Here is a 60,948-nt window from a genome sequence, read left to right as displayed (position 1 = left end):
AGAGCAACATGGTTTAAATCATCCGCAACCCCATACTCTAATAGCACTTATTTTAGATTTTTCTCACAGGTGCTTTCTGCATTTGTAAACATGGTATCCTTACAATTTGGTAGCTACCTTTACTTATCATGCCAGGAATCCCAGCTCCCTTACCTACATCTGGGGGCCTTAACATAGAGCAGAAGCAGCCTGTGTTCTTTAGGGACTCACACTTGGGTAAGGAAAAGGGAACCGAAGTAAATGATTGAAGTGTTAGAAAAAAGCTGACTGACTGTCCTGGTGTGTGCCAGGGAACTTAACTGGTTTTAGTGTTGAAAACCTCATGTCCTAGGAAACCCTCAGTCCTAGACAGACCAGGATGATTTCTAATAAGTTACCCTATTAGAAACAAGTCCCCCCAAATTCAGACATCCATTTTCATTTCTACATCGGCCTTTTAGCTATACTTCTTTGCCTTTTTTCTACTAGTGGTCCCCCTAGGGCAGCTGTTCCCAAACTTTATACCCTTAAAAAATTATTGAGAACCCCAGAGAGCTTTGGCTTATGTAGGGTTTATCTATTCATAGTCACTGTACTAGAAATAAAAATTGAGAAAATTTTAAAACACAAAGATACACAAGCATGCATCCCACTCGTTACCACGGATTGCACATCATGTGGCCTCTGTAAATCCACCGTATACCATGACAGAATGAGGGAAAAAAGCAAATAACATCTGAGTATTTTTATGAAAGTCATTTTGTTACCTCACAGACCCCGTGAAAGGATCTTAGGAATTGTGTGTCTTCCCAGACCACAGGTGGAGACCCGCTGCTCTGGGAATTAGTCTGCATCCTGAACTCTTCAGTTTTCTCAGTTCCTATTGTACCACTTCGTGTGAAATGAAGGAAACTTGTAACCATGGGTCCACCCCCTTGTCCTCTATACCAGCAGTCCCCACCCTTTTCAGCACAAGGGACTGGTTTCATGGAAGACAATTTTTCCACAAACCAGGGATGGGGGCCAGAGGGAGATGGTTTCAGGATGATTCAAGCACATTACATTTATCACATGTTTTCTTGCTATTATTATTGTTATTGTAATATATAATGAAATATTAATAATTATACAACTCACCGTAATGTGGAATCATTGGGAGCCCTCAGCTTGCTTTCTTGCAGCTAGACAGTCCCATCTAGGGGTGATGGGAGACAGTGACAGGTCATTAAGCATTAGATTCTCATAAGGAGCACGCAACCTAGATCCCTCACATGCATAGTTCACAATAGGGTTCATGCTTCTATGAGAATCTAACGCCGCCAATGCTCTGACAGAAGACGGAGCTCAGGTGGTAATGGGAGTGATGGGAAGCAGCTGTAATACAAATGAAGCTTCCTTGCTCACCCGCCACTCACCTCCAATACCGGTCCGTGGCCCAGAGGTTGGGGACTCCTTTATACTATAGCCTTCATATATGTTACAGCTACATATGTTATAAACCTCACAATACAATGTTATCATTTTTGCCTGGAACAGTTTTATGTATTTTAAAGACATTAAAAAGAAAATTGTATTTTGTATTTACCTTCAAATTTACCATTCTTTTTATTCCAGCATGCAGCTCTGCTCTTCCATCTGGTTTCATTTTCCTTCCCTCTAAAGAACTCTTTTCTTGAGACAGGGTCTCATTCTGTCACCCAAGCTGGAGTGCAGTGGCACCATCATGGCTCACTGCAGCCTCCATTTTCCAAGCTTAAGCAATCCTCCCAGCTTGGCCTCCCAAAATGCTGGGATTATAGGCATGAGCTATCGTGCCTGTCCTAAAGAACTTTCTTTAGCGCTTCTCATAGTGGAGGTCTGCTGGTGACAAGAATCTCTGTTTTCTTTTATCTGAAAATAGCTGTATTTCATCTTCATTCTAGAAGAATATTTCCACTAGAAAAACATTTCTAAGTTGACATTTTTTTTTCTTCAACATTTTAGAGCTATTCCACTGTCTTCTGGTCTGTATTGCTTTTGATGAGAAAACAGTGACATTGAAAATATTGTTGTGTATAGTCTTTAGGATGAGATTGAAAAAAAGAAAAGATTTTCTCTTTGGCTTTGGCTTTTAGCAGTTTGACCATGATGTGTCAAGGCATGCCCTTTTTTTTATTGACTACTCTGCCAGTTAGAGATGAGGTCCCATGTAGGGGAGGTGGTGCTGAAAACCCAGCAGGGCACAGCTCAACCCTAGCCCACAGCGGCCTGCAGTGACCGGCTATGCACAGAGCCATCAGCTCCTTCTCCAGTCCCACATCACCGGCCATTCGTCCCCTTGTCCTTGACCCTAACTCACACTGCAGCCACACACACCACCTAGGTGAGACCAAGGTGGGCCCTCATATTCAGAGTGCTGGGTTACCCCAAACAGGGATCACATCCAGGCCCTGGACTGCCCAGTCACCTGGGGCTGCCAGTACATCACTGCCTCTCCACCCTCTTGGCTCCCTGTCCTCTTTCCCACCCAGCCTCACTCCAGCACTTTAACCCCTATCCATTTAGGGTGACCACCAGTCCTGGGTGGCCCAGAACTTCTCTCAATTTAAAACTGAAAGCCTCATGTCCTGGGAAACCCATCAGTCCCATGCAAATCATAACAGTCGGTCACCCTACCTGTCCTGGAGTTTCCTTCCAAGGCCTTACTCCTCCCTCCTCCAGCTCATCTCCAAGAAAGTCTTCTCAGATGGGCTAGCTGGGTTTTCTAGCTCCTGCCCCTCTTAGCAAACAAGCAAATAATGCTCTGAAGGGAGACAAGAGGTAGACTCCCCAGTCCTGATCTGAGTCTTGGCTGGTTTCTTCCTAACACATGGGTCTTGGGATTGGTACCATTGTTCACTCTTTGGCTGCATCTCTGGCTCCCGAGGTGCTCCGGGTGACCCTAAGAGTTCTATGAGAGAGCGGGTTTCAGTGATCTCACGGGAGGAAAGAAGTCCTAGTCAGAGGGGCCCACTCCTCAAAAGACGGGCATGGGAGATCATCCCCAGGTGTGTTTGGGGTTGGGATGTGGCAGACAGGCAGGCTTGAGCTCAAGGCTGTACCTGAGAAATTGTATCTGTCCTGGCCATCGCTCTCTTATCATCTCCTTGTAGCCACGGACTGTGGCTCTCCTAAATCTCTCTAGCCTAGAAAAACCAAAGATGCAGAGCATATCCTGTTTAGGTCTGTAACTTGCTGCCATATTACTATATGCAAAATGGAGGAAGCAATAGATTCTTCTCTGAGAGGGGTGTGTGTGTGTGCACGTGCATGTGTGTGTGTACAACGTAAGGCCTTCCACACAGCTGCCTTCTCTGAGGACAGGACCAGCCACCTCCACAAGGGCCTTCTGGCCTCCTATCAAGTTGTGGGTGAGTGTCGTTCCTCAGGGAGCGGCGAGAGCAGCCACGGGCTCTAGTGTCTGCCTAAAGAAGCTTGAGTGACGGCTTGAGTGATGACTGGGACTAGGGACCGAGGGACACCTGGGCTCAACCCCAGCCGTGACCATGCTGGACGAGCAGCCTCCAGAGGTTGTGGGTAGGATTCAAAAGGCCACCTAAGCGCATGTCCCCCACCCCTGCTTGGTGAGGAGGGAAAGGAAGAGAAAGCTCAAGTTCAAGGATCACAAACTTCAATTCCACAAGAGGGAGGCTCCCCAGGTATGTCAGTGAAGGGAAAGGTCGGGGAGGAAGAGACATGACTGAGTGAAGGCGGCAGCCATAACTCACAAGGAGTCATCCTACACACGTGGCAAAAATCAATGTTAAATAGTACAAAAGGGTCGAGTCAGGGTCCTGTCACCCTGACCTCTGAGGGCCAGCGAGGTTTTTGGACTTTTCCCCTAAGCTGCGGCCGGCCCGCTGTTCCTGAGTCCGACGGCAGGTGGCGCTCCGCCCGGAGAATTGGAGCCGGGGAACTGAGGAGTTGCTCAACACTTTCAGGAACTTCCTCCTCCCCCACCGGCCTTCACCTTTTGTTCCCTAACCTGGGCCATTTCTCTCGCAGGTCCCAGATGTCCAGTTCCAGATGCCTGGACCCAGAGTGTGGGGGAAATTTCTCTGGAGAAGCCCTCACTCCACAGGCTGTCCAGACGCAATGTGAGTGTGGCCCCGGCAGAGGAGGAGGGAAGAGGACGGGAGGGAAAGGGAAGGGAGGGTGTGTGGCCGCAAACCCTCCCCTCCCCTCACCCTACCCCCCCCCCCACACACACACACACACACCCCACATACACACACACCAGCAGCAGCAGCAGCACAGCAGATATTCCATGGGGAAACTGAAATTTGCCTGTGGCCTGTAGCACCTTCCCTGGGGGTGGTCGGTGGGTGTTTGCGGCAGACCCTCACTCGCCCCACCGTTGCCCCCTCGGATCCCAGGGTGGGGTGGGATCTGCTGAAGCAGAAAGCACCCGCCTCCTTTTGATGAGACTCTCCTGGGAGATGAGCAAAGGTGATGTCTTCGGAGGAGGGAAAACCGACAATCCTAGAGCTCAGGCTGCACGGGAGGCTGTAGGGATGGGGTGAGGAAGGGGAGGAAGGGAGGAGACGGGAAGTGCCCGGGCCTCAAGGGTGATGCCACCGCTTCTCGCCCGGCCTTGCCAGGCCTCTCAGTCCTAGCGCGGCTCCCCCGCTCCTCCCACACCCACAGGCTTCCGGCCACAGCTGCGCGGCCCCACCTTGCCCTCCCCCACCTTTCCCTCCCCCCCTACTCACAGGTGGTGGCTGCTCCTCTGGGGAGTCCTCCAGGCTTGCCCCACCCGGGGCTCCATCCTCTTGGCCCAAGAGCTACCCCAGCAGCTGACATCCCCCGGGTACCCAGAGCCGTATCGCAAAGGCCAAGAGAGCAGCACGGACATCAGGGCTCCAGAGGGCTTTGCTGTGAGGCTCGTCTTCCAGGACTTCGACCTGGAGCCGTCCCAGGACTGTGCAGGGGACTCTGTCACAGTGAGCTGGGCATGGGGAGGTCCCGCCAGGACTGTGGCCAGGGAGACTCCCGGGGTTATGGGAAGTGGCGGTGCCCTGAATCATCCATCTGGAGGAGGAATTTTCCATGTAGGGACAGTCGGGCTTGGCTTACCGGGCAGCAGTGGTGGACCCCAGGACACAACCTCCCAGCAGCGCCTCCAGGGCTGCTGTCTGGGCCCCAGCAAGCAAAGAGGGCAGCAAGCAGGCCCTGCATTTGGAAGACTTATGAAGGGACACACAAATCTTGCAAATCTATGGAGCCAGGGGCAGGCACGCACACATTGGTTGTTAAAAATATATCATCATGTATTTGTAGAGTGCCTGCTCTATCAGGTGAGGAAGCTGGGCACAAATAATAACAAAAGATTAAGTCACCGTTCGCACTTACCTTAGAAGAGCTGTCACAAAACTTCTAACGCCAAAGCCTTATTCAGAATAAGGACATTTTAGAAACAGTTATTGATGGAGTGATGCAGGCCTGTAGGCCCAGCAGTATACTCAGCAGACTGAGGCTGGAGGATCAGAGGGCTGGAACCCAAGAGTTCAAGGCCAGCCTAAGCAATATAGCAAGACCTCATCTCAAAAATAAATAAATAATAAATAAAAATAAAAAGAGCACATTATCTTTTGATTTAAATTTTATTTATATCAAAATGACACACATATAAACTTTTGAACTTTATTTTTTAATTTTAAAATTTTTAATTATTATAGATACATAATAGTTGTAACACTCTTTTTTTTTAATTAAAGTTTTCTAAGGCTGGGCGCGGTAGCTCATGTCTGTAGTCCCAGCACTTTGGGAGGCTGAGGCGAAAGGATCACTTGAGCCCAGGAATTTGAGACCAGCCTGGGCAACATAGCAAGACCCCATCTCTACAAAAAAATTTAAAAATTAGCCAAGTGTGGTGGCACGCACCTGTGGTCCCAGCTACAAAGGACGCTGAAGTGAGAGGGTCACTTGTGCCTGGGAGGTAGAGGCTACAGTGAGCTCTGATCATGACACTGTACTCCAGCCTGGGTGACAGAGTGAGACCCTGTCTCCAAAAAAAAAAAAGTTTTTTAAAAAGGCTTATGCATAACAACAGTCTCCAAGCTGTTCCTCCCCACCCCTGAGAGCTGCTCCTTGGGAGCAGTCATCTTCCAATTCATGTAGCTGTTTCATCTGGTCTTTAACTTCATATGTATAAATAACATGCTTATTTATCTTTCATTTTTACATATTTTCTACTAACGTTCAACTACAGTATAGAAGATAAGGACTAGCTTTATCTGTCTTCAGTCTTAACCACTCACATTTCCCCTCCCCATTCTGCCAGTTTACATATATTATCATTTTTAGTTAACTCTTTATTCATTATTTACATTATTATGACTAAAATATTTGCATCTGAGCACATGGCATAAAATAATTTAGGAGTCGAGAGTTACATGGAGGCTTTTTGTTTTGTTTTGTTTTGTTTTTTGGTGGAGGGTATTTGTTTTTTGTTTTGCTTTTTAGTTTGCTTAGTTGTCTCTGTAACTAATCTCACCAGACTCTTAGCCAGGAGTGTAAATCTTCTTCTGAAATACTCAAGCACAAATTTCAGTCTATTGGTCCTCCTTCTAATTGGTGACATCCCTCCTGAAGATCTCTCGATGGTTTATTTTCACAGCCTGAGTTCTTTGCTCTTTAAGCTGTCACACATTCTGGGAGTTCCCTTCTCCCTCTTTCTGGGGATTTCCTTTACCTGTCCTGGGCTGAACCTGAATCCCATACCTTTCTCATTTTTGGTTTACTCTCCCATTTTGGAGGAGCACCTTCACCAGTGGCTTCCTTAGAAAGAGTATTTTAGAATGAATTGTAGAGGATCTTATATGTGTCTAAATGTCTCAGTTCTATGCTCACAGTAGATGGATAGTTGATCTGGGTATAGCATTCTAGATTGGACACCTTTTTCTTCTAGAATGTTGATGATATTGTCTTCTAGGTCTAGACTTTGTTAACAAGTTTGATGCCCTTATCATTCCTAATCCTTTGTTTTCTCTCTCTAGAACTTTTGGAATATTTTCCTTATTACCAGTATTCTGGAATTTTATTATGATGTCCCTTGATACATGTGGTTTTTCACGCATTGTACAGGTTTCTTTTAATCTAGAGCCTCTTTTAATCTAGTCCTTCAATTCTAGGAATGTTCTTGTGCTATTTTTTAAATAATTTCTAGACATCTCATTTCTTTATTTTCTCTTTCTCCTGTAATTCAGCTGTTGTATGTTCTACATTGATTCTCTAGCTTTGTTATCTGTTTTATTCTATTTACCATCTCTTTAGTTCCACTTTCTGGGAAATTTCCTCATCTTTAAATCCCAACCTTTTAGTTAATGGATTCTTTCCACTGACATATTATTTCATTTCTAAGGATTCGTTCTAATTTTCTACATGTGCCTTTTTATAGAGTATTGTTCTTGTTTCATTGATGCAATATCAACTCCTTTCCCTCCTTTGGGATTATTTTTAAATGTTTCTTCTGTTATCTATAGTAGGTCTGTTTCATCCAAGTTCCTTTTTGCCATTTGTTTGTTTTGGTCTCTGCTTTTTGTGTTAGAGACTTTCCTACAATGTCTGATAATACTTGGCTGTCCATTCATATTTAAGGCCCGGTGTGGTGATTCACATCTGTAATCCCAGCACTTTGGCAGGCCAAGGCAGGCAGATCACCTGAGGCCAGGAGTTTGAGACCAGCCTGGCCAACATGATGAAACCCCGTCTCTACTAAAAACACAAAAATTTGCCAGGCATAGTGGTGTACGCGTGTAATCCCAGCTACTTGGGAGGCTGAGGCGTAAGAATCACTTGAACCCGGGAGGCAGAGGTTGTAGTAAGCCGAGATCAGGCCACTGCACTACAGCCTAGGGGGCAGAGTGAGTCTCTGTCTCAAGGGAAAAAAAAAAAAAAAAAAAAAAGAGTGGAGCACTAAAATACTAATTGGAAGTTCTGTGTAGATAGCTAAAAATTTGTCAAATGATAGGTTTGAAAATAGGGTTATCAACAGGGTGACCTAGATGTGCCATTGGGGGCCTCCCAACTGTCAGGATGTAAAGGCATTTTATTTGGGGACAGCCAGTTTCCCCTGAGAGAACTCCTGCAGTCTCCAGCTCAGGGACCCTAGCATTCTGGTCAACAAGCTGAGAGAAGGGCCTGGTGGAGGGAGCTGCAGCTCACTGTTTGACAGGTAGACTTTCACTTAATCCTTCTGTTTTTGGTACAGTGAGTCCTCACTTAATATCATCCATAGGTTCTTGGCAAGTATGACTTTAAGAGAAACAACATAGAATGAAACCAATTTGGCCATTGATATAGACAAGAGTGAAGTTCCTGCAGCAATTACTGATCACAGAAACATCACCAAACACCTAAATAAAGACCCCAAACACTTCTAATAGTAAATATTGAAATATATGTGAACTATGCCTACATGTAAGAAAGTTTAATAAAAATGAGTAAGATTATTTACCCAGTTATTCCGGTTTGGGGTCACGGGTGGCCATAGCCTGGTCCAGCAGTTCAGGATGCAAGGCAGGAACCAGTGCTGGACAGGACAGCATCCTGTTTCAGGACGCACTCACACACATTCATACTCACTCACACTGGGGCCGTGGGGACATGCCAGGTCACCCAACAGGCACAGCCTGGGATGTGGGAGGAAACCAGAGGACCTGAAGAAAACCACTGAAGACACGGGAAGAATGTGCAAACTTCACCCAGCCAGTGGCCCCAGACAGGAGCCAATATTTTTTCTCATCAGTGTCATAATGAAACAACAATGTTATTCATGGACCTGCTGCACTGGCCTTCGCCCCCTCTGTCAAGTGTGCCACGGGGCCTCAAGTCCAGGGTTTCTCGTTAAGCTCATGCCCTCTTCCAGGGGGGACCCGAGGGAGTTGCCTGGGTGCACAGAGATTCTAGGATTCTGCAGTCTCCCTCACAGGCTAACCGTCTGCCATCCCTGTGCCAGTCCTTCCCTCATCCCTATCTTGATTCCCCCAATTTTTAAAACTTACCCTGGTTCTGTGATGAGAACCTGCTTGCTTTATGTTGGCTCCCATCATTGCAAACTCAAGTTATCACTTGCATCTCCACTCCATCTTCCAAAGTGTGTTCATCTGCTGTCACCCTCTCTCCCTTTTTTGTCCTCGGTTATGTGTACCATTTTATCCCTTTGCTGTCATATGACTGGGGTTTGAGGTGGCAGAGGAGATACGTGCGTGCATTTATTGCTTCAGACTTAACCAGTCAGGATGATACTTTGCTCAATTCAGCCTGTGTCTGTTGAGCACCTACCATGAGTCCCGTTCCTCTTAAATCACAGAGATTTTTAATCCTGGCCTCTTTTCTTGTCATTGGGAAACTTCAAGATCAGAAATAGGATTCCTCCCAGAGTAAGTCACACACACACACCCCTCAAATGCAGAATTCAGCACACTATAATCTAGTTTATTTTTTACTTGTCAGTGTCCTCAGCCACTGCTCCTCAGGAGCAGAACTGTGCCTTTGTCATATCTGTGTCCCCAGCACCTAGCACAGTGTACTACACATCGTACACAGTCAGTACATGTGTTAAAGGAATAAGTGAAAGAGTGAATAAAATGCAAGCTTATGTGTGTGCGGGACACACAGCAGAATGAATTTTGAAGGAGCAGGTATTGAGTATCCATCCTCACCACTGCTCTTAGTGTGGACTCTGGAAGATGCCATAGAACATGCTGGAAGAGGCCACACAGACCATTACATAGGAGCGGAAACTGAGATCTTGGGTGCTTCAGAAACTCCCCATTTCGTACATGGAGTTAGTAGCAAAGTCTAGAATTTAAGGGTGTTAGGACTCCATCCTGTGTCCACTCTACTTTCCCAGTTAGACTCCTAAGCAATTGTATTTAGCTAACAATTCAGGGAAAAGGGCAAAAGGAAAACTGGAGGGTTTTACAACCAAGTAGAGCAGTTGAGCACCATTTCCTATATCAAATTGCTTCTTCCCCAAAAGGTAGGCCTCTTAAATGCCAGGAGTTACATTTGTTGATATTCTAAGCAAAAAACCAGTTCTGGGATTTGTCTGAGCAAGGTATTTGGGGCAATTTGGAAATTTTCTTCATCGCAACTTTTACCCAGTTACTCTGATCATAATGACATGGTCTGGATGAAGTCTTGAATGAATTTGGGACTTGTGGAGAATGAGGGAGTGGAGAGCTAGCAAAAACCTGGGATATATGGATCAGTATGAAAACCAGAAATAAAATGAGCCAAGCAGTGAGCTGTGTACCTGGAACAGAGATAAAGCAGGAAGCATGGCCCAGGAACTCCCTCCAAGCCACCCTTTCCTTGAGTTGAGGAACCCACAGGAAGGGATTTGAGCAGAGGTGAGACAGTGAAAAGGGCATTGAAACAGAGACAACCTGCCAGGTGAAGCAGTACCATCCAGTGCACCTGGACTGTGGACACCTGTGTCCTTAGGCTTTCATACATTGCGAGAGCTTCGTTTACAAAGTGCATGGGGTAAGAGGAGGGGCACCCCAAAAGAAGGAAAGCAGGAAAAGGCAGGGACCCCAGAGGCTCAGTCTCTGCAGAGGGTCTTACTGCTTCACAGACGTTGGCCAGAGAAAGTTACTCAGAGAAGTGGAAGGTGATGGGATGGGACTTGGGGATGGAGGAGAAGCTGGATGGGAGGGGCTTATGCCTATGTTCATTTGAGTCAAAGCTGTGGTGCCATAGGTACCACGTTGAGCACCAGGAACTCAGTGGTGAAAAAGACAGAACTAGTCCTTGACTTCTTAGAATTTATAATCCAGCGACTCTTATGGGAACCCTGGGGTTCCCAAGGAACTTCTTAAAAGAAGGAAAATATAATGGGTTGTATGAAATAATTATGGTAGGATAAAGAAACATTATAGTATGCGGTCATGTCTGGAAGAAACTCAGGAGTCAATAATGGAACCAGAAGCTAGTTGAGGAAGCCTCTGAGGTGCCTTCTGAGCCCCAGAGGGGCATGGCCTGTCTAGATGGGGCTGGAGTCACACCGAGGATGTGCCCCTGTGATGCCAGCAGCACAGGTTCACCCCACATCTATCTGCAGCCTCACTCCTCCTCCTGCTTTCAGATCTCAGCCAGCGGGTTGGATCCAAGCCAGTTCTGTGGTCAGCAAGACTCTCCTCTGGGCAGGCCCCCTGGTCAGAGGGAGTTTGTATCCTCAGGGAGGAGTTTGCGGCTGACCTTCCGCACACAGCCTTCCTCAGAGAACAAGACTATCCACCTCCACAAGGGCTTCCTGGCCCTCTACCAAACCGTGGGTGAGTGTCCCTCCTGGGGGTGCAGGGAGGGAACCTCTGTCCCCAGCCATGACCCTGGTATCTTCAAGCCTTAAGTGGAAGCTTGAGTGACAGCTGAGGTGACTCAGGGACACCTGGGCTGGACCCCAGCCCTGCCCCTGCTGGCAAGCAACCCTATTAAGAGACAGCCATTGCCCAGCCCCAGTGGTGGTTTCCACACAGATTTATAGGCCCGGTGTTTGCAGATCATCTCATTTTTAAAGAGATGCCAAAAATCCGGATTTTTAAGTAAAATTATAAATTTTCAAATGATGACTCAGATTGGTTTTGAAAGATAAATACTGGCTGGAGGCAGTGGTTCATGCCTATAATCCCAGCACTTTGGAAGGCCAAGGCTGGAAGATTGCTTGAGGCCAGTAGTTGGAGACCAGCCTGGGCAACATAGTGAGACCCCGTTTCCACAAAACAATTAAAAATTAGCCAGGCGTGGTGGTGCACACCTGTAATACCAGCTACTCGGGGACCGAGGGGGAGGATTGCTTGAGCCAGGGAGTTTGAGGCTGCAGTCAGCCGTAATCATGCCACTGCACTCCAGCCTGGGAGACATAGTAAGACAAGAAGAAAGAAAAAGAGAGAGAAATAAAGGAAGGGAGGGAGGAAGGGAGAGAGGGAGGGAGGGAGGAAGGCAGGAAGGCAGGAAGGAAGGCAGGCAGGCAGGCAGGCAGGCAGGCAGGAAGGAAGGAAGGAAGGAAGGAAGGAAGGAAGGAAGGAAGGAAGCAAGGAAGGAAGGAAGGAAAGAAGGAAGGAAGGAAGAAAGGAAAGAAGGAAGGAAAGGAGGGAGGGAAGGAAGGGAGGGAGGAAAGGAGGCAGGGAAGGAGGGAGGGAGGAAGGAAGGGAGGGAGGGAGGAAGGGAGGGAAGGAAGGGTGCACATGATAAAATACCATATTTTAAGTATGCTAAAAAGTAAGTCTTCCTCTATCTCTGGCTCTTAACTCCTAGCTGCCCTCCCCAGAAACAACTGTGTTCTCCATTTCCTAGGTATTCTTCCTAGGAAGAGGATAAATTGTGTGTGTCTGTAGTGTAAGTGTTCTAAACTTGGCGTTTTTCCACTGAATAATATATCTTAAAGATCATCTCATTCCATATGGTCAGCATTAACTCATTTATTTTTTATTATTTATTTATTTGGGACAGAGTCTCGCTCTGTCACCTAGGCTGGAGTGCAGTGGCACAATCTCTGCTCATTGCAACCTCTGCCTCCTGGGTTCAAGTGATTCTCCTGCCTCAGCCTCCTGAGTAGCTGGGATTATAGGTATGCCACTATACGCAGCTAATTTTTGCATTTTTAGTAATGGTTTCACCATGTTGGCCAAGCCTCAAAATCCTGACCTCAGATGATCTGCCTGCCTCAGGCTCCCAAAGTGCTAGGATTACAGGCGTGAGCCACTGCACCGGCGAACTCATTATTTTTATTGACCACATAAAATCCCCTTGATTGATATGTCTTAATGTATTTGATCAGCCCTCCTGATAGATACTTTGCTGCCACACACGGTGCTACTGTGCATATCCTTGCATTTATGTCTTTGAGCGCATGTGTGAGAATATCTTTAGACTAAATTTTTAGAAATGGAGTAGTAGGTTAAAAAATATTTGCATTTTAAATTTTGATATTGCTAAAATTTTCTCCAAAAATGTTTTGCTAATTTACATACCTACCAAGCATATATGGAAGTGCCTGTTTCCCCCTACCCTGCTTGTCACACTTACCTTCAAACTCTTTGAGTGTTGACAGTCTGATCAGTGAAAACTAACTCAAATGTTTTTAAAAAACTAAAAATAAAAATAAAAAATAAATCACTGTGCAAGTCAAACCAAGTATAGCCATGGGCCAGAATCAGCCCCTGGGTTGCCAGTTGGCAAGTCTGTGCTAGATGCTGTTTTCCTATAGCTGTGAACTATAGTCAGCCCGTCAGCGAGGCCAGCAGGGGCTCTGAGGCCATCAGCGCACCTGGAGACAACCCCGCCAAGGTCCAGAACCACTGCCAGGAGCCCTATTATCAGGCCGCGGTGGCAGGTGAGTCCCCACCTGCTCAGAGGTGGCTTCCATCCGCCTCACTCCCACCCAAATGCCTGACAGCCTCTGAGCACCTGGTTTGTTCGCCAGCAGCTTCAACTCTGAGCCTATTTCTTTGCCTCTCCTCATTTTGCGCCTCAGGGACACTCACCGGCACAACCCCAGGGACCTGGAAGGACAGACAGGATGGGGAGGAGGTTCTTCAGTGTATGCCTGGTGAGTAGCCACCTGCCAGCACCATTCCCCCAACAAGCCTTAGCTGCGACTGGGACCTACGGGACACAGGGATTAAAGGAAAGCCTTAGAATAGAGAGGAAGATAAGAAGCAGAAGGTGGGGAAGAACACGGCAATCAAGAAGGCCCAGAAAAGAAGAGGCAGGGAGCTTGTTCCTCATTCTTCAGGGGTCAAGATATATCTGAGGAAAAGCATGAAGGAAGTTAATAAGATGGACTAGAAAAGGAGGAAGAGAAACCAACAAGCTGAACTAAGAGAAAACCCTTTTTGTGCCATGTGTTTTAAGGATCTACTGACAGGCTCTCTATTCCTAAAACATCTCCCTACCTAGATGCCACACAGTGCCAGAAAGTCAACCATTTTTTAAAAAATTTATTGAGATAAAATTCACGGCTGGGCACGGTGGCTCATGCCTGTTATCCCAGCCTTTGGGAGGCCGAGGCGGGTGAATCACCTGAGATCAGGAGTTCCAGACCAGCCTGGCCAACATGGCAAGAACCCGTTTCTACTAAAAAAATACAAAAAGTTAGCATGATGGTGTGTGCCTATAATCCCAGCTACTTAGGAGGCTGAGGCATGAGAATCGCTTGAACCCAGAAGGTAGAGGTTGCAGTGAGCCGAGATCGTGCCGCTGCATTTCAGCCTGGGCAACAGAGCAAAACTCTGTCTCAAAAAAAAAAAAAAAAAAAAATTACAGAACTTCTGAAAATCTGTAGTTGCCAAGAAAAAATTAAAAGTTAATTTTAAAAATTCACATTACACAAAATTTACCATTTTAACCACTCTTTTTTTTTTTTTTTTTTTTTGAGATGGTGTTTCCCTCTTGTTGCCCAGGCTGGAGTGCAGTGATGCAATCTTGGCTCACTGCAACCTCCACCTCCTGGGTTCAAGCGATTCTCCTGCCTCAGCCTCCTGAGTAGCTGGGATTACAGGCATCTGCCACTATGCCCAGCTCTTTTTTTTTTTTTTTTTTTTTGTATTTTTAGTAGAGACGGGTTTTCACCATGTTGGCCAGGATGGTCTCCAACTCCTGACCTCAGGTGATCGATCCGCCTCAGCCTCCCAAAGTGCCGGGATTACAGGGGTGAGCCACCACGCCCAGCCTTAACCACTTTAAACAGTACTATCCAGTAATGTTTATTGTGTTCACAATGTAGTGAAACCACTACCACTAATTCCAGAACATTTCCAAAACCCTCCTCAAAAATGCCCAGTACCTCCAACGCTCCCCTGCCCCACCCCGGCAACCACTAATCTATCTTCTGTCTCTATGGATTTGCCTCTGTGGATTTTGTATCAGTGGAATCATATAATATGTGGCTGTTTCTGTCTGGCTTCTTTCACTTAGTGTAATGTTTTCAAGGTTCATTCCTGTTATAGCATCCATCAGTATTTCATTTTTATGGCTAAATAATACTTCTTTCTATGGATACACCATTTTATTTATTCATTTAACTGATGGACATTTGGGTTGTCTCTATTTCTTGCCTTTTATGAATGATGCTGCTATGAGCATTTGTGTACAAGTTTTTGTATCAACATATATTTCCAAATCTCTTGGGTAAATACCTAGGAGTAGACTTGCTGGATTGCATAATAATTCTATTTAACTTTTTGGGGAACCACCAAACTGTCTTCAACAGCAGCAGCACCATTTTACATCTCACCAGCTATACATGAGGGTTCAAGTCTACCATTTTTGAGATCCACACTTTTGAATGAAAGCATTGCCTTCTTAACCCAGTCTGATCCACGGAACACTCTAGGGGTAGCCTGAAGGCTCATGGTGCTTTGGGGATGGGTTGGAGGGCAGGTGGTAGTGGGAGATATTACAAATGAGGAAGTGACACAAAACTGAGGCAGGAGGCACTGAAACAGACTCTGCCTGTAGCATGGGGGCCCAGGATGATCCAAAGGAATGGCTTTAATGCCTCTGAGGAGGCAGGAAGGAGAGCCCTGCAGAACCAGCCCCAAACATGTGCTCATCTGTGCTCTCTACCCTCAGTCCACTGTCCTGAGTCCCATGCAGGATGGGTGCCCCATACACTTGGCGTTGATTACCTGCCCTTGTCTGCCCACACAGTCTACACTGTGGGTCTGCATCAGTATAAGACTCCTGATCCCGGCCGGGCACGGTGGCTCATGCCTGTAATCCCTACACTTTGGGAGGCCGAGGCAGGTGGATCACCTGAGTTCAGGAGTTCCAGACCAGTCTGGTCCACATGATGAAACCCCGTCTCTAATAAAAATACACAAAAATTAGCCAGGTGTGGTGGTCAGTGCCAGTAATCCCAGCTACTTAGGAGACTGAGGCAGGAGAATTGCTTGAGCCTGGGAGGCGGAGGTTGCAGTGAGCTGAGATCGCGCAACTGCACTCCAGTCTGGGCAACAAGAGCGAAACTCGGTCTCAAAAAAAAAAAGAGTCCTGATCCCAGAGCCTCTTCACGCATCCCCTACCACAGCACTTCAGAGAAGTAGGTCTTCAATCAATGTGCCTAGATGCAGCTGCTGACTGTCACCCCTACCCCTCCTCTCTCCCAGTCTGCGGACGGCCAGTCACCCCCATTGCCCAGAATCAGACGACCCTCCGTTCTTCCAGAGCTAAGCTGGGCAACTTCCCCTGGCAAGCCTTCACCAGTATCCATGGCCGTGGGGGTGGGGCCCTGCTGGGTGACAGATGGATCCTCACAGCCGCCCACACCATCTACCCCAAGGACAGTGTTTCCCTCAGGAAGAACCGGAGTGTGAATGTGTTCCTGGGCCACACAGCCATAGATGAGATGCTGAAACTGGGGAACCACCCTGTCCGCCGTGTCATTGTGCACCCCGACTACCGTCAGAATGAGTCCCACAACTTCAGCGGGGACATCGCCCTCCTGGAGCTGCAGCACAGCATCCCGCTGGGCCCCAACATCCTCCCGGTCTGTCTGCCCGATCATGAGACCCTCTACCGCAGCGGCTTGCTGGGCTACGTCAGTGGGTTCGGCGTGGAGATGGGCTGGCTAACTACTGAGTTGAAATACTCAAGGCTGCCTGTAGCTCCCAGGGAGGCCTGTGAGGCCTGGCTCCGAAAGAGACAGAGGCCCGAGGTGTTTTCTGACAATATGTTCTGTGTTGGGGACGAGACGCAGCGGCACAGTGTCTGCCAGGGGGACAGTGGCAGCGTCTATGTGGTATGGGACGATCGTGCCCATCACTGGGTGGCCACGGGCATCGTGTCCTGGGGCATAGGATGTGGCGAAGGGTATGACTTCTACACCAAAGTGCTCAGCTACGTGGACTGGATCAAGGGAGTGATGAACAGCAAGAACTGATCCTGGGGTGCTTGGATAGTGACTGACCAGCACAGTGCAGGCCCCAGCCAAGAGAGGGCTGGGAGTGAGACTGAACCCTGGGGCAGTGGTGGGGGACGGGGGTGGGGGAGTTGGGGAAATCCTATTCACATCACTGTTGCACCAAGCCACTGCAGGAGAAACCCCCACCCGGCAAGCCTGCACCGTCCCAGACAGGAAGCAGGTCCCAAAGACCGCTTCTTCTCTCTCTCCACCTCCCTGTGCGCATGCACTATGCCCAGAGAAGTCTGTACATCTCAGCAACTTTCACCTTGAATTCCTTATAATCCCCAACCCCTACTTCATGTGTTGACACAGCTTTGATACTCACCTGTGGAAGAGCCACCTTCTCACCCGCTATGAGAGTGTGGAGGAAGGGGTTTTCATTGCATTTCATTTCCGAAACATTCCTAAGACCCTTTAGTTGACCTTCAAATTCAAGCTATTCTGCAGCTCCAAGATGCAATTATGGAAATAGCTCCTTTTTTATTGTATGTCCTCTATATGCCAGGTGCTTCACCTGTTATTTCACTGAATCCTCATAGCATATTTGCAAAGGATGTGTTATCCATGTATGACAATTGAGGAAACTGAGGCTCAGGGGATAAAGGACTTGCCCAAGTCCCTCAGCTGGTGTGTGACTGCAGAGACTGTGCTCTTCCCAGTGTGCCACCATACTTCTCAACTCTCCTCTGACCTGCTGTGCCACTCAGTCCCCACATCCTGACCATTGTCCCTCCCTGGGAATTCCGGCTTCTGTGAAAATGGCGTCCTCTAGCTCACACTTTCCTGATAGCCCCATCTCCTGCAGAAGCCAGGTGAGCCCAGCACTGGACTGAAGTTCCCACGGACACCCCACCTGTGCCTCCATCATCAAGGGAACTGCTCCACCTGAGAGGACCAACGCTTTAATTTTTAGTAAAGACTGGAGGTGATGGGCCGGGCGCGGCGTCTCACGCATGTAATCCCAGCACTTTCAGAGGCTGAGGTGGGCAGATCACAAGGTGAGGCGCTCCAGACCATCCTGGCCAACATAGTGAAACCCCGTCTCTACTAAAATGCAAAAATTAGCTGGGCGTGGTGGTGGGCACCTGTAGTCCCAGCTACTTGGGAGGCTGAGGCAGGAGAATGGCGTGAGCCGAGATCGTGCGACTGCACTCTAGCCTGGCGACAAAGCAAGACTCTGTCTAAAACAAATAAAAGTAAAAATAAATAAATAAATAAATAAATAAATAATTGGAGGTGATTTACAGTGAAAGACACAAAATACAACTACTTGATGGAAATAGAAAATAAACACAATAAAAGAGAGACAGATAATTTGTTAGCATCAAGAGTCATGTTGCTACTATGATCAAAGGTTAAATGTATCTCTAAAAAAATGGCAGGATTCAAAGTTGTACATACATGTGGTTACTTCTGTTTTTAACACCCACACACAGTACAAGAGATTATTTAAAATATTCCCAAAAAGATGATGCACACCTATCGTCCCCACCACTCAGGAGGCTGATACAGGAGGATCACTTGAGCCCAGGAGTTCAAGGTCACCCTAAGCAACATAGTGAAACCCCATCTCCAAAAATATAATAATAATTCTCTCAAAATACCAAACAAAGGTGGTTTTATTGATAAGATTTTTGCTGTTTGGTTTTCCACTATTCTCTATTTGCTGAATTTTGTTTAATTAGCATAAAACATTTTTATTTTACTAATTTTTTATGATTGAAAAAATGATACGCGTTTCTCCGTACCAAGGCAAAAACATATATATACACCTATATTTATATATGTACGTCTAGATCTATATCTACACCTCCATCGCTGTCTCTAGGTCTAGAGATAGAGATACAGACAATGAGATAGAGAGAGAGAGAGAGAGAGAAGTTAGAGAGAGATGATGGAGATAGATGAACTAGCGATAGAGACATGTCCACAGAGGAAAACCTACCACCACTTTAAGAGAGAAATCTCTTTCCCAAGAACCAAATCCTTAGAGGAACAAACACTGTAACAGACAAGGTCCTCAATACTTGTTTAAAACAGATGCAGCAACATTCATATGCATTTTTTTCCTTCTTGGTATAAGTCAAGGACATAACAAAAATGTGTGAGTAAATGTTATTTTGAATGGCTGGACAGAATGGAGACAGGGCTGGGACTGAGCTAATGACGTCCAGGTTTGCCACTCTCCAAGCATGTTGCACAATGCCAAGGCAGAACTGAGAATCCCTAGGATGGGTGGAAGAGCTTCAGCTAACACTTACCTCCTTACCTGTTCCCTCTGCCTCCACTATGAACATACAGTCCATACACACACACACACACACACACACACACACACACAAAAACACTGCTGCTGCCAGGATATTAATGTGCAGTTTGTTACACGAGATTCCCCTTCCTTCTCGTCCTCTGATCTAGTCCTTTTCCTTCTCCCCTATCTTTTGTCTTTCCTGACCTAACAAGGCTATGGTTCATATCCTGATCCCATCACAGACCAGCCCTCCATTAGGTTCAGTCCTCAGCTCTGACACACAGGCCTGCTGGAGAAACCCTCCAAGCGTTGGTGGATCTTGCACCTTCTGTGTGCCTGCTGTCTAACTACTGATGACTTGGTCACTGCCTGATGGGGAACTGCATCAGCTCTGTGAATTCTTGCAATCTATTGCCTGGGAAAGTGCCTTGCACATTAAACAGGTAGCCCATAAATGGATGAATGGGGATGGGGGTAGAAGGGTGGAGGTTGGAGGGATTAATCTAATAAGGGAAACAAGCAGAACAGCCTACAAAGGCTTAAGAACACAGAGGCCTGCTCTGCAGCCCAAGCCCCTCTATGGGGAAAAGTGCCCTCAGATATTTGGTACCATGGAGGGTTGATGAAGAAAGCCTTCCAAAAACAGTGAAATTGTTTTTTATTTGTTTTAACTTGTAGAGACGAGGTTTCACTATGTTGCCCAGGCTGGTCTTGAACTCCTGGGCTCAAGAGATCTTCCCACCCTGGCCTCGCAAAGCGCCAGGATCACAGGCACGAGCCACCACACGGGGCCAAGAGCAAAATTTTTAAAGCAGGACACTATGGCCTCATGGACAAGAGAGTCTAGGGTCCCTCCTCCCTCCCAGGGGCCTGGCTCCATCTCAGAAAAACCAAGTGCCTCTTCCTCCACACCCGCACCCTCGGCTTCAGCCCTGGCAGTTGTGTTGAGCAGACGCTGAGGAGATGGGGACATTTTACTCCCTCCGCAGCTGCCCCAGAGGGTCTCAAACCCAGGGCTGATTTAGGGCTGCCCTGACATGGCCATCCCTATTCTATGTCCACGTGTCATTCACGGCTAAAGCAGGCCAGGACCCCAAGGCAACCAAGCTCCTCTCTCTTCTGCCCACTCCCACGTGCCCTCCTCTGCCCCAGTGTTCCTATCATTATATCCTGGGCATGGAAACCCGGGCCATTCTTGAACCAGGGCTGTGGGCTGAATGACAGCAAGAAGAACGGGGTCATGGGAAAGGACAGCTCAGAAAAGAGAATCCCTCACAACCTGTGGTCTCCCACTGCTTTGGTAGGAACCTTGTAAACACAGCAGCAGCCCCCCAGGAAAGTCTTGGAAGAAAGGAGAAGCTGATCAGATTCAGAGACTGAAGCATCTGGGCCTCCAACCAAAGGCTCCCCTGGCCCTAAAAAGTCCGACTCCCGTCTCCTTAGCCCTTTCCCTCATAGACCAGCAGGTGGCACCACCGACAGGGATTTCAAAACCAAAACTAAATTAAAGTGGAAACTCAGATCTTTTGTTTATGCAAATAGTTCATTCCCTCCAACATTCCTCCGGGAATGGTCCCCCCTCCACTCCACAGAAAACCCTCCCCTCCCTGCTGTGTGTGACGCGGGCTCCCTCTGCACACAGTGCACGAAGGAGAGCCCAGGATTCAACACGGGCCTTGCAAGGGTGATGGGCACCCAGGTGGGAGGGGGAAGCCAGGGGAGAAGCCAGGGCATGGGAGGCAATTCAGGGAGACAGGAACACCCTTCTCTCTTCACACACTCTTCTCTCGTCAATCCCACTGTGCACACACATGGACACACACAACACACGCCCCATCCCTCCTCCTAAGGACCAGAGGAGACCTTATACATAGAAGCCCATGCCATGGTCCTTTCTTCCCTCTGGGCTCACAGCAGGGAGCAGCGAGAGGAGGGGACCCCCTGCCCAGGAGGGGACACTCTGCCTGTGTCCCACACTCCACAGATGGTCTCTCCCAGACGCTCTTACTGAACCTGTGGGAGCCTTTTCAGACACCCAGAGGTGGAAACCCTCACCCTCCACTAACTTGTCCCAAGCCAGTCCTATTCCTGGAAGGGGAGGGGAGGGATGGGGCCAGGCAGGGGAGGAGGCTGGAAAGGGAGTGTGAGGGGAGTGTGGTGGCCTCTGGACTGGACACTGCCCTGGGGAGTGACCCAATGCAGCAGCTGCAAAGGCCGCCCTCCCCACCCAGGCACCCCTGCTGAGAACATGTCGGTGAGGTCCAGAGTGGGCAGAGAGGAGGAGGATGCCCAGCGGTATGGCCATCTCGTCCCATGCCACGGCCACTGCCCACATGGCAAGAGTGCTGAACCCCTCCAACTCCAGACACTCTTTTGTTTTGGCAGGTGGCTCTTATACCTCCTGGCCTCAACCCTGTTCCACAGGCCAAGAGATCCCATTCTCATCCCTCAGAAGTTATTGGGGAGGTGACTTTCCCTCTGTTCCCCAAGCCTTACCCCAACAGCTTTGAAACAAACACTGTGATCACAGTCCCCACAGGATACAGGGTGAAGCTCGTCTTCCAGCACTTCAACCTGGAGCCTTCTGAAGGCTGCTCCTATGACTATGTTGAGGTAGGGGCAGGATGGGCGGGCAGAGGGGAGACAAAACGGGAACCTCTGGGATCTGGGATCTGTATGGCATGCACACCCCCAGACACAGCCCGGCCCCACAAGAGCTGATGGCCGACTGCATCTCTTAGAGCCAAGGGTTGCCCTGGACGGGGCACTCACTGGTGAAGAGGCCCTCAGTGAGCACTGAGGGGAGAAGCACAGAGAAGGGGACAGGACCCACTCAGGAAATTCACTGTCCACTGAGTCAAGAAAACCTTCCCCATCTGCTGTCTAGCTGAGAGCCTTTGGGAAACCACCGTGCCTCAGCTTCCCTGTCTCCAAGGAGAAGATTGGCATGGCTGCCTGCCTCAACAGGAACACAGGGACATGAGGAGGAGAAATGTGTGCTCTGGCAGCACGGGAATAGTCTTCAGCAAGGACAGTAGGCTTAGAACCCTCACCTCTGTGACAACCAAGGGTACCTTCCCTGGCCCATCTTTCTCTATCGAGTAAAAATGAGATTCAGGGTTCAAGCAGAGCCTGCGAAGGTCCAATAACTACCATTCCCAGGAGACCCCTGGAGGTAGGAGGTATGCACGAATAAGATTGTGGCTGACTGCCACAGTTACTACTTGAGAGAGTTACTACTTGAGACAGTCACTACAACAGTTACTAATGTTACTACTTGAGACCATCATTATGAGACTGAACAAAGGAGGACAAACATAGAAATGAAAATTTAAGGCAAAAGAAACTGTTTTAAAGAAAGAGACCAAGGGAAGAAGAAGAGAGCTCCCTGCTTCTAGTGAACAAAGGCCACAGACCCCGAGCTTCCACAGCCTTTTGTATTTGTTGGGTAGAATGAGCAGGGAGGAGGAGATAAAGATTGGTCAGCTGCTTGATTGATCACAGGTTCATATTTTTTTTTTTTTTTTTTTTTTTTGAGACAGAGTCTTGCTCTGTCGCGACTCACTGCAAGCTCCGCCTCCTGGGTTCACGCCATTGTCCTGCCTCAGCCTCCCCAGCAGCTGGGACTACAGGTGCCCGCCACCACACATGGCTAATTTTTTGTATTTTTTAGTAGAGACGGGGTTTCATCGTGTTAGCCAGGATGGTCTCCATCTCCTGACCTCGTGATCCACCTGCCTCGGCCTCCCAAAGTGCTGGGATTACAGGCGTGAGCCACCGTGCCCAGCTGGTTCATATTATTTCTAACAGGCTTCAGATATGCCCTGTAGATAATCAAAAGAAACGCTTGGGGCATGACTGCCCTCAGCATTCCTTCTGGGTGGCAGATGCAGTGTGTCAGTTTGCGAACATCCTGCATTTATGAGAAGAGTTTGCTGTTTACTCATGTAGCCTCCAGTGGTATACTGAGTTGATCACCACCCTCACTCTTTCAGCCTCCAACATCTCTCCCTTTTTGTTTTTGAATTAATTTAGTAAAGGCAATTCCAGGCTGTGCAGCCTTCAATTGCCATTGGTGTTTTGTTCCATCTTCACATTCAGATTCAGATTCAACTGGCTCATGGCTCGCACTGCAGGAGCCAGGCCCACAGCTGGGATCCATGGGTCTCTCCAGTCTCTGGTTCCATGGTCTCACACACCTTGGGGCACCCACACGGTTTGTTCATTTCCTGTGAAAACACAAGCATACCCTCGTCCGCAGTTAGTAAATCAACCGAAACAAAAGCAAAGGCTTTTGTGGCTGTAGCCAGGAGGCATGCTGTTGCTGAAGCATCTGCTCCACAAGCTGTAACTCAGCTTCTGCCTCTTTGGTTAATTACTGCGGGGTAAAACGTTCCACTGATAATGAGACAGGCTCTTTCCAATCAACAGAAGGCACAGAGAAAGCAAATCAAGGCTTATCCTTCTCGTGCAATAGCACAGCAAAGAAAACAATCTTCAAGATCTATTACCACAAGAGACCAATCTCTTGCTCCCGTATCCATAAGCCCACAAAACTTCTTTCTTCAATTTACACTAAACAAGTGGGTCTATTAGATGCCATGGGTTGTGATAGATAAATTTCCCGTGTAGTTGTACTTCCAAATCCCCGATTCCCTTGTTTCTCCTTTCGTGGAGAAGGGTGCAATTTACAGGGAATAAGCAACAATTGAGCAATATATTCTCCCTGGTTGAAAAACCCAAAGATCTTATGCCATTACCACTACCTGAGTTTCTTGTTTGTAATCCAAATCAACAACTCCTGGAACCACAGCAATGCCCTGTAAGTTAAGATGACTTTTGCCTAAAATTAATCCCATGTGTCCTGCTGGCAAAGGTCCCCAAAACCAGTGGGAATCTTAGTGTGTTTGTCTCCTCCAACTAATGTAACCCGTTCTCTGACTGGGAGATGGAATCCTGTGCTTACAAGTGTTTCTGCTACTGGAGGGAGCTGGAATCAATGAGTCTCCAGAAACCCACCCCTGAAAAGGGAGTTGCAACCCAGACAGGGAATGCCCTCATTGTTTGAGGTGCCCGGGTCCAGGCCCCCTTCTCATTTCCCAACAGGGGTGGGGGGGATGCCATTTTGATGAAAATTTGAGTGGTATTGATTAGCCCAATGATTTCCTTTATTGCAACGAGAACAAAGTCCTAGCGTTTTTTTCTGTTGAGAGGAGAACTATGTTATCAGGTCGCTTCTGCCCAGAGGTCTGACGGCATTCTCCTTTAAAACATCCAATTTTTCTACACTTATAACGCTTTCTCACTTTAGGGCTTAACCCTTGGCTTCCTTTAGATCTGTCAGCTACCAAATTAGCCATTGCCTGAGTCAACACTGCAGAGCAATGAAGCTCGGTTCCCACATCTTGACAAGCTGAGAAAACCTCCCAAATCCTCTGCACATCTCACAGGTGCCAGCACGTGTCCACAATCCATGCAAGCCAAAGCCAAAGTGAGCCTCTCTGTAGTCACAAGAGCAGGCGGTTCAAGCCAGTTTTTATCCTCCCTCTCCTGTTCACCACCCTCAATAGGTGCTGTAGGTGCGGCAAAAAATTAGCTCAAACCCTGAAATAATAACAAAAAGATGGTACTTACCAAACTCCAAACAAAAGAGAAAAGAAATAACCAAATTCTTCCCTATGTTACCCTGATTCAAAAACTCCCTGTTCTCCATACCACTTTAGAGCACTGATCTTATATTGCTGCTGGCAGACTTGTAACGGGGTTTCTCATTCGTCTGGTAGGTTTTAGGTTTTAGGTTTTTCTGGGCTTTAGTTTTTCTGCTCCAGCAGACTGTCCTCGCTCAAGTCCCTATAGGACCCTATCTGTCTCTGTCTGTCCCTGCAAGTTTCTGCCAGTCTTTTCTAGTCTTTCTTTATCCCTATCTGTCCCTGTCTGTCCTTATGGTCCCTGTTAGTTCCTACAGGTTCCTGCAAGTCCCTACCTATCTCCATTTGTCTCTATTTATCTCTATTCATTTCTATTTATCCCTACTAATCTCTATTTGTCCCTGCAGGCCTCTTCAGGTCCTGGTTTGTCCTTGATTGTCCCTGTTTGGGCGCCACTTGTAACTGACTGCCACGATTACTACTTGAGACCATCACTACAACAGTTACTAATGTTACTACTTGAGTCCATCATTACAAGACTGAATGAAGGAGGACAAATGTAGAAATGAAAACTTAAGACAAAACAAACTGTTTTAAAGAAAGAGGCCAGGGGAAGAAGAAGAGAGCTCCCTGCTCTAGTGAGCAACAGCAGCAGACCCCGAGCTTCCACAGCCCTTCACATTTATTGGGTAGAATGAGCAGGGAGGAGGAGGTAACAATTGGTTGGCTGCTTGACTGATCACAGGTTTATATTATTACTAACAGGCTTCAGATGTGCCCTGTAGATAATCACAAGAAACACTACACTTGGGGCATGGCTGCCCTCAGCATTCCTTCTGGGCGGCAGATGCAGTGTGTCACTTTGCCAACATCCTGCGTTTATGAGAAGAGTTTGCTGTTTACTCATGTAGCCTCCAGTGGTATACTGAGTTGATCACCACCCTCACTCTTTTGGCCTCCAACATAACATGAAAACGGAACATCTACCCACCCAGAGGAATTCGTGAGTGTGCAGTGTCGGGGGAGGGTGTTTGGTGGCAGGGGCAAGAAGAGGTTGAGGAGGCTTTGAGGAGGATGGAAGAGGGACAAGGCCATGCCTCCTGACACTGAGACTGGTGGGCTTCAGGGCTCATGTTCAGTCAAGGGCATAAGGAGGCACTCAAGGTGTGAATGGTTTCATTAAGCCTAGGTGGAACTGGAAGGCAGAAAATAAAGTAGACACCTCTGGGCTCAAGGAATGAGGGGAGGGGAAAGGCTGGGTACAGACAACCAGGACCCCAGAGGAACAGGCCACAGGAGGTGGGGATGGAGAATGACCTGAAACCTGCCAGAGGAGCAGAAAACAGGGAAGGGTTGAGGTACCCAGTGCAGGACAACACGCAAAGAGTGAGTCAGTGGGAGACTTGGGGAACAGTTGAAGGTCACATGGGGAAGTTTGCAGTAGCTGAACCCAGCAGGTAGTGACCAGCAGAGCCGATGTGGTGCATGATTCACTCTGGGCGAGACCAGGAGGACCATCACTGAGCCACCACGTGTGCCACTCCACAACAGGTCTTCTTCCTACTCCTTGTCCTTCTTCCACCAGATCTCTGCTGATAAGAAAAACCTGGGGAGGTTCTGTGGGCAACTGGGTTCTCCACTGGGCAACCCCCCAGGAAAAAAGGAATTTTTGTCTCAAGGGAACAAGATGCTGCTGACCTTCCACACAGACTTCTCCAACGAGGAGAATGGGACCATCATGTTCTACAAGGGCTTCCTGGCCTACTACCAAGCTGTGGGTGAGTAGCCCCCCAGGGATCCCTTTTCTCTAACCTCAGCCACATTGAATGGAGGCCAAGAAAGGGAATCTTGAATCCAAAGAAGCTGAAAGCCTGGCTTTCCTTGTTCCTCCCCTCAAGAGAGCTTTTCCTAACGAGGCCTGTCAACCTGGGATCTGTCCCTGTGGAGCAGTCCCTAGAGAGCATTGGAGAGGCCTGGCCTGGAGGTCCAGGTGGCCTAAAGATGCCTTTGTCTTTAGGCCTCTGGTGAGTGACCTCCCTAAGATCAGAGCCACTACTCTGGTCTCCCAGCGGAGCTTAACCCTCCTTCCTGAATGCCTTCCAGACCTTGATGAATGTGCTTCCCAGAGCAAATCAGGGGAGAGGGACCCCCAGCCCCAGTGCCAGCACCTGTGTAACAACTACGTTGGAGGCTACTTCTTTTTTTTTTTTTTTTTTTTTGAGACGGAGTCTCGCTCTGTTGCCCAGGCTGGAGCGCAGTGGCCGGATCTCAGCTCACTGCAAGCTCCACCTCCCGGGTTTACGCCATTCTCCTGCCTCAGCCTCCCGAGTAGCTGGGACTACAGGCATCCGCCACCTCGCCTGGCTAGTTTTTTGTATTTTTTAGTAGAGACGGGGTTTCACCGTGTTCGCCAGGATGGTCTTGATCTCCTGACCTCGTGATCCACCCGTCTCGGCCTCCCAAAGTGCTGGGATTACAGGCTTGAGCCACTGTGCCCAGCCTGGAGGCTACTTCTGTTCCTGCCATCCAGGCTATGAGCTTCAGAAGGACAGGTATTCCTGCCAGGGTGAGCCAGAGTGGTGGAGCAGGGAGGCAGGGTTGAGCCAGCCAGAGTGGCCCCATGATGCCCTGCGGCTCTATTCTCACAGCTGAGTGCAGCAGCGAGCTGTACATGGAGGCATCGGGCTACATCTCCAGCCTGGAGTACCGCCGGTCCTACCCCGCTGACTTGCACTGCGACTACAGCATCCGGGTAGAGCGGGGCCTCACCCTGCACCTCAAGTTCGTGGAGCCTTTTGAAATTGATGACCACCAGCAAGTACACTGCCCCTATGACCAGCTACAGGTACAGCCGTCCTACCCCTGAAAGACCCCTTCCTCCTCTTCTGTCTGCACTTAGCTCCTCTTGTCTCAACTTCCTCCTGGATCCCCTGGCCAGCTGGGGCAGGAATTGGCCAACATCACCCATGGGCTGGGCAAGTTCCCAATAACTGGAATTGGGTTGTGGGGATCCCTTTCCACCTTCCCCTGAAAACACACATAAGGCAGGATTTCATCACCACCACCACCCTGGCCACCAGGCTACTACACAGTTGGCCCTGTGTAAAAATGTCCACGCTGGAAAACAAACAAACAAAAAAACCCTCCTCCCCTACCAGATCTATGCCAATGGGAAGAACATTGGCGAGTTCTGTGGGAAGCAAAGGCCCCCCGACCTTGACACCAGCAACAATGCTGTGGATCTGCTGTTCTTCACAGATGAGTCGGGGGACAGCCGGGGCTGGAAGCTGCGCTACACCACCGAGAGTAAGGCTCCCTGGGGGCCTCCTTCAATGGCCAACAATGGGGAAAAAGTGGGAAGAAGGAAGGGCAGGTGGCTCTCAAATAAATACGCCCTCTGGTCTCCCCAATAGTCATCAAGTGTCCCCAGCCCAAGACCCTAGACAAGTTCACTGTCATCCAGAACCTGCAGCCTCAGTACCAATTCCGTGACTACTTCATTGCTACCTGCAAGCTAGGCTACCAGCTCATAGAGGTAAGAGCCCAGGGCTGAGGGGAGAGAGCCGGCCCAGCATCCCAGGGGGAATTCAGATGGTGTGTTCACAGAGAATTTAGTCTCACCTCAGCGGGAGTCATAGACGTTTCAGCTGGAAGAGTCTCCTGGTCCACCAGCTCTCAAACTTGCTGCACACTTAAAACAGAGTTTACGATCCTGGAAGATTGCTTGAACCCAACCATACAAGGCTCCTGTGAATAGCCACTGCACTCCAGCTGGAGCAATATAGCCAGACTCTGTCTCTAAAAAACAAAAATCAATCAATAAATACTGAAGTCAAGGGCCCCCAGCAGAGACTCTCATTCCATTGATCTGGAGTAGAGCCTGAGCAACAAGACTATTTAAAGCTACCCAGGTGATTCTAACGTGCAGCCAAGTTTAAGAACTATTGCCCTCGTCCAATAATCAAGAAAGCTGAAGGAACTGGAAAGGCAGGGTGGAAATGTAGTGACTCGTCAACATCACATAGTGATTTTCTACGGCAGGGACTAGGACCCCAATCTCCTGCCTCCTGCTCCAGGGCTCTTTTACACATGTTGGTGGTCTCACCCTGGGCCCACCATCGTGTCCTCAGATCTGAAGATTCAGGAAGGAATATGGTTTTATCCATGGGTCAATCTCACAAAAGCTGGTAAACTAAAAATTCTCTATCTCTCTGGACAGAGACCCAAGACTGGACATCCCTTCGTTGCTCAATAGGTCCACACAGAAGACAATCAGAATCAAAGAAGAGACCTATGACATGTCCTTAAGTCATAGTTAATTCATTTAATGCACATTTTAAGGGTCTACTGTCAGGCACTGTCCTAGATGTGGGAAGTTCAGTAAAAAGAAACCCACATAGTCACACAGCCTTTGTGGAGTTCACATTTGAATGTTGCATCAAGTCAAGTTCATCTGATGCATTGTTCTTTACTCCAAGGTGCTTCCATCTCCATCAGGAGAATTGGGTGGGTGTCCTGGGTCCAGAGGACTGGAGACTAACAACCTCTTTGCTCATATTACAACCCTCCCTTGCCTGCACCACCTACTGCCCTTACTTTTGCGTTTGTCATTCATGTCATAGAATTTAAAGCAAGTCACACCGTTTCTCATATTACCTACATTTTACTCAGACGGTCTAGTTCTCACACACATTCTTTTGCAACCAGGGCTAACTCTATGGGATGATTTTTGGTCTTTTTGGGTTTATTTTGTTTCTGAGACAGAGTCTTGCTCTGTCACCCAGGTAGTGGCATGATCTCAGCTCACTGTGAACTCTGCCTCCCAGGTTCAAGCGATGCTCCTGGATTCAAGCTACTCAGGTACCTCAGCCACCGGAGTTGCTGGAATTACAGGCAAGTGCCACCGTGCCCGGCTAATTTTTGTATTTTTGGTAGAGATAGGGTTTCTCAATTTTCCCAGACTTGACTCAAACTTCTGGCGTCAAGTGATCCACCTGCCTCAGCCCCCTAGAGTGCTGGGATTACAGGCGTAAGCCACTGCATTTGGCCAATTTTTGGTCTTAGTAAAACTCATTCATATTGTCCAGTAACTTTTCATTTCAAAGACTGCCATTTCCTAGTCTTGTCCCTGCTCAACAGCAACAGCACTTCACATACATCAACATCTCCAGCACCTTTCAACGGGGTAAGGTGGCTCTAGGATTTCAGGGAAGGCCTCTGTCCTTAGGAAAACTGCAACCCAGGAGAGAGAAAGTGCTGCAGGCCTGGAGGCAGGGGACTCCAGCCAGAGAAATGCCCTGGAGCACAGGCTTTTGTTTTGATACAGAAAACACTCAAACGTGGCTTGTGATTTTTTTAAATTACAAATTGTGGGATTCAATTGGACCTCAGTGGGAACAGGCCACAGTCAAGAGAGAGGATGATCAGGTCTATCAATTAGTCCCACTGTGACTTGCTGTGGTGTAGCTCAGTGCTCCTGTCTATAACAGGCTGGTGAGAAGGAAGAAGGAGCCACATCCATGGGGGAGCTGAGAGATGTCTTTGTATTGCCTCCCACTCCTGTGTGGGAAGGGCAGGAAAGGGACCTGCATTGCCTCTTGGCACTGATGGCGCCTGTTCCTCTGCTCAACAGGGGAACCAGGTGCTGCACTCCTTCACAGCTGTCTGCCAGGATGATGGCACATGGCATCGTGCCATGCCCAGATGCAACAGTAAGTCACAATTCAGGGATATGATCCTGGGGACTTCCCACCTCCAACCTTGAGGACCTGGGCCAAGAAAGAAGGAGGGGTCCAGACTAAGCCTCTTTCCAACAGACCCTCACCCTTGGAGGAGGGTCAAAGAGACTTGTCCTTTGATGCCTATGGCCCATCTCAGGAATCAGTGAGCCCTCGTCTCAGGAATCAGTGAGTCCTCATCTCAATGGGATGGATGGTCTCTACCCAGAACTGAATTTCACACCACCCAACTCCTGTCCATTGTAAGGGCCCTCCTGTCCATTGTAAGGGCCCTCGCCACTGACTGTCTTTTCTAAGCCTCTCAACGTGCTCTGCAGGTAGACAACTCACACTCCCCCCACTGAAGTTCCAGCACAGTCTTTCTCAGCTCTCACCCTGCCCTGTGTTCTCTCCAAGTCAAGGACTGTGGGCAGCCCCGAAATCTGCCTTCCATTACACCACCACAATCGGGGTGAATACCTACAAGGCCCATATCCAGTACTACTGCCACAAGCCATATTACAAGATGCAGACCAGAGCTGGCAGCAGGGTCTGAGCAAAGTAGAGACCAACGCAAATGGAAATTTTCTCCCTTCCATCCCATTGGGTTATCCTCTGAGATTTCTCCCAGTAGAATCCCTAGGGAATGCATATTAAGGTATCTGCCAGGGCACTGGCTTCAGGGGCCTGAATTGTAGTGCAAAGAGGAAGCTAGTAGGTTTGAAGAAGGAGGAGCTCATGCAAAGAAAAGATTCAAATCACATAAACAGCTCACTGCCACCACATTATCCCCACTACCACCACTGCCTCCACCACACTCCCACTGCTACCATCATTGCCATCACCACCACTACCAGTAACAACACCAGCAACACTACCAATAGCATCAATGCCAGCACAGTCACCACCATCACTGCCATCACCACAATCGATACCATTACCATTACCAACACCACCATCACCACTACCATTATTACCACCATCACCACCATCACCACTATCATCATAACCAACACCATTGTCAACACTACCATGATCACCACCACCATTACCAACACCACTATCACCACCACCACCATTGCCAACACCAACACTACCATCACCACCACCATTACCATCACCACCACCATTACCATCATCACCATTACCAACACCATCATCACCACCAATACCACCATCACCATTAACACCATTAACAATACCACCATTAACAACACCACTGTCATCATCAACATTGACATCACAATTGCCACCGCCATTACCAACATCAACACCACCATCACCACCAACACCGACACCACAGTCTTTGCCACCATCATGACCACTACAGCTAACTCAGTGAAACTCCCCTCTCCATTCTCCCCTCTAAACCTGGTTGTGATTTTTGCACTTAGTTTTACTAAATGACTCTCACTCATTAGTGGGTATTTTTCAAACTTTTTTTTAAATATTAGAAATCACATGCATTATAGGTTTGAAACAGAAAAAAGAGGAAAAAAATCTGGATTATAAATGGTATTCATTAAGAGCTGGACTTTGGAGTCAGAAAACCTCTTGCACCTTGGTTCTGGCACTTAGAAGTTATGTGACCCTGTGCAAATTATTTAAGCTCAGCTTCCTCATCCACAATGAGGACAATAACACACACCTGCAAGTGTCACTGTAGTGGTTAAATGAGATCATGCAGATAAAGTAAGAAGCATGGCACATTTTCAGCAATCAGAAGACGTAACTACAATTATCATCTATGATTCCACGACTAAGACGCAATCACTGATAAGATTTTGATACATTCCTTCTGGTTTTTATGTCTACTTTCACAAACAGGGATCACAGCAAACATATATTAATGGTTAAGCATTCTGATTTTTTTACTTGACATTAAAACAAAATATAGGTCTAGAGCCTCTGAACACTTGACATTTTTTCCTTCTAGAGTTGAGCCTTTGACCTTTGGCCCTTGCCATGTTGTTCCTCCCTACCCCTCTCCCCGTCGAGCACACTCAGTACTTGCCGGCCTCTGCAACCTAGTTTTCTGACCCATCACCTCCCAACTTGATTCTTGCCTCCTCTGCCTTCAGGGCTGTACACCTCCACAGCACAGGGCATTTGGAAGAATGAACAGAAGGGAGAGAAGATTCCTCGGTGCTTGCCAGGTGAGTGGAAACCCTCTGGGGCCATCCTCAGGATCGTTAGCAGCCTGAAAGTCCTCAGAAGCAGCATGGCCCAGAAAAAGGAGACAGAGGAGAGGAGAGGGGAACATACCACGAGAAAGCGAGGGAGGGGAAGGGTGCTGAATTCAGTCCCGAAATGCCGGCATTTTCACTAAGCAGATGGGAAATCAGAGAATAAAAACAACAGAAGACACCCTAGGAAGAAATAAACAAGAACAAGGGGCAAGACGCAGTGGCTCATACCTGTAATCCCAGCACTTTGGGAGGCCGAGGCAGGCAAATCACCTGAGGTCGGGAGTTCAAGACCAGCCTGGCCAACATGGCGAAACCCAGCCTCTATTGAAAATACAAAAATTAGCCAAGCATGGTGGCACATGCCTGTAGTCGCAGCTACTAGAGTGGCTGAGGCACAAGAATTGCTTGAACCTGGCAAGCAAAGGTTGCAGTGAACTGATATCACGCCACTGCACCCCAGCCTGGGTCACAGAGCAAGGAGTCTCAAAAAATAAAAATAAAAACAAGAACAAGGAGAAGAGCCTGTCAATAGGCCAATGAAGGAAGTGTCGAGATGGGAGGAAAAAGAGAAAAGAGACAGAAGCCAAAAAGAGAGGGCACACGGGGAGCTGGCTGGCCACAGAAGGAAGAGGTGGGAGACCCGGAGCTGACTTGCCCTTGTCTTCCCTCTCTCTCCCTCAGTGTGTGGGAAGCCCGTGCACCCCGTGGAACAGAGGCAGCGTATCATCGGAGGGCAAAAAGCCAAAATGGGCAACTTCCCCTGGCAGGTGTTCACCAACATCCACGGGTGCAGGGGCGGGACCCTGCTGGGCAACCGCAGGATCCTCACGGCTGCCCACAACCTGTATCCCAAGGAACACGATGCACAAAGCAATGTCCCCTTGGATGTGTTCCTGGGCCGCACAAATGTGGAAGAGCTCATGAAGCTGGCCAATCACCCCATCCGCAGGGTCAGCATCCACCCAGACTACCGTCAGGATGAGTCCCACAATTTTGAGGGGGACATCGCCCTGCTGGAGCTGGAAAATAGTGTCACCCTGGGTCCCAACCTCCTCCCCATCTGCCTCCCTGACAACGAGACCTTCTATGACCTGGGCTTGATGGGCTATGTCAGTGGCTTTGGGGTCATGGAGGAGAAGATTGCTCATGACCTCAGGTTTGTCCGTCTGCCCGTAGCTAATCGAGAGGACTGTGAGACCTGGCTCCGGGGAAAGAATAGGACGGATGTGTTCTCTCAAAACATGTTCTGTGCTGGGCACCCGTCTCTAAAGCAGGATGCCTGCCAGGGGGATAGTGGGGGCATTTTTGCAATAAGGGACCGGAACACTGATCCCAGGATCCCTTCTAGCCCCTTCTGGGCTGGTCCAGTTTGAAGTAGGTTCCTTCGCTTCAACTCCTCTTGACCACTGGACATTGTCTTTCCTCCCTGGCGTGAGCTGCTGACCCACCAGTCCATTTTCTTCTGACCAAAGAAAAGTGACAATTCACCTTCTTTAAAAAGGTAACTACTTTCCTGAGTTTCAGAAGAAGCGGACATATGTTCCCAAGTAACTTGCAAGGTACTATGACGGATACCCTTTAAACACAATGAATGACTTTCTAGCCCCTCTAGGACCTGGTGATGAGCTCTTCCCAGCTCTGAAGTCTCTGATGATGATTCATTTAGATCTTATCCCTGAGTCTCTGATGATGATTCATTTAGCTCTTCTCCCTGCCATTCACCCAGAGAAATGACCTTGCAGCACAGTCAACGATCCAAAACCCATACCCGTCACGCTGTACAAGGCGGCAGCAAAGAGGGAAATTCTTCACCAATACCTCAGCCCATCAGCAAGGGCAGAACCCAAATAGACCGGTGATTCTCTGAGAGGGAGGAACTTCCTTTTTCTGTTACTTATCAGATTCCAGGTTAATGTTTTGCTATTACCCCAAGTATTAAAAAAAGAAGAAAAATATCTCTATCACAGATCATGTTTCTAAATCTTAATATTTCTCCAATGCCTTTTTATCTCTAGAAGAATCCTCCTGTCACCGAAACACTCTCGCCCAGGCCACACTGTCAATTCCATTGCCCCTGCAATGACAGGAAGTGTGAGGAGGCGGCTACAAGGCATACAATTCAGGGGTGACACAGTGACTTTATGCTGCTTGGTTGACGATATAATCATCCCAGAGGCTTCCTGTTGTAATTCCCTTCAATTCTTCAGGCCCTTCAATTAGAATTCCTCTGGTTACCACATCGTGTTTACCCTCCAGTCTAAGGTCGCTGTTGAATTTAGCCCTCTTGGTCTATGAATTATCAAAGTCCATTCTTGATGGGCCCAAACAAACCCTTTTTGGCTTCTGGTAAAAACTGCCCTCCTGAAAGCCACGTGTCACAGTGAACAGGTCAGATTTCCCCTCAACTCTTCTTCTCAGACCTCTGCTTTCCTAAGACACCCTGTTAGGGCAACCACCATCCTGAGAGAGTTCTCCTGTCCTCAGTTTGTAAAATGCTAAGTCTCTATTCTGTAGTCATTTCTCATCAGTAATCATTCTTTGGGAGGAGGAATATTTTCTTTTCCTTCCCCTAGAAAATAGAAGGGAGATTTTCTGCTATGTCATCTTGGTACAGAGTTCAATCTAATGAAAACATTGTCACAAATTGATCAAAACCACCAGGAAAGCAGACAAGAGCATGCTCAATTTCTGTAGTTTTTCTTTTTTGTTGTCATAATATTGCATGATACAGGTGAGTATTAAAGGAAAATTAACTTTCAGTTGACATATTGAAAAACATTATACTTAAAGAAGATCTTAAACAGCCAACTCAAACTATTGTACATGGACTTCTGAAAAAGTTGGGGTTTTTTTGTTTTGTTTTGTTCAAGACAATGTCTCACTCTGGTTGACCAGACTGGAGTACAGTGGCATGATCACAGCTCACTGCAGCCTTGACCTCCTGGGCTCAAGCGATCTTCCCACCTCAGCCTCCTGAGTAGCTAGGACTAAGGCAAGCACCACCATGCCTAGCTAATTTTTACTTTTTATTTTTGTAGAGACAGAGTCTCCCTATGTTGCTCACATTGGTCTTGAACCCCTGGGTCAGTGTTCCTCCCACCCCAGCCTCCCAAAGTGTTGGGATCACAGGTGTGAGCTATGCACCCGATGAGATTTAATGAGTTTCTTTTCTTCCTTATTTTTCCTTTTTTTTTTTTTTTTTTTGGCCAGGTAAGTATTAATGAATTTCAAAACTAGAATATGATGCATTACACTTGTGATCTTCATACTAATCCACAATATTCAGTAAATCTCAGTTGGAAGAGAGAAGAAAAGCTGAATTCCCTGTTTTCATGACAATTAAATTAAATATTAGTTGCTGGATGCCCAATTTCAGTGACATAACAACCTTCTCATCCCACTCCCCTTCTATAATTCTGAGGGTTTGGTGTGGAATGAGGTAAGTCAGCCAAAATTTGCTTACAAACATACTTTATTGTACATAGACAGTGGATACTGAGAATGATCAAGTAAATGGAATTTTGAACAGGTAAAGAGGAAACAAAGAATTAAGGTATCCCTGTGGAATAGTGCAAGATAGGAGTGCCCCACCCATAGTGTTATCTACAATAGGTACTCAGGGGAAAGGACCCCAAGGAGTCAGACCATGAATGAATGACCAGCACAATTCTATGATCAAACTCTACCTCTCTACTTCCAGCCAGGCATCTCAACAATCAAGTTCTAGTTAAATCATTCGCTCGAGTCTTCCTTTAGTCATGATGAAATAATGAGAATATCATAAGGAACAGAAGGCAATGCATTCGTCACGCCCCTTGGAGAGGCTGGTGGGATGTATCTGGATTAATCCTTACTGGGGGTGCTATTTTCCTGCATAGTCGTCTTTATCCAGTCAACATAGTTCTGTACCCGTGTGTAGAGCCCATAGGTCCCACACTGGGGTCCCCAGGACACCAGGCCAGCTACGTAGAATTTGGTCTTGTCATTGGGATCCTGTACAGCAAAGGCCCCACCACTGTCCCCTTTACAGCTATCCATGCCCTTCTCTCCTCCAGCACAGATCATGTTAGGAGTGAAAACATAGGCCCCTGCATCTGCTTTGGGGTTTTCCACTTTCACTTCTCTACACTTTCTTAAAGGAGCTACAGGTAACCTTGCCGCTTTGAGGCGAAGAGTGCGATCTCTCTTCTCTGTTCGGCCCCAGCCTGCGATCAGTCCCAGGTCCCCATTCATGAGGTTGTAGTCAGAAGAGGTGCCTGGTAGGTAGAAGGGGGAGACAGTGGGTCTCATTTTCACTGGGTCTTTCAGCTGCACCAGTGCAATGTCATTATCAAAATTTATTTGTGCTCTTGGGACTTCCAGCAGCTTCCATCCCGGATGAATAAACACATGCTCAGGAATGAGCGTCTTGGATTTTGCCAGCCGTGAGGTCTGCACTGAGGTGGACCCAACATACATTGTTGGCTCCTGGTTTCCCTCCACAACATGAGCTGCCGTCAGCACCCAGTATTCATCAATGAGCGCTCCACCAGCCCACGGGTTGTCAAAGAAGACTTGCCAGGGGAAGTTTTTAATATCTGCATCGGATCCGCCAATTACCCTCTGTTTTCCTTCAAAGGGTTCTCTGGGGACTCCACAGACTAGGAAGGAATAAAAAAAAAAACACGGGGAAGGAGCAAGAAATGATACTGGCTTCCTGCAAATCCTCCAACCACTCAAAGAATTTTACCTGCTAGGTTGCAGGGTTCTCTAGTACAAAATAGTCAACCCTATTTGGTCAACAAGCTCAATACCTGACCCACCCTGGTCTTACCTAAACACCCCGCTTTGCCGATGTCATAGCAGGCTCATGGGAGAGCTCAGTTAACCAGAGGCAGTGTGTGAATCACTGAGTCCAGATACACTAGTGCCTCACGCTATCCACAGTGTGACTCACAGCCCTTCTGGAGGCAGGGGTCCCCCTTCCACTTCCCAACTCAGCACGTGAGGCCGCTGCCCAACCAAGAGCCAGTGCTGGAAACCCTTTTCTCACATAGATGGTGGAGGAGGGAAGCTTTCTGCCTTCTTCAGATGCCCAGATCAAACTTTAATCGCCTTCTTTACTGGAGTCCTAGTTGCACCTGAGTCCCTCCTAGTAAACCACAGGTCAGCCTAGGAAGTAGAGAGGGGTCCCTTCTTTGGCCTTGACCTGTCACTCCCAGTGACTGGTGCCATTACCATTCAGTTATACTAATAACTGAATTCAAGTGAAGCTGCTTACCTAAATCCCTTGCTAGACAGCCTGGAGGGACTCCAAGTTGAGCACAACAGGCTTTGAACTTAGACAGACCTGGGCTCAAAGCCTGGCTTCGCAACTTGCTAACTCTGCGAACTTGCACCCACCCATTGACTGGTCAAATAAGACTAATGACACCTCGCTCACGGGGCTGTTACAAGGACGCGAATGAGATAATAAACACAACAAATCAGCTCGGTCTTCAGCTCTCAGTTACATCCAGGATGGTCTTTATCCTACTGGATTTGCCCCAGCCTTCTGCTACCCAACTCTGATCTCACTCATTCCCTGAATCTTGAATTCCTCTATATCTTGTTGCCATGTAAATTTTTTTTTTTTTTTTTTTTGAGACAGTGTCTCCCACTCTCTTCAAGGCTGCAGTGCAGTGGCATGATCTCGGCTCACTGAAACCTCCGCCTCCTGAGTTCAAGCTATTCTCCTGCCTCACCCTCCCAAGTAGATGGGATTACAGGTGCCCGCCACTACACCCAGCTAATTTTTTATATTTTTAGTAGAGATGGAGTTTCACCATTTTGGCCAGGCTAGCCTCAAACTCCTGACCTCATAATTCACCTGCCTCGGCCTCCCAAAGTGCTGGGATTACAGGCATGAGCCACCATGACCAGCCATAAACTTTTAATATAATAACTAGGTTATTTAACTAGTCTTGTTTCTGAGTGTTGATTACTCACTCTCAGTTTTCAGGCCCTGTTTTTAGCAGTTCTGTATCTTCTTGCTGCAGCTACATTACCAGACACCAACTGTCGCTGGCTGACGCTTATATTTCCTTGCAGTTGACCTGGCTTCAGTGTAGCTGAGGAGGTTCCCCACAGCCCTGGCAGCCCACGGCACAGTGCCACTGCCACCTCACTGAGCTGGACTCTGGCAGGCCACTGTTCAGTCCTTTCCTAAGAGGGTTACAGCTGCTTTCAGAAGGTGACTGCCATTCACCCGTGCCTATCATCTCTCCCCAAGCCTCGGCCCTCCTTACCTGGAACACATTTCGGCAGCTCTGGGTTCAGTGCCTCATTCACCCAGCTCCCATTACTAGCACAGTGATACTGCCCTGAAATAGCACAGAGAACACAGGCCACACTCACCACCACATCTTCCCTACCTCTTCCATCCACCCCACAGCCCGCCCCATTCCTTCAGAGCCTCAGCTCCTCTGGGATTCAAGTAGTAAATCAGATTAAATCAGCCAGAAAAAAATATCTTCCTCCAAACAATCCCTCAGGCCTCTAGCCCACCAGGGGAGACAAAGGGAACATCTCCAAAGCAGAAGGAAAGAAGGCATTGGGAAAGTGGGAAAATAAAATACAAAGTAATACAGCCAGGCTCGGTGCCTTACGCCTATAATCCCAGCACTTTGGGAGGCTGGGGCAGGTGGATCACGAGGTCAGGAATTCAAGACCTGCCTGACCAACATGGTAAAACCCCATCTCTACTAAAAATACAAGAATTAGCTGGGCATGGTGGCATACACCTGTAATCCCAGCTACTCAGGAGGCTGAGGCAAAAGAATCACTTGAACCCAGGAAGCAGAGGTTGCAGTGAGCCGAGATCACACCACTACACTCCAGACTGGACAACAGAGTGAGACTCTGTCTAAAATAAATAAATAAATAAATAAAGGCAATGCAGAGAACGTATTAGTGTCTCATTCAGCCCGTCTACATCAAGGAAGCCAGTCACTGTAACTTGCTGGCTTAAAGAGGGAGGCATTGCTCCTATGGGCTGTACATGAAATAACTGGTCCAAAGGTGGGTAATCCCATGGAATGGATGTTATAGGGGAATTCCTACAGCAGCTGTGAAGCTGAGCTGGTGACCTCTATGATTCCCTGTGTCTAGTGCTGCCCTGAGCGTGCCCTGCTCCATATGAAAAGTGTATCTTTAGAAGAAGTCAAGGGGATGAACAATGTCTGTCCTATCGCCTTCATTTGTCTGCAAACTCTCTCCGGCAGACAGATTATGCTATTTACCCTCCAACACCTTCTCACTCTCCCTCCTCCAGTAGAAGAAACCTACCATTTCCTCCATTTTCCATGTAGTAATAGGGCTCCTCACAAGTGTAGCGGGTGACAGAACCAAACAGAGTGCTCTCTGGGTCTTCCACTTTACCATTCTCAATGGATTCAGGAATGCCACAGTCCACAGCTACCAGACGAAGGAAGGAGAGCGATGGTCAGGACAGCCACTTCCTCTAAGGAGGAGTCATGGGGCCGGTTTCATCCTCACTGTTTCCCCACCCCATATCCACAGGCACACCTGGGATGAACCTCCCCACACCAGCCTCTCTGTGGCCATCCTCCCCAACTGGCAATTCTCAGGTCTCTGGCCCACTAAGATGCCAACTCAGATGGCCCCGTGAAAGCCGTAGTGAAGAGCCTGGTTCTCAGCGATTGGTGAAGGCCCAGTGGAAGCCACAAATGCACCCACATGGGGCTATTAACTCGACCTATCCCATAGCCTCTTTCTTGGAAAGAAACTTGCCGATCTAGTTGGCCTGGGAACAGATTCGGGGCTGGACTAGAAAAGCCTCCATGACTGGCTTCCCTTCAAAAACCCAACCCACTCCCTCCATGCCTAAGAGGAAACCATGCATCTGAATTTGGATGTGCTGATCTTTCCATTCTCTCTGAAAGAAAAAGAAAGACTTCCACTTTGAAGAGACACGTACGTTGACATTTCAGTTTGGAATTACTCCACTTTCCATTGCTTTGACAAGTCGAATAGAAAGATGTTGCACCAACACGTCCCTGGAGAATAATAAACATCACCACTTATTTCTGAAGAGAGATATGGGAAACCAAAATCAAAACTGGAACTGATCTCTGGCCTTGGATCAATGAGGAGTCCTCACCACAAGAAGCTTGGGAACATCTTAGCAGACTGACCCAAAGCACCCAGGAGATGAGGCTGACAGACAGCTCTACCCCAACGTGTCAACTCCCCTTCCCCAAGAAGACTGAAGGCAGAGAGAGAATGCCAAGCTGGCCAGGGAGCTCCATGACTCATAAGGGAGAACTACAGATCTTAAGCTGTCGTGTTTATGGGAAAGGCGTTATACCTTGATCACACACTTACATTGGTAAACAACTGGACAATTTCAGTCCGCTCATCCTGATCTGGGGCCAGGGATTGGGGAGAAGCCAAGATGGTACTTTACCTCCACAACTTCAAACCCATCCAGACAGGTTATCCGCACCACATCTCTAAACACATACTTTGCCTTCGCAGGCTCCCAAACAGAAGTGGGAGTGTCTTCTTTAGGACAGGGGATTGCTTGAAAGAACAGAAGTTGGGACAGGAAAAAAAAATTACAAAATAGTTGAAGACTCTCATTCTATTTACATCATTCTCACACTTTCTAAAATCATCCAGTTGTCCTCATTCCTGATGCTTAACATTCCAATATAGCAGATGTCTAAAATCATATGGCATTACCAACTAACCACCCCCAAACTGTCTGCACTCTCAGGTCTAGTTAAAGGATTACTAGGGATTGAGGCATTCCTAGCAACCATTGACTGGTTTAGATTTTCCTGAGGAAGTGAAGAATCTCAGGATACTATCAGAACAACAATCTATCTGTTTTTTAAATTATTGTTGCTTTGTTTTTGTTTTGTTTTAGAGACAAGGTTTTGCTCTGTTGCCCAGAGTGGACTCACACTCCTACTTCCTGGGCTCAAGGGATCCTCCTGCCTCAGCCTCCCCTGGTAGCTGAGATCACAGGTACTTCCACTGTGCCTAGATCATCTACCTGCTTTGATCCCACATTGTTTGGGAACTTTGGTATCACCAACCAAAGAGGCACTTCTAGGTTACTCACGATCTCCATGGTAGCGAAGTTTCCAGCCCTTGTTTTGCCCTGTTAGATCAGTTTGGAAGATGATATCAAGAGCATTACTCTTGGTTTCAATATTTAGTGGCCCAGGGAATCCATGACCGCAGTAAGGACCAAATTGCTGATCTCCTGCAACAAACTGAACGAAATGATGAAATCAGAAGAGGGAAAGAACTAAAGGAAAGAGGTAAAATTGGAAGATGGGAGATAAAAATAAGAGAGGCATTAAATGTCACATAAAATAAGAAGAAGGAAAATAAGGGTCAGGAGAAAAGATAATTTTATCTTCAGGCTGAGTGCAGTGGCTCACGCCTATAATCCCAGTACTTTGGGAGGCCGAGGTGGGAGCATTGCTTGAGGCCGGGGGTTTCAGGCCAACCTGAGCAACATAGCAAAACCCCATCTCTGTAAAAAATAATAATAATAATCACAATAAATATATTAGCTGGGTATGGTGGCGCACGCCTGTGGGCCTAGCTACTCAGGAGGCTGAGGTGGGAGGCTTGCTTGAGCCCAAGAGGTCAAGGCTACAGTGAGCCTTGACTGCACCACTGCACTCCAGCTTGAGCAACAGAGCAAGACCCTGCCTCAGAAATTTTTCTTTCTCTTCAGGGAGAGATCTCTTTGTGTAAGTTGAGGGTGGGGGTATTAATCAACCGTCATGCACAACTAAACCGTCAAGGCAGTTTCCCTCTGAGTCAGCTGGTTCCACATCAAAATCTTCTCTCCGCACAGTCACCACCACTTGGAACCCTTCCTCCAGCCGGATCTGGTATTCACACCTTGAGTTCTCTGGGTACGGTTTGGGATAATTGGGACTTGCAATCTCCCCAATCAGTGCAGTGAATACATCCCCACTGCAATTAACTAAGGGAGAAAAAGTGAAAGGGAGAATCAAATACGGCGTCAAGCAAAGGAATTCCTGCGCTATTCTATGATTCATTCTCTCAGAAACTGACAGTCCTCCATTCAAACTAACCTGAGATCCCCGCCCTAGCTGGAGGGATGCAGCAATTACACATGCAGTACGTATCAGCAGGAACACCCAAGCCCTATTAGGTTTCCATCACTCTGCTTAGGATGGAGCCTTTCCTGGTTATGAACAGCCCCCACTAGACTCTTTACAGACATCTCTCTCTCTTCTCCAATTAACTAACTTTACCCTATAGTCTTATCTTCCTCCCTTCTTGTTGCTTCATCTCAGCTTATGACTAACTAAGAATAGATGCCAATACTGAGTGATTCAATGGACTCTGTGGACTCAGCATTGGGGGCGGTTGGAAGTGGGATGAGAAAACTGCACATTGGGTATAGTGTACACTGCTCGGGTAACAGGTGCAATAAAATCTCAGAATTGACCACTAAAGAGCTCATCCATGTAACCAAAAACCACCAGTACCCCCAAAACTATTGAAATTCTTAAAAATAATACATAAATAAATAAGCAAATTTAAAAATAAAAAAGGAATAACTGCCAAATGAAGGCTGGGCCTAATCGAAGTTGGAAGGGTGGACAAAGCCCTTTCTGGGGCCTTAGCCATTCCAAATCCCAGAGAACATGCAACCCTCTTAACACCAAGCTCACCTCCACAATTCTTCATGTCATCATGGAGGAAATATTCCGGGGGGCAGGAGCAGAAGTAACCACCAGTGAAATTGTTGCTGAAATGTCTACAAGGGACATCTACAAAATCTGTGCATTCATTTATGTCTACAAAGAGTAGAGAGAGGCTGAGGTCAAGAAAAAACACCAAGAAGGCAGAATGAGGTTAAACCCAAAACCATAAGGGTAAGAAAAAGTAGGAAAGGCCTGTTGCTTAAAGATCCCTCACGGGATTGCATGTCAGGCCGGTATTATTCTGTATTACTCTGGATCCAGAGTAATACATATGGATCCAGAGTTGAGCCCTACCACTACACAGCTATAAGGGAGCTCGTGTGTGTGTGTGTGACATAGCCTCACTCTGTCACCGAGGCTGGAGTGCTGTGTGTGTGTGTGTGTGTGTGTGTGTGTGTGTGTGGTGTGTGTGACATAGCCTCACTCTGTCACTGAGGCTAGAGGGCAGTATGTGTGCGTGTGACAGAGAAAGAGAGAGAAACACTCTGTCACCCAGGCTGGAGTACAGTCATGTGATCTCAGCTCACTGCAACCTCCGCCTCCCAGGTTCAAGCAAGTCTCATGCCTCCACCTCCCGAGGAGCTGGGAACACAAGCACCGCCACCATGCCTGGTTAATTTTTTGTATTTTTAGTAGAGACAGGATTTCACCACGTTGGTGAGGCTGGTCTTTAACTCCTGGCCTCCAGTAATCCACCTGCCTCAGCCTCCCAAAGTGCTGGGATTACAGGCATGAGCCACCATGCCCGGCCTAGGGAGCTCTTAATGTCACAGATTCTTGACTTTTCTCATGTACAGAGCGTTTCAGCTCCAGGGATGACAGTCTGCAAGGTAAACATCATGACGATGTCTTCTGCAGGGAGGAATCAGTACATTCATTGCTTTATATGATGTTGGTCCTTCTATCAAATCTAAACAATAGTTTGGCTTTATGAGATGTCCTAGCTTCATTTTAACCTGGAGAGTGATACAGAAGTACCCAGAATTTGAAGGTTTAAATGCCATATATTGAATGGGTTTAAATACTACACATTCCTCGTGTGATTCTTGGCAAGTTATTAACTTTCCTAGTCCTTATTTTCTTCATCTTTATATGGAGCAAATAACACCTACCTTGAAGGGTGAAAGTGATGATTGTGTTAAAATAGGAAAAATCCCCGGCACATACCCAGTTTACAGTGGCTCTCGATAAATTACTGTGTATTATGTAATATGTGTTATTACCATTATCATCATCACCACTAAGATATGATCATGCATTTGAATTTCATAAAAGTGATTTATGGAGGGACTCAGGCCAAGTCAACACTTTTTGTATGAATTACAAACAGAATCCTCATTCAACGTGTTGCTCAGCGGATTTCTCACTTCTAATCTTTTAGCTGGGTCAATAAGGCACGTGCAGAAGGGTGAGCCTTACCTGTGGCAACATAGTATGCAGCAAACCCCGTGAAACGCTCTTCATTGGAAAAGTCTGACTTAAAGATCACCTGGAGTTTGTTGTATGGGACTTGGAACTCTTCCACAATTGGAGAGTGGGGATTGTTACTGGTCCTCTGTCCACAGAGCCTCCCTTCTTCAATGTCTCCTGACATTACCTAAGAGAAGAGTCTACAACAACAACAACAAAAAAAAAAGCTAGGAAAGGTAATATTTTGGTATGGAGGTAAGAGAAGGGACAGAGAGAGTAGAACATTTATGCCCCTAGGACTTGACTTCAGTTCACTGTGAGTACAGGTGGCTCTCCCTCCCACATGCTTATTCCACTACCTCAGCCCTGGTCTTCTCTCTCTATTCTTTTTGTGCTTATAGCATACCTGCACTGAGTCATATGCACAGTTCTCTGACAACTCTATGTCGAGATGGGTGAAGTAGAGGTGAATCCCACACCCTTCAGGAACTTCTATGTCCCAAGATTTCTCTACTTCACTGGGGTATGCCTGAGGATAGTTAGGGGACAGGATCTCCCCATACATGGTAGGTTCAGCATAAACCCATGCCAAAAGGGAAAACAGGACAATGCACCTGAACAAAAAAAAGAGGTATAGATTGGTGTGTGACCCAGGCACTAGTAGCCTAGGACAGAAAGTGCTATTTTTCAGAGGCAGAAGAAAGGGGGAAGAAGAGAGGCAGTCAGTCGGCCACTGGGGAGAATCTTAGGTGCATTTTGGGAAGCCGAGGCAGGCAGATCACGAAGTCATGAGATCGAGACCATCCTGGCCAACATGGTGAAACCCCATCTCTAATAAAAATATGTGGGAGTTCAGTTAGGGTGGAGGGAAAGATTTTAGAGGAAATAAACACAAACCTTCTTGGAAAGCCAAGAAGTTTGCACAGCTTTTGTAAAAGTCTTGGCTGAAGGCAGCTGAGTTCTCTTAAAAGCTCAGGACATAGATACATAGGAGCATACAGGACTTTATCTAAAGAGCTTATTTCTCATGTGGTCCTAAAACTAATCTTTGATCACTCGTGGGCAGGATTGCTCTCCCAGGGTGAGGGCAACCAGATTAATTACCCACAGGCGTGTTGACTCAAAGTCTTTGCTGTTAAAACTGTGCTAATAAATGTCTGCAGGGCCAGCTAGTTGGGGCTGTGGCGGCTACTCTTTACAGCACCTTCCTTGGTGTCTCTGAGGGGCCAGGACCCCTAGCTTCTGTTCCACTGAGTATCGGTGTGTCTGGGTACGTTATTCATCTGTCTGTGGGTCAGGGTCTGTGGGACGGACCGCAGAAGCTGGTGCCCTGTGTGAGGAGCATCTCTGCTGATGCTCCCAACGCCCACAGGTGGAGACAGGAGCTTCTTTCACTAGGGGAAGGCAGGGACCCTGGGACAAGCGGTCTGAGAAAGAAGTGCTGCCCCACTGAGACAGGGTTGTCTGGGGAAGGAGAAAAGGGACAGCCAAATGACAAGGAACATAAAAACGTCCTACATTCGTCTTCCAGAGTTCGTTTGGGGTTGTTTATGTTCCCCCGATTACTGAAAATCCAAGCTATCTCCCCACAGTTCCTAAAATCTTGCTAAAATTGCTCTAACCCTGAAAACAGTGGTAGGTAAGGGGGTGAAGTAGGGGTGGATGGGGTGAGCCTAAGAGAAATAGGCTGTCTATATTCTGCCTTTTTTTAATGCTGTCTTTGTCAGCCCTCTGTCACTGCCCCAAGCCCTCCCACGTGAAGCTTTCTGCCTTTCTTATTTCCTCCATCGAAGCTCTGCTCCTCATTTGTAAGGATTTTACCTTCAGAAGCAGGTTCGGAGCAAGTGGGTCAGTCCCCTGTCTCCGGCCAGTGGGCATGCTGGGCAACCCCTCCGGCCCCGGGGACAGCGGCACAGGGCCTTGACGCTCCCTCTGCAGGAACCTCCTTGTTAACCAACAGCTACCACTCTGAGCCTATTTCTTTGCCTCTCCTCATTCTGCGCCTCAGGGACACTCACCGGCACAACCCCAGGGACCTGGAAGGACAGACAGGATGGGGAGGAGGTTCTTCAGTGTATGCCTGGTGAGTAGCCACCTGCCAGCACCATTCCCCCAACAAGCCTCAGCTGCGACTGGGACCTACGGGACACAGGGGTTAAAGGAAAGCCTTAGAATAGAGAGGAAGACAAGAAGCAGAAGGTGGGGAAGAACACGGCAGTCAAGAAGGCCCAGAAAAGAAGAGGCAGGGAGCTTGTTCCTCATTCTTCAGGGGTCAAGACATGTCTGAGGAAAAGCATGAAGGAAGTTAATGAGATGGACTAGAAAAGGAGGAAAAGGCTGGAAGCGGTGGCTCACGCCTGTAATCCCAGCACTTTGGGAGGCTGAGGCAGGCAGATCACCTGAGGTCAGGAGTTCAAGACCAGCCTGGCCACCATGGTGAAACCCCATCACTACTAAAACACAAAAATTAGCCAGGCTTGATGGCAGGTGCCTATAATCTCAGCTACTCAGGAGGCTGAGAGGGGAGAATCCATTGAACCTAGTAGACGGAGGTTGCAGTAGCCAGGATGGCGCCACTGCACCCAGCCTGGGTGGCTGAGCAAGACTCTATCTCAAAAAAAACAGAAAAAAGAAAAAAGAAAAAAAGGAAAAGAAAAGGAGGAAGAGAGACCGACAGGCTGAAGTAAGAGGAAACTCTCTTTTTGTGCCATATGTTTTAAGGATATACAGACAGGCTCTCTATTCCTAAAATATCTCCCTACCTAGATGCCACACATGCCAGAAAAATCAACCATTCGAAAAATTTGTATTGAGATAAAATTCATGGCTGGGCGCAGTGGCTCACGCCACTCTCCAAGCATGTTGCACAATGCCAAGGCAGAACCGAGACTCCCTAGGATGGATGGAAGAGCTTCAGCTAACACTTACCTCCTTACCTGTTCCCTCTGCCTCCATTATGAACATACAGTCCATACACACACACACACACACACACACACACAAACACTGCTGCTGCCAGGATATTAATGTGCAGTTTGTTACACGAGATTCCCCTTCCTTCTCGTCCTCTGATCTAGTCCTTTTCCTTCTCCCCTATCTTTTGTCTTTCCTGACCTAACAAGGCTATGGTTCATATCCTGATCCCATCACAGACCAGCCCTCCATTAGGTTCAGTCCTCAGCTCTGACACACAGGCCTGCTGGAGAAACCGTCCAAGCATTGGTGGATCTTGCACCTTCTGTGTGCCTGCTGTCTAACTACTGATGACTTGGTCACTGCCTGATGGGGAACTGCATCAGCTCTGTGAATTCTTGCAATCTATTGCCTGGGAAAGTGCCTTGCCATTAAACAGGTAGCCCAAATATGGATGAACCGGGATGGGGGCAGAAGGGTGGAGGTTGGAGGGATTAATCTAATAAGGGAAACAAGCAGAACAGTCTACAAAGGCTTAAGAACACAGAGGCCTGCTCTGTAACCCAAGCCCCTCTATGGGGTAAAGTGCCCTCAGATATTTGGTGCCACGGAGAGTTGATGAAGAAAGCCTTCCAAAAACAGTGAAATTGTTTTTTATTTGTTTTAAATTTTAGAGACGAGGTTTCACTATGTTGCCCAGGCTGGTCTTGAACTCCTGCGCTCAAGAGATCTTCCCACCCTGGCCTCGCAAAGCCCCAGGATCAGAGGCACGAGCCACCACACGGGGCCAAGAGCAAAATTTTTAAAGCAGGACACTATGGCCCCATGGACAAGAGAGTCTAGGGTCCCTCCTCCCTCCCAGGGGCCTGGCTCCATCTCAGAAAAACCAAGTGCCTCTTGCTCCACACCCGCACCCTCGGCTTCAGTCCTGGCAGTTGTGTTGAGCAGACGCTGAGGAGATGGGGACATTTTACTCCCTCCGCAGCTGCCCCAGAGGGTCTCAAACCCAGGGCTGACTTAGGGCTGCCCTGACATGGCCATCCCTATTCTATGTCCACGTGTCATTCACGGCTAAAGCAGGCCAGGCCCCCAAGCTCCTCTCTCTTCTGCCCACTCCCACGTGCCCTCCTCTGCCCCAGTGTTCCTATCATTATATCCTGGGCATGGAAACCCGGGCCATTCTTGAACCAGGGCTGTGGGCTGAATGACGGCAAGAAGAACGGGGTCATGGGAAAGGACAGCTCAGAAAAGAGAATCCCTCACAACCTGTGGTCTCCCACTGCTTTGGTAGGAACCTTGTAAACACAGCAGCAGCCCCCCAGGAAAGTCTTGGAAGAAAGGAGAAGCTGATCAGATTCAGAGACTGAAGCATCTGGGCCTCCAACCAAAGGCTCCCCTGGCCCTAAAAAGTCCGACTCCCGTCTCCTTAGCCCTTTCCCTCATAGACCAGCAGGTGGCACCACCGACAGGGATTTCAAAACCAAAACTAAATTAAAGTGGAAACTCAGATCTTTTGTTTATGCAAATAGTTCATTCCCTCCAACATTCCTCCGGGAATGGTCCCCCCTCCACTCCACAGAAAACCCTCCCCTCCCTGCTGTGTGTGACGCGGGCTCCCTCTGCACACAGTGCACGAAGACACTGTCAGGAGAGCCCAGGATTCAACAAGGGCCTTGAGAAATGTGAGTAAGGGTGATGGGCACCCAGGCGGGAGGGGGAAGCCAGGGGAGAAGTCAGGGCATGAGAGGCAATTCAGAGAGACAGGGACACCCTTCTCTCTTCACACACTCTTCTCTCGTCAATCCCACTGTGCACACACATGGACACACACAACACACACCCCATCCCTCCTCCTAAGGACCAGAGGAGACCTTATACATAGAAGCCCATGCCATGGTCCTTTCTTCCCTCTGGGCTCACAGCAGGGAGCAGCGAGAGGAGGGGACCCCCTGCCCAGGAGGGGACACTCTGCCTGTGTCCCACACTCCACAGATGGTCTCTCCCAGACGCTCTTACTGAACCTGTGGGAGCCCTTTCAGACACCCATGGGTGGAAACCCTCACCCTCCATTAACTTGTCCCAAGCCAGTCCTATTCCTGGAAGGGGAGGGGAGGGACGGGGCCAGGCAGGGGAGGAGGCTGGAAAGGGAGTGTGAGGGGAGTGTGGTGGCCTCTGGACTGGACACTGCCCTGGGGAGTGACCCAATGCAGCAGCTGCAAAGGCCGCCCTCCCCACCCAGGCACCCCTGCTGAGAACATGTCGGTGAGGTCCAGAGTGGGCAGAGAGGAGGAGGATGCCCAGCGGTATGGCCACCTCGTCCACTGCCACGACCACTGCCCACTTGGCAAGAGTGCTGAACCCCTCCAACTCCAGACACTCTCTTTTGTTTTGGCAGGTGGCTCTTGTTCCTCCTGGTGCCGGCCCTGTTCTGCAGGGCAGGAGGCTCCATTCCCATCCCTCAGAAGTTATTTGGGGAGGTGACTTCCCCTCTGTTCCCCAAGCCTTACCCCAACAGCTTTGAAACAACCACTGTGATCACAGTCCCCACAGGATACAGGGTGAAGCTCGTCTTCCAGCACTTTGACCTGGAGCCTTCTGAAGGCTGCTTCTATGACTATGTCAAGGTAGGGGCAGGATGGGTGGCAGAGGGGAGACAAAACGGGAACCTCTGGGATCTGGGATCTGTATGGCATGCACACCCCCAGACACTGCCCAGCCCCACAAGAGCTGATGGCCGACTGCATCTCTTAGAGCCAAGGGTTGCCCTGGATGGAGCACTCACTGGTGTAGAGACCCTCAGTGAGCACTGAGGGGAGAAGCACAGAGAAGGAAGGGGACAGGACCCACTCAGGAAATTCACTGTGCACTGAGTCAGGAAAACCTTCCCCATCTGCTGTCTAGCTGAGAGCCTTTGGGAAACCACCGCACCTCAGCTTCCCTGTCTCCAAGGAGAAGATTGGCATGGCTGCCTGCCTCAACAGGAACACAGGGACATGAGAGGAGAAATGTGTGCTCTGGCAGCACGGGAATAGTCTTCAGCAAGGACAGTAGGCTTAGAACCCTCACCTCTGTGACAACCTTCCCTGGCCCATCTTTCTCTATCCAGTAAAAATGAGATTCAGGGTTCAAACAGAGCCTGCGAAGGTCCAATAACTACCATTCCCAGGAGACCCCTGGAGGTTATGCGTGAATTACATGCAAATGGCACATCTTCCCCACCCAGAAGACTTGGCGAGTTGTGCAGTGTTGGGGGAGGGCATTTGGTGGCAGGGGCAAGGAGAGGTTGAAGAGCTGTGAGTAGGAAGGATGAGGGATGAGGCAATGCCTGCTGAGGCTGAGACTGGTGGGACTCAGGGCTCATGTTCACCCGAGGGCATCAGGAGGCACTCCAGGTGTGAATGGTTTGATTAGGCTGAGGTGGAATCTGAAGACAAAAATAAAGCAGAGCTGTCCAAGCTCTGGGAATGAGGGGCGGGTAAAGGCTGGGTACAGAGAACCAGGACCCCAGGGGAACAGGCCATAGGAGGTGGTAGGGTTGGAGAATGACCTGAAACCTGTCAGTGGAGCAGAAAACAGGGAAAGATGAGGTACCCAGTGCAGGACAACATGTAAGAGTGACTCAGTGGGAGACTCGGGGAACAGTTGAAAGTCACACGGGGAATTTTGCAGCAGCCGAGCCCAGCAGGTAGTGACCAGCAGAGCCAATGTGGTGCATGATTCACTCTGGGCAAGACAATGACTGTCACTGAGCCACCACGTGTGCCACTCCACAACAGGTCTTCTTCCTATCCCCTGTCCTTCTTCCACCAGATCTCTGCTGATAAGAAAAACCTGGGGAGGTTCTGTGGGCAACTGGGTTCTCCACTGGGCAACCCCCCGGGAAAGAAGGAATTTATGTCCCAAGGGAACAAGATGCTGCTGACCTTCCACACGGACTTCTCCAACGAGGAGAATGGGACCATCATGTTCTACAAGGGCTTCCTGGCCTACTACCAAGCTGTGGGTGAGTAGCCCCCCAGGGATCCCTTTTCTCTGACCTCAGCCACATTGAATGGAGGCCAAGAAAGGGAATCTTGAATCCAAAGAAGCTGAAAGCCTGGCTTTCCTTGTTCCTCCCCTCAAGAGAACTTTCCCTAACGAGGCCTGTCAACCTGGGCTCTGTCCCCGTGGAGCAGTCCCTAGAGAGCATTGGAGAGGCCTGGCTTGGAGGTCCAGGTGGCCTAAAGATGCCTTTGTCTTTAGGCCTCTGGCGAGTGACCTCCCTAAGATCAGAGCCACTACTCAGGTCTCCAGCAGGAGCTTAACCCTCCTTCCTGAATGCCTTCCAGACCTTGATGAATGTGCTTCCCAGAGCAAATCAGGGGAGAACGACCCCCAGCCCCAGTGCCAGCACCTGTGTCACAACTACGTTGGAGGCTACTTCTGTTCCTGCCATCCCGGCTATGAGCTTCAGAAGGACAGGCATTCCTGCCAGGGTGAGCCAGAGTGGTGGAGCAGGGAGGCAGGGGTTCAGCCAGCCAGAGTGGTGGAGCAGGGAGGCAGGGGTTCAGCCAGCCAGAGTGGTGGAGCAGGGAGGCAGGGGTTCAGCCAGCCAGAGTGGTGGAGCAGGGAGGCAGGGATTCAGCCAGGGCTTGCTGGGCCAGTCAGAGTGCCCCCGTGATGCCCTGCGGCTCTGCTCTCACAGCTGAGTGCAGCAGCGAGCTGTACACGGAGGCATCAGGCTACATCTCCAGCCTGGAGTACCCCCGGTCCTACCCCCCTGACCTGCGCTGCAACTACAGCATCCGGGTGGAGCGGGGCCTCACCCTGCACCTCAAGTTCCTAGAGCCTTTTGAAATTGATGACCACCAGCAAGTACACTGCCCCTATGACCAGCTACAGGTACAGCCGTCCTACCCCTGAAAGACCCCTTCCTCCTCTTCCGTCTGCACTTGGCTCCTCTTGTCCCAACTTCCTCCTGGATCCCCTGGCCTGCTGGGGCAGGAATGGCCAACATCAACCACGGGCTGGGCAAGTTCCCATACAACTGGAATTGGGCCGTGGGGATCTCTTTCCACCTTCCCCTGAAAACACGCATAAGGCAGGATTTCATCACCACCACCACCCTGGCCACCAGGCTACTACACAGTTGGCCCTGTGTAAAAATGTCCCAGCTGGAAAAAAACAAAAACAAAAACAAAAACCCTCCTCCCCTACCAGATCTATGCCAACGGGAAGAACATTGGCGAGTTCTGTGGGAAGCAAAGGCCCCCCGACCTTGACACCAGCAGCAATGCTGTGGATCTGCTGTTCTTCACAGATGAGTCAGGGGACAGCCGGGGCTGGAAGCTGCGCTACACCACCGAGAGTAAGACTCCCCGGGGGCCTCCTTTGATGGCCAGCAATGGGGAAAAAGTGGAAAGAAGGAAGGGCAGGTGGCTCTCAAATAAATACGCCCTCTGGTCTCCCCAATAGTCATCAAGTGTCCCCAGCCCAAGACCCTAGATGAGTTCACCGTCATCCAGAACCTGCAGCCTCAGTACCAATTCCGTGACTACTTCATTGCTACCTGCAAGCTAGGCTACCAGCTCATAGAGGTAAGAGCCCAGGGCTGAGGGGAGAGAGCTGGCCCAGCATCCCAGGGGGAATTCAGATGGTGTGTTCACAGAGAATTTAGTCTCACCCCAGCTGGAGTCATAGACGTTTCAGCTGGAAGAGTCTCCTGGTCCACCAGCTCTCAAACTTGCTGCACACTTAAAACAGAGAGTTTACGATCCTGGAAGATTGCTTGAGCCCAATCATACAAGGCTGAATAGCCACTGCACTCCAGCTGGAGCAATATAGCCAGACTCTGTCTCTAAAAAACAAAAATCAATCAATAAATACTGAAGTCAAGGGCCCCCAGCAGAGACTCTCATTCCATTGATCTGGAGTAGAGCCTGAGCAACAAGACTATTTAAAGCTACCCAGGTGATTCTAACGTGCAGCCAAGTTTAAGAACTATTGCCCTCGTCCAATAATCAAGAAAACTGAAGGAACTGGAAAGGCAGGGTGGAGATGTAGTGACTCGTCAACATCACATAGTGATTTTCTACGGCAGGGACTAGGACCCCAATCTCCTGCCTCCTGCTCCAGGGCTCTTTTACACATGTGGGTGGTCTCACCCTGGGCCCACCGTCCTGTCCTCAGCTCTGCAGATTCAGCAAGGAATATGATTTTATCCATGGATCAATCTCACAAAAGTTGGTAAACTAAAAATTATCTGTCTCTCTGGACAGAGACCCAAGACTGGACATCCCTTCGTTGCTCAATAGGTCCACACAGAAGACAATCAGAATCAAAGAAGAGATCTATGACATGTCCTTAAGCCATAGTTAATTCATTTAATGCACATTTTAAGGGTCTACTGTCAGGCACTGTCCTAGATGTGGGAGGTTCAGTAAAAAGAAACCCACAAAGTCACACAGCCTTTGTGGAGCTCACATTTGAATGTTGCATCAAGTCGAGTTCACCTGATGCATTGTTCTTTATTCCAAGGTGCTTCCATCTCCATCAGGAGGATTGGGTGGGTGTCCTGGGTCCAGAGGACTGGAGACCAACAACCTCTTTGCTCATATTACAATCCTCCCTTGCCTGCACCACCCACTGCCCTTACTTTTGCATTTGTGATTCACATCATAGAATTTAAAGCAAGTCACACCGTTTCTCACATTACCTACATTTTACTCAGACGGTCTAGTTCGCATACACATTCTCTTGCAATCTTTCCCAGGGCTAACTCTATAGAATGATTTTTGGTCTTTTTGTTTTGGTTTTGAGAGACAGTCTTGCTCTGTCACCCAGGCAGTGGCATGATCTCAGCTCACTGTAAACTCCGCCTCCCAATTTCAAGTGATTCTCTTGGATTCAAGCTATTCAAGTGCCTCAGCCACCTGAGTTGTTGGAATTACAGGCGTGTGCCACCATGCCTGGCTAATTTTTGTATTTTTAGTAGAGACAGGGTTTCTCCATGTTGCCCAGGCTTGTCTCAAACTCCTGGCCTCAAGTGATCCACCTATCTCGGCCCCCGGAAGTGCTGGGATACAGGCATGAGCCACTGCACCTGGCCGATTTTTGGTCTTAGTAAAACTCATTCATATTGTCCAGTAACTTTTCATTTCAAAGACTGCCATTTCCTAGTCTTGTCCCTGCTCAACAGCAACAGCACTTCACATACATCAACGTCTCCAGCACCGTTCAAAGGAGTGAGGTGGCTCTAGGATTTCAGGGAAGACCTCTGTCCTTAGGAAAACTGCAACCCAGGAGAGAGAAAGTGCTGCAGGCCTGGAGGCAGGGGACTCCAGCCAGAGAAACATGGTTCTGCCCTGGAGCACAGGATTTTGTTTTGATACAAAAAACACTCAAACATGGCTTGTGATGTTTTTAATTACAAATTGTGGGATTCAATTGGACCTCAGTGGGAACAGGCCACAGTCTAGAGAGAGGATGATCAGGTCTATCAATTAGTCCCGCTCTGACTTGCTGCAGGGTGGCTCAGTGCTCCTGTCTGCAATGGGCTGGGGAGAAGGAAGAAGGAGTCACATCCATGGGGGAGCCACAGTCATCAGGGAGCTGAGAGATGTCTTTGTATTGCCTTCTACTCCTATGTGGGAAGGGCAGCAAGGGGACCTGCATTGCCTCTTGGCACTGATGACACCTCTGTCTTCTGCTCAACAGGGGAACCAGGTGCTGCACTCTTTCACAGCTGTCTGCCAGGATGATGGCACATGGCATCGTGCCATGCCCAGATGCAAGAGTAAGTCATAATTCAGGGATATGACCCTGGGGACTTCCCACCTCCAGCCTTGAGGACCTGGGCCAAGAAAGAAAGAGGCATCCAGAGTAAGCCTCTTTCCAAGAGACCCTCACCCTGACTTGTCCTTTGATGCCTATGGCCCATCTCAGGAATCAGTGAGCCCTCATCTCAGGAATCAATGAGCCCTCATCTCAGCAGGATGGATGGGCTCTACCCAGAACTGAATTTCACACCACCCAACTCCTGTCCATTGCAAGGGCCCTCTCCACTGACTATCTTTTCTAAGCTTCTCAGCCTGCTCTGCGGGTGGACAACTCACACTCCCCACACTGAAGTTCCAGCATAGTCATTCTCAGCTCTCACCCTGCCCTGTGTTCTCTCCAAGTCAAGGACTGTGGGCAGCCCCGAAACCTGCCTAATGGTGCCTTCCGTTACACCACCACAATGGGGGTGAACACCTACAAGGCACGTATCCAGTACTACTGCCACGAGCCATATTACAAGATGCAGACCAGAGCTGGCAGCAAGGAGTCTGAGCAAGGTAGGAACCAATGGAGATGGAAATTTCCTCCCTTCCATCCCCTTGGGGTATCCTCTGAGATTTCTCCCAGTAGAATCCCTAGGGAATGCATATTAAGGTATCTGCCAGGACACTGGCTACAGGGGCCTAAATTATAGTGCTAACAGGAACCTTGTAAGTTTGAAGAAGGAGGCATCTGAGCTGATGCAAAGAAAAGATTCAAATCGCATAAACAGCTCACTGTCACCACATCGTCCCCACTACCACCATTGCCTCCACCACACTCCCACTGCTACCATCACTGCCATCGCCACTACTACTAGTAACAACACCAGCAACACTACCAGTAGCATCAATGCCAGCACAATCACCACCATCATCGCCATCACCACAATCGATACAATTATCATTACCAATGCCACCATCACCACTACCATTATCACCACCACCATTACCAACACCACTATCACCATGACCATTACCAACACCAACACCACCACCACCACCAACACCATCATCACCACCATCACCATTACCAACATCATCATCACCACCAACACTAACACCACCATCACCACCATCATCATAATCAACACCATTGTCAACACTACCATGATCACCACCACCATTACCAACACCACTATCACCACCACCACCATTGGCAACACCAACACTACCATCACCATTACCAACACCACTATCACCACCACACTAACACCACCACCATCATCACTATCACCATTACGAATACCACCATCACAACTACCATTATAACCACCACCATTACTAACACCGTTACCAACACCACTATCAGCACCACCACCATTACCAACACCAACACCACCATTACCATCACCAACATCACCACCACCACCATTACAACCATCACCATTACCAACACTATCATCACTACCACCAGTACCAACACCATCATCACCACCAATACCACCATCACCACTGTCACCATTAACAATACCACCATTAACAACACCACTGTCACCACCGACACCAACACCACAATCACCACCACCATTACCAACATCAACACCACAATCACCACCACCATTACCAACACCAACACCACAGTCACCACCAACACCAACACCAACACCACAATCTTCATCACCATCATAAGCCCTACAGCTAACTCAGTGAAATTCCCCTCTCCATTCTCCCCTCTAAACCTGGTTGTGATTTTTGCACCTAGTTTTACTAAATGACTCTCACTCATTATTGAGTATTTTTCAAACTTTTTTTAAATATTAGAAATCACATGCATTATAGGTTTGAAACACAGAAAAAAGGAAAAAAATCTGGATTATAAATGGTATTCATTAAGAGCTGGGCTTTGGAGTCAGAAAACTTCTTGCACCTTGGTTCTGGCACTCAGAAGTTATGTGACCCTGTGCAAAATATTTAAGCTCAGCTTCCTCATCCACAATGAGGACAATAACACACACCTGCAAGTGTCACTGTAGTGGTTAAATGAGATCATGCAGATAAAGTAAGAAGCATGGCACATTTTCAGCAATCAGAAGACGTAGCTACAATTATCATCTATGATTCCACGACTAAGACGCAATCACTGATAAAATTTTGATACATTCCTTCTGGTTTTTATGTCTACTTTCACAAACAGGGATCACAGCAAACATATATTAATGGTTAAGCATTCTGATTTTTTTACTTGACATTAAAACGAAATATAGGTCTAGAGCCTCTGAACACTTGACGTTTTTTCCTTCTAGAGTTGAGCCTTTGACCTTTGGCCCTTGCCATGTTGTTCCTCCCTACCCCTCTCCCCGTCGAGCACACTCAGTACTTGCCGGCCTCTGCAACCTAGTTTTCTGACCCATCACCTCCCAACTTGATTCTTGCCTCCTCTGCCTTCAGGGCTGTACACCTGCACAGCACAGGGCATTTGGAAGAATGAACAGAAGGGAGAGAAGATTCCTCGGTGCTTGCCAGGTGAGTGGAAACCCTCTGGGGCAACCCTCAGGGCCTTTAGCAGCCTGCAGGGCCTCAAAAGCAGTGTGGCCCAGAAAAAGGAAACAGAGGAGAAGAGAGGAGAATATCCCAGGAGAAAGCGAGAGAGGGGAAGAGTGCTGAATTCAATCCCGAAATGCCAGCATTTTCACTAAGCAGATGGGAAATCAGAGAATAAAAACAATGGGAGACATCCTAGGAAGAAATAAACAAGAACAAGGGGTAAGACGTGGTGGCTCACACCTGTAATCCCAGCACTTTGGGAGGCCGAGGTAGGCGGATCACCTGAGGTCAGGAGTTCGAGACCAGTCTGGCCAACAATGGTGAAACCCAGCCTCTACTAAAGATAGAAAAATTAGCCAAGCATGGTGGCACATGCCTGCAGTCCCAGCTACTTGAGTGGCTGAGGCACAAGAATCACTTGAACCCAGGAGGCGGAGGTTGCAGTGAGCTGAAATCACGCCACTGCACTCCAGCCTGGGCGACAAAGCAAGGAGTCTCAAAAAATAAAAGTAATAATTAAAAAAAAAAAAAAAAAGAACAAGGAGAGGAGCCTGTCAATAGGCCAATGACGGAGGTGTGGGGATGGGAGGAGAAAGAGAAAAGAGACAGAAGCCAAAAAGAGAGGGCAAATACGGAGCTGGCTGGCCACAGAGGGAAGAGGTATGGGACCTGGAGCTGACTTGCCCTTGTCTTCCCTCTCTCTCCCTCAGTGTGTGGGAAGCCCGTGAACCCCGTGGAACAGAGGCAGCGCATCATCGGAGGGCAAAAAGCCAAGATGGGCAACTTCCCCTGGCAGGTGTTCACCAACATCCATGGGCGAGGGGGTGGAGCCCTGCTGGGCGACCGCTGGATCCTCACGGCTGCCCACACCCTGTATCCCAAGGAACACGAGGCGCAAAGCAACGCCTCCTTGGATGTGTTCCTGGGCCACACAAATGTGGAAGAGCTCATGAAGCTGGCCAATCACCCCATCCGCAGGGTCAGCATCCACCCAGACTACCGTCAGGATGAGTCCCACAATTTTGAGGGGGACATCGCCCTGCTGGAGCTGGAAAATAGTGTCACCCTGGGTCCCAACCTCCTCCCCATCTGCCTCCCTGACAACGAGACCTTCTATGACCTGGGCTTGATGGGCTATGTCAGTGGCTTTGGGGTCATGGAGGAGAAGATTGCTCATGACCTCAGGTTTGTCCGTCTGCCCGTAGCTAATCGAGAGGACTGTGAGACCTGGCTCCGGGGAAAGAATAGGATGGATGTGTTCTCTCAAAACATGTTCTGTGCTGGGCACCCATCTCTAAAGCAGGATGCCTGCCAGGGGGATAGTGGGGGCGTTTTTGCAGTAAGGGACCCGAACACTGATCGCTGGGTGGCAACAGGCATCGTGTCCTGGGGCATCGGGTGCAGCAAGGGCTATGGCTTCTACACCAAAGTGCTCAACTACGTGGACTGGATCAAGAAAGAGATGGAGGAAGAGGACTGAGCCCAGAATTCGCTAGGTCCAAATCCAGAGAGCAGTGTGAAAAAAAAAAAAAAAACTGACCAGTTGTTGATAACCACTAAGAGTCTCTATTAAAATCACTGATGCAGAAAGACAGTGTGGAAATTCTCTTTCCTATAGTCCCACTGACGTACTTTACCTGAAACAACCCAAAGAGGCCCTTTCTTTCTTCCGAGGATTGCAGAGGATGTAGTTATCAATCTCTAGCTGTCACTTTCCTTTTCCACTTTTATACCATTGGGTCATTGAATATAACTTTTTCCAAATAAAATTTTATGAGAAATGCCAGCGTGCAAAACGAGTCAAAAGTTGTATTTATTTTATATAAAAATATTTTGTAAGAAAGGTCATTTTTAAAATATTTACTTAGGAAGGCAACAAGAACAATTAAGGTCACGCACACACTTACAATTAGGGTTATGGATAACAATAAATGTCTGTGTTTTGTTTTGATTGTACAATATAAAGAAAATGCTGATTTTCCCACATGCGTAGTTGTAAATATAACAGCTTTTTAAAATTTTTGATGACACACTCTCACTCTGTCGCCCAGGCTGGAGTGTAGTAGCGCAATCTTGGCTATCTGCAACCTCTGCCTTAGGGTTCAAGGGACTCTCGTGCCTCAGCCATCTGAGTAGCTGGAATTATAGGCACCTGTCACCGCTGCCAGGCTAATAGTAGAGACAGGGTTTTGCCATGTTGGCCAGGCTACTCTCGAACTCCTGACCTCAAGTGATCCACCTGCCTTGGCCTCCAAAGTGCTGAGATTACAGGTGTGAACCACCGCGCCCAGCCTACAACAGCTTTTTTTAACAGCTCATCTTCCAATCTCTAAATATTCCTTAGGAAAGGAGTGCTATGAAATTTTTGTTTCCAAGTTGAATCGCTAACAATATTGTTAAATCACTTGTATTCTTTTTTTTCTTTTTTTTTTTTTTTTTTTTGAGACGGAGTCTCGCTCTGTCGACCAGGCTGGAGTGCAGTGGCCGGATCTCAGCTCACTGCAAGCTCCGCCTCCCGGGTTTACGCCATTCTCCCGCCTCAGCCTCCCGAGTAGCTGGGACTACAGGCGCCCGCCACCTCGCCCGGCTATTTTTTTGTATTTTTCAGTAGAGACGGGGTTTCACCGTGTTAGCCAGGATGGTCTCGATCTCCTGACCTTGTGATCCGCCAGTCTCAGCCTCCCAAAGTGCTGGGATTACAGGCTTGAGCCACCGCGCCCAGCCATCACTTGTATTCTTTAAGACATCTTTAAAGATCAGAAAAGGACCCAGAACTTGGATTAAGCATTATAAGTATTTGTAGTAGAACACTATCATGATGTTATTGCACAATTGACTGTTCCAGACTTGTTTAAACAACTTTACATGACCCAGCACACACAG

The 60,948-nt window shown here is 48.4% G+C and overlaps 4 protein-coding genes across 4 annotated transcripts; 3 read left to right on the top strand and 1 right to left on the bottom strand.

Annotated features, from left to right (window-relative positions):
* The first annotated feature begins 3,922 nt into the window (after window positions 1–3,922).
* Window positions 3,923–18,233, top strand: C1RL (complement C1r subcomponent like). Its single transcript, XM_007967451.3, has 6 exons — window positions 3,923–4,094; window positions 4,712–4,940; window positions 11,093–11,282; window positions 13,214–13,339; window positions 13,481–13,555; window positions 16,116–18,233. The coding sequence occupies exons 1-6, from the start codon at window positions 4,024–4,026 to the stop codon at window positions 16,886–16,888; spliced, it is 1,464 nt and encodes a 487-aa protein (XP_007965642.3). The 5' UTR covers window positions 3,923–4,023; the 3' UTR covers window positions 16,889–18,233.
* Window positions 18,234–21,312: 3,079 nt separating this feature from the next.
* LOC103218859 (complement C1r subcomponent-like) lies at window positions 21,313–34,616 on the top strand. Its single transcript, XM_073020442.1, is given in 13 exon segments — window positions 21,313–21,619; window positions 21,622–21,776; window positions 26,397–26,589; window positions 26,915–27,001; window positions 27,318–27,377; window positions 27,460–27,656; window positions 27,970–28,117; window positions 28,225–28,346; window positions 30,444–30,522; window positions 30,946–30,969; window positions 30,972–31,077; window positions 32,596–32,684; window positions 33,399–34,616. Coding segments are annotated over 13 exon segments (2,160 nt in total). The 5' UTR covers window positions 21,313–21,411; the 3' UTR covers window positions 34,091–34,616.
* Window positions 34,617–36,171: 1,555 nt separating this feature from the next.
* LOC119623236 (complement C1s subcomponent-like) lies at window positions 36,172–45,070 on the bottom strand. Its single transcript, XM_073020441.1, has 9 exons — window positions 44,879–45,070; window positions 43,427–43,552; window positions 42,509–42,708; window positions 41,827–41,980; window positions 41,164–41,279; window positions 40,675–40,753; window positions 40,023–40,151; window positions 38,984–39,058; window positions 36,172–37,357 (listed from the first exon to the last, which is right to left on the bottom strand). The coding sequence occupies exons 1-9, from the start codon at window positions 45,051–45,053 to the stop codon at window positions 36,561–36,563; spliced, it is 1,851 nt and encodes a 616-aa protein (XP_072876542.1). The 5' UTR covers window positions 45,054–45,070; the 3' UTR covers window positions 36,172–36,560.
* A 4,242-nt stretch (window positions 45,071–49,312) lies between these two features.
* LOC103218858 (complement C1r subcomponent) lies at window positions 49,313–59,659 on the top strand. Its single transcript, XM_073020440.1, has 11 exons — window positions 49,313–49,464; window positions 50,178–50,406; window positions 51,593–51,785; window positions 52,111–52,257; window positions 52,467–52,663; window positions 52,982–53,129; window positions 53,237–53,358; window positions 55,478–55,556; window positions 55,942–56,097; window positions 57,970–58,044; window positions 58,776–59,659. Coding segments are annotated over exons 1-11 (2,118 nt in total). The 5' UTR covers window positions 49,313–49,462; the 3' UTR covers window positions 59,546–59,659.
* Window positions 59,660–60,948: the final 1,289 nt, after the last annotated feature.

The sequence above is a fragment of the Chlorocebus sabaeus genome, chromosome 11 (genome assembly GCF_047675955.1).
Source record: "Chlorocebus sabaeus isolate Y175 chromosome 11, mChlSab1.0.hap1, whole genome shotgun sequence".
Taxonomy (NCBI): Eukaryota; Metazoa; Chordata; class Mammalia; order Primates; family Cercopithecidae; genus Chlorocebus; species Chlorocebus sabaeus.
The sequence above is the reverse complement of the archived record's forward strand: the minus strand, read 5'-3'. Positions and strand labels throughout refer to the sequence as shown.

Bases quoted from the DNA above. Each gene is read 5' to 3' on its own strand.
- C1RL (XM_007967451.3), top strand. From the start codon at position 4,024: ATGCCTGGACCCAGAGTGTGGGGGAAATTTCTCTGGAGAAGCCCTCAC. The intron at 4,941-11,092 runs GTGAGCTGGGCA...TCCTGCTTTCAG, and splicing joins GTGCAGGGGACTCTGTCACA to ATCTCAGCCAGCGGGTTGGA. The intron at 11,283-13,213 runs GTGAGTGTCCCT...GTTTTCCTATAG, and splicing joins GGCCCTCTACCAAACCGTGG to CTGTGAACTATAGTCAGCCC.
- LOC103218858 (XM_073020440.1), top strand. The intron at 50,407-51,592 runs GTAGGGGCAGGA...TTCTTCCACCAG, and splicing joins GCTTCTATGACTATGTCAAG to ATCTCTGCTGATAAGAAAAA. The intron at 51,786-52,110 runs GTGAGTAGCCCC...AATGCCTTCCAG, and splicing joins GGCCTACTACCAAGCTGTGG to ACCTTGATGAATGTGCTTCC.
- LOC119623236 (XM_073020441.1), bottom strand. From the start codon at position 45,053: ATGTCAGGAGACATTGAAGAAGGGAGGCTCTGTGGACAGAGGACCAGT. The intron at 43,553-44,878 runs GTAAGGCTCACC...TACTCTTTGTAG, and splicing joins TGCATACTATGTTGCCACAG to ACATAAATGAATGCACAGAT. The intron at 41,280-41,826 runs GTGAGTAACCTA...TGTTCTTTCAAG, and splicing joins ACTTCGCTACCATGGAGATC to CAATCCCCTGTCCTAAAGAA.